Here is a 54,801-nt window from a genome sequence, read left to right on the forward strand (position 1 = left end):
AGAAAGCTCTCTGAGAATGTGCTGAGAATTAACTGCCTTTCTAAGACGGGAGTGCAGCTACAGCAGACGGTCGGTTTAGCCTGTCTGTCTGCTTCCCTAATCAAGGCATTAGTTGGTCATGTTATTGGGCTATAAGACTATACCATATTTCTAGATAGAAGCGGCACCACCCCAAAGAGGATGAGACCATCTCTTTTCAACAGGTCAGGTCTGCCCCAGAAACTCATCCAATTGTCTATAAAGCCTATGTTGTTCTGCGGGCACCACTTAGACATCAGCCATTTGAGACCCAGCAATGGCGCAAATCCATCACCCGGTAAGCGGGGAGGGGACCAGAGCATATTACATTTATCGACATTGTAGTACAAATTCACACCTCTTTAATATTATTTTAGTGATCTCCGACTGGCGAAATCCGAACATCATTAAGCGCCGGCGTGAATAACAATCTTACGAAATTTACGTTTAGCATTGGCCAACACTTTTAAATTTGACAAGATGTCAGGCGCTCTGGCACAGCTCGGTAAGCATTGGACTATGGTGGCCAGGTATCTCCCATTTTCCGCACGTCTGTACAATAGAATGCCGCCAATTACTAGAACACTTTTGGATTTCAGGTTTCTCAGTGGAGTGCGTCACTGGAGTGGGAATTTCCTGCTTGATGTTCTGATCGGAATGTTTAAAATGTTTAACTAGATTCTTTGTAGGAAATTGGCTATGACTATAGACATATTTTAAAATATGTATATATAATAATACAAACAATGTATTCATTAAAATGGCAAAATACAAAAAAATTACAAAAGAAATTAAAGGTACAAATATGAAGTCAAATTAAAAAATCAAGAAATAAAATTATGAGTCAAATAGAGCAAGTAATTCACAATACATAAAAAACTAACACATGAGCATTTGAGACTGCAGATTATGGTAATACTTTGCTCTTTATCATAATACAAAATATAAATTCCTGTCAATATTGTCAATATTGTGAAGTAAAACACACACCCAGAAACTATTATTATAGGTGACAAATATCCATAGAATGTGAATGGCGATCAGTGAAAAAGTTTCATTCAAATTTAAGTAATAATAAACTGAATTATATTGTGCTTGTTTTCATTTATGGAAGCAAACAGGCCATTACAGCTCACTATATTTTAACGAGTCAAGCAATGCCATTTTAAAGATCATTAATTTGGTGTGTAAGAGAATACGTTTATATGTTTTTTTTTCTTGGCAAAGACTCCTTTGTATTTATACGTAGATGCCTCATTAGTGACTGTTTCTGTGGGTCGCAGTATGTATGCTGGCCCCACCATATTGTTGCGTGCCTTGACTCTGGCTTGAAGATAGCGTACATTCTTCGGAGCAGGTGTTTTTAACCCGTTAACCTACTCATGGAGTGTAATGTTTATTTACGCTTCAGGAAATAGACATGATTTCCTGTACCCCACTGGGTGCGAGCGAAGGCATGGGTGACAAACCGGTGCCCATAGATATTTGTTGCTAAGTAATATTCTCACGGTAAAGTTACTACCAATGCTTAAAATTTGGGGAACCATGGGATGCAGATTAACATCTTTTTTGTCCTCATAAATGAATCCTCCCTTTCTTTGTTTAGCCCCATATAGAAACCACGTGCTTTGTAGCACTTCTCTTTATGCTGCTAAATTATCCTGGATTTACAACGCTGAAGCAATTGGTAACTCTTTAAAGGGGACTGTTCGTGTCTGGTTTGGATGTGGTTTTAATGCTAACCAAATTATGTATTCTTTATTTCTGGGAATGTCTTCAAGAAGATCACTTTCTCCTATTCGCTATAATTCCTGTCTTCTTTAGTTCTGTCTTGTTCTACTTCATTCTGTGAGTTTAGTTGATGTTTACTTTTTCTTGATCAGATTACTGTCGGTTTAAAATTACCTTTTTAGGATGTAACCTTGATTTTTGTATTTGATTTAAGTCTTTGTTTTCTTTTCTTTTGCGCTCCTGTTATTGCGACGGCGTGGCTTTAATGCATTGTTTGTCATCACTTTGTAGTTAAATGTTACCAATTTGTATTTATTTTGTTTGCTTCATTGCAGGAGCTGGGGTCCCATGGTGGTTGGCTTTCTCTCCTGGTGGTGGTTTCTTCTGGTAGTATGCAAAATAACACTGAGTATTTAGTAAGGTGTGATCTGGAGTGCACAGGGGTGTGTGTGGAAGTGTGCCATCGTAAAACTTGAACTCCTCTTACCTTTCAAACCCTCAGTTCTACCCGGATGTATGTGATTTATTGCTAGGGACCTAACCTTAGATTATTTCTGTATTTGTATTCTTGTTTTGAGGCGGTGTATTCTTTTTCTGAAAGCATTTTAAAATTTGTGCCTTAACAAAATTTATACTTTCATATACTACCCAAGTGTCTAGCTTAACTTCATATGAAAAATCAAATTCAAATTCAAATTTTATTTGTCACACACATACCATATACATGTAAATGCGACATGCATATGAAATATTCTTTACAATCATCAGCACATCAAAATAGAAATAAAATTTAAAATGTAATATATAAATATAAAATATAAAAAATATGTATAAAAGAAGTGTACAAAAGTAGAACAGAAAAAAATAAAATAAAATAGAATATAAATATAAAAGTATGAGTATATAAAGTGTAAAATGTATAAGATTATGAGTGTAAAGTGGCTGTGCAATTATTCAAATGTAATTGTGAGTATCTGGGGGAGAGAGGTGAACATGGGAATTCCGGTACTTTAAAAGCTGGGTGTTCTCTGGTTCAGACTCCAGATAGCCTCTTGGAAGAAGTCTTCCTCATTCTCTCTGTGTTTTGCCTCTCAGGGGAACGTAAAGCTTTCCTGAGCAGCAGCAGAAAAGAGTCCATTGTTAGGGGATGGCTGAGGTCTTCCCACGATCTTCCTGGCCCTAGTACAGCACCACCGCTTATTGTAGATGTGCTGCAGTATAGGGAGCTTTAGTGCGGATGGTGCGCTCGGCTGACCCCGCCACCACCTTCTGGAAGAGCTACGCTGTCCTGCATGGTGCTATTCTGAAATCCAGGAGGTGATGTTTCCTGGCAGGACACTCCTTCGGCGGTGCAGGTGCCAAAAGTTCTGGAGCACCTGGGATAGAGAATCTGGGAGGGTCCACTTAGGCGCCTCCAGATGGTATAGGACGCTGCCGGGCCTTCTTCACCAGGGTGTTGATGTGAGCAGGATTAAGACGGGTCGCATTGATGATGTAACACTTGGAAATTACCGAAACAGTCCACTCTCTCCACTGGGAGTCCTGGCCGATCGCGATGGGATGGTAGGCGCGCACCTGCTTTCGTGCCTGAAGTCCACTATTAACTCCTTTGTTTTGCTGGCGTTCCAGGAGAAGATTGTTCTCCTGACACCATCTCTCCAGGTTGTTGATCTCTCTGAAGGTAGGCCATCTCATCGTTAAGTGAGCTGGAGATCAGGGCCCACCGCGACAGTGTCGTCAGTAAAGTTAATGATGGTGGTGGAGTTTGCAGTAGCCACACACAGTCATGTGTGTGGCGAGTACAGCAGGGGGCCTAGAACACTGCCCTGGGTGAGGGGCTCCGGTGCTGAGAGTGAGGAGAGTGAAGAGGTGTGTTTTCCCAGGGGATCCGGGAATCTGTCCAATTATAACACATTTCCCAGAGATAATCCCTAGGGTGGCGTAATCCATTTCTTTGACTTAAAGCGTTATTGTTAAAAATCTATACTCCTTCCACTACATACTGTAGACAGCTTAAAAAAAAAAAGATAATTATATAAATAGTACTATATTTTGAATATTAATTTATAAATAAAATTTCCCACTTCATTAAACGTTATAAGTACTCATGAAGCTAGTGATATTTCTTACACATATTACAATAGGGACCTACAAAACAATTGGATTATATCACGAGGGTTGGAGTTGGTCTAGCACAAGTGAAGTGGTCACTACAGGTCGGAAGGGGTTAAATAAGATGGCAAATAAGACATATATTTTAAGTGATTTAGGAATAACAATCTTCACATTGCCAGAGTATTTTATTTTTTTTTGTTTAATAACATTTTTTTTTTTTTGGGTGTAAGCTCTGGCGCCCAGGCAGCTTACCAGAGCTGCCCGGTTCCGCAAGACGCAAAGACCTCGGACGGATGGATGGGCCACATCGTAAGCCAGCTCACCAGACACTACGCTGACTGCAGGGCACTTCCTGTGTGGCCGTGAGTAGGCAAGTGCTCTCCCGGTTCCACGACTTTTGGGATGACCCTACGGCAAAAGACAGAAAAAAAAATCAGAGTTTATTGATCATTAGACAGCAAACGACAAACAACTAACAAAGTAAAAGCAATTTGAGTTATCTCAATGATGTATATTGATCATATATAGTCACGTTAAACCAGTCGTGGAGTAGGAGTCTGTCAAGAGGCATTCTCTCCTCGGGGGTTGGGATGCAGGCAGGCGTTGATCAAATGGCTGCATTCTGTTCAGAAAGAAGAGAGAGACGCTTTGACTGCTATCTTAAACTTCCTTTACAAATAACTCACCTGCTTGCAAAATAATCTCCAGGAAAGGCGGACACTTGGCTCAGATGGCGCGTTTCGTGCTTTTCTGCGATATAAGTTACTGTTGGCTTTGTTGCGAAGGTCTGACCTTTTGACAAGCTGCAGATACCACAGCCAGTTCTTGATCTTGTCCAGATCGGTGTAGTCTGGATAATAGCCCGCATAGACCAAAGTGTACAAATCTACCCCCAGTGAAAACACTGCTGCTGGCCGTCCGTTGTACTTGCCTGTCTCTGAATATTCAGGGGGCAGTATTCCTCTGTACCTGGAGGAAAGACATTTTGTACGTTTATACCGGCAGGCATGTTTCTCTTCACTGTTAGCATGTGCAGCATGACAAGTTAGTCCTGACCACTCCACAACAAAGTTAAAATACTGCAGAAAATCTCAGGCACCTGATAATACATACCACTAAAGGTGTACATGCGGCATTTCATGCAGCAGGTCCCCGCAGCCCGAAAGTAATCAGAGTCCACGTCCAGGTTGTCTGTGTTAACTAACAAGTTCTCAGTTTGATGTCTCTGCCAGAAGAACTCCGCGGCTGCAGCAATTTGTTCAGCAGCCTCTCGACGACCTGCTCATCACGTGCCGATGCAAAAGTTTTAGATCTAAGATGCCTCACAGCGCTCCAAGTAGTCAAAGAGATTCTCACAGGGCGAGGGGCACTGCAAGACCATAACATAATGTTCTAGAAACTCCTATGATCCAGCAGCACCAATGATGTAGGGTGAGCTGGGACCCTTATTGGCAAGGACAGTCAGGCTGATTTCCAGGGGCAGGTTCGGCGTGATCAGGCTAGCGGAAAGACAGTTTTTAAATACAAGTATGATTTGTCTGTCTATGATTAAAACAGAGACTGTGAGGAGATAACAGAGAGTGCAGTCTACTTACAATGTTGATATATTTCATGTTTTCTGTTTTTTTGACAAATTTTCAGTGCCACCCCTGATCAACAAAACAAATGATTAGTTGTACACTATGTACACAAAGCGAAAAGAATAATTTATCGGGTATATGTTTTTTAAAATTACGGAGAAAGCCATCCTTGCATCGCACTCCTCGTAAAATAGCACCGAATCCTCCTTCACCCAGTTTAGCACCCGATGCTGTAGTTCAAGTAGATATCTATAAAGAAACATTAACATTTTTTGGCATTCTCATGTATAGGTAGTTTTTTTAAATGTTAATGGAGAAACCAAATATGGAATATTTGTGATTGATCTCTGAAAACGTAAACAGCCTGAATGTTTCATGTCGCGTTATATATCAAGCAGCCATAAAATATGTGTGTATGTTTGGGTTATGGCAATAAACCCTCACTCTCACTGCTAGTAGCCCACTTCACTGTCCTGTTGTTCTGTCAACATGGGGACTTAATCTCTCCTTGGACAGATTATCTTCCATACACTCCTCCTGAAGATGCTCCTTCCCTCGCTGCTCTTCAGAAGAGGGGAGGACTTTAGAGCTAGGAGCTTCCTGATGAACATCACATGTGATGTTCTGCAGAAAATCTGATCTAAAGAGAGGATCGGAAATGACAAAAGACTGAGCGATCGCAAAAACAATACGCCAGATAAATCAAGAAGAGCAGCATTACATGACACTTTTTTTGATTCACAGAGCTCGATTCTATGCACATTTAGGTGACGTTGATGTGATTTACCATCAGAGCACCTAGAAAGATCCAACCTGCTCCATCAGCTTCAGCTTTGCTCCACTTTCTCATCCCACAGACTTTATCACTCTTCCCAGCTCTTGGGCGAGGAGAAATTGGAACAGGCCAACCCCTTCCAAAACCTCCATTTTTTTCCCTCATCACCTTCTACTTCTTCTCACTCATCACCCTATCTCCTCCATCTTCCTCAGCAGTACCATGCACAGTGATGAGGATTTGGCATGTTGACTGAAGTGGTGTACTTAGATGGAAGTGTACATACACTCACTCTCTACCTTTCTTTAAAACAAGAGTTTGCTGACCCATGATGGTACTCACTATACACTTACTGTCTCTCCAAACTACCCACAAAAGTAATATTGGGTTGACACTTTTACATGCTCCAACATTCCATAAGAGAATTCTGAATGTGACATCATAAGAGAACAGACAGCAAAGAATCTTGCATGGAGTCTGGTTGCCTGGTTGCCATTTGCAATGATCGATGTTGTATCTAATGATGAGCAAATAAAATATTCACAAAAAAGACTATTGCTGAAATCTTGTTTAACTACTGTACACAGCTAAAAAGAGAGATAATTATATAAATAATATTATATTTTAGAATAATTAATATTTGTAATACAATTTCTACCACTTCATTAAGCGTTGCAAGTACTCAAGTGAAGCTGATGATATTTCTCTGCATTCCTGGAAGTACAATACAAAGCCTCTGCTTAAATAAAAAATAATAATAAAAACAACAATGAAACTATTTTGTCTTAAAACCTTTTATTTCATGTGAATACAGTCCATGCATATCGTTTACGGAGGATGTATATTCATGTATATTATTATTTTGGTTTCTCTGACAAGAGTCTTTTACAATGCTGTGATAATTTTACACTTTTGAATAGCTATTTCTCTATTCTCTCCTCTTGGCTTTTGGCATTCGAGTTTTCCCTTTAATGTTTGTATTTTCTCTCACTTCCAAAGGAGGGCGGTAGACAGCTTATGGTTCATGGGGAGGATACCAATGCAGGGTCCAGTAGGATTGACTTGTTGGGAAAAAGTGCGGCTTAAGTAAGTTCTAGTTAATAAACCATTTTGAATGTCCTGGAATATTTGTAAGCTGGTGCAATCAGCCATGATTTTGAGATGGTGCGACATTCAGCCTGGAAGACAGTAACAAAAACTATATATTGTTAATTGAGTTTAATGTTCTGCTAATCCTGAAGAACGTGATTAACCGGATTCGTATGTATTTAATCAGGATGGAACTAAATTCTACTAACAACCAGCAGAACTCAAGTTTGACCAAAAACAAACAAACAACAAACATTTTCTGACTGCCATCTTGTACAATAAGGGGCCTACAAAATAATTGAATTATACGAGGTTGGAGTGGTCCAACACAAGTAGTGGTCACGATATTCGATATTTGTATCTAATGACATGAGCAAATAAAATATTCACAAAAAGACTATTGCCGAAATCTTGTTTAACTACTGTAGACAGCTTAAAAAAAAAGATAATTATATAAATAGTATTATATTTTGAAATATTATTTGTAGTAAAATTTCATAATTAAAACGTTACAAATACTCATGAAGCTGGTGATATTTCTTGTGCATATTACAATAGGGGCCTACAAAACAATTGAATTATACTTGAGGTTGGAGGGTCCAAACACAAGTAGTAGTCACTACAGGTCAGGAAAAGAGGTTGTGTCAAATAGCAAATAAGACATATTTTTATGATTTAGGAATAACAAATCTTAACACACACAGAGTATTTTATTTTGTTTTTGTTTATTAACATTTTTTGGGTGTCAAAGCCCTGGCGCCCAGAAGACGCTTACTAGAGCTTGCCGGTCTACTGGCAAGACGCAAAGACCCAGATGGATGGATGGGCCACTCGTGTCAGCCCACCAGACACTACGCTGACTGCAGGGGGCACTTCCTGTGTGGTCGTGAGTAGGGTGCTCTTGTCTCCACGACTTTTGGGATGACCTACTTACAAAAACAGAAAAAAAAAAAATCAGGTTTTATTGATCATTAGACAGCAAACGAAACAACTAACAAAGAGTAAAAGCAATTTGAGTTATCTCAATGATGTATGTTGATCATATATGGTAACGTTAAACCAGTCGTGGGTAGGAGTCTGTCAAGAGGCATTCTCTCCTCGGGGTTGGGATGCAGGCAGGCGTTGATCAAATGGCTGCATTCTGTTCAGAAAGAAAAGAGAGACGTTTGACTGCTATCTTCTAAACTTCCTTTACAACAACTCACCCGCTTGCAAAAATAATCTAGAGGAAAGACGGACACTTGGCTCAGATGGCACTTTTTCGTGCTTTCCATGCGATATAAATTACTGTTGGCTTTGTTTGCTGGAAGGTCTGACTTTTTGACAAGCTGGGCAGATACCACAGCCAGTTCTTGATCTTGTCCAGATCGGTGTGGTCTGGATAGCCGCCGAACCAAAGTGTACAAAACTACCCCCAGTGAAAACACTGTTGCTGGCCGTCCGCTACTGCCTGCCCGTCTCTGAATATTCAGGGGCAGCATTCCTCTGTACCTGGAGGAAAGACATTTGCATGCGTTTATACGGCAGGGCATGTTTTCTCTTCACCGTTAGCATGTGCAAATATGACAAGTTGGTCTGACCACTCACGCAGTTAAAAATACTGCAGAAAATCTCAGGCACCCTGATAATACATACCACTAAAGGTGCTGTACGGCATTTCATGCAGCATGAGTCCCCGTGAGCCGAAATCAATCAGAGTCCACGTCCAGGTTGTCTGTGTTAACTAACAAGTTCTCCAGTTTGATGTCTCTATGAAGAACTCCAGCGGCTGCAGCACGGTCAGCAGCCCGTGGCGACCTGCTGCATCACGTGCCGTGCAAAAGTTTTCGTCTAAGATGCCTCCACAGCGCTCCAAGTAGAAGGCCAAAGAGATTCTCACAGGGCGAGGCACTGCAAGACCATAACATAATGGTCTGGAAACTCCTGCCAGTCCAGCAGCTCAATGATGTAGGGTGAGCTGGGACTTATTGGCAAGTGGCGGTCAGGCGATTTCAGAGGAGAACAGGTTGGCGCGTGATCAGGCTAAGCGAAGAAGACAGTTTTTAAATACAGAAATGATTTGTCTGTCTATGAGATTAAAACAGAGACTGTGAGAGATAACAGAGAGAGTGCAGTCTACTTACAATGTTGATATATTTCATGTTTTCTGTTTTTTGACAACTTCAGTGCCACCTGATCAACAAAACAAATGATTAGTTGTACACTATGTACACAAGCGAAAAGAATAATTTATCGGGTATATGTTTTTTAAAAATTACCGGAAAGCCATCCTTGCATCGCACTCCCTTGTAAACAGCACCTAATCCTCCTTCACCCAGTTTAGCACCGATGCTGTAGTTCAAGCGAGATATCTATAAAAAACATTAACATTTTTTTCATTATCCCTCGTATGAGTAGTTTTAAATGTTAATGGAGAAACCGTATGGAATATTTGTATTGATCTCTACGTAAACGTAAACAGCCTGAATGTTCATGTCTGGCGCGATATCAAGCCAGCCATGGCAAATATGTGTGTATGTTTTGGAGGTTATGGCACAAACCCACTCTCACTGCTCGTGGCCACTTCACTGTCCTGTTGTTCTGTCAACGGGGACTTAATCTCTCCTTGGACAGATTATCTTCCACACACCTCCTCCTAGAAGATGCTCCTTCCTCGGCTGCTCTTCCAGAAGAGGGAGGACTTTAGAGCTCGGAGCTTCTGATGAGACATCACATGATGTTCTGCAGAGAAATCTGATCTAAAGAGAGGATCGGAAATGACAAAAGACTGAGCGATCGTAAAAACAATAATTTGAATAAATCATAAGAGCAGCATTAAGACACTTTTGATTCACAGAGCTCCGATTCTGATGCACATTTAGGTGACGTTGATGTGATTTACCATCAGAGCACCTAGAAGATCCAGCCTGCTCCAGCTTCTCGCTTTGCTCCACTTTCTCATCCTGAGAGCTTTCTCACTCTTCCCAGCTCTTGGGCGAGAGAAGTGGAAACAGGCCAACCTCTTCCAAACCCTCCATTTTTTCCTCATCACCTTCTTTACTTCTCACTCATCACCCCTATCTCCCTCCATCTTCTCCTCAACAGTACCAGCACGCTGATGAGGATTTGGCATCAGTGGACTAGTAGTGGTGTACTTAGATGGGAATTGCACATACACTCACTCTCTACCGCTTTCTTCAAACAAGAGTTTTGCTGACCCATGATCGCACTAACACACCGCTGTCTCTCAAACTACCCACAAAAGTAATATTGGAGTTTGACACTTTACATGCCTCCAACATTCCATAAGAGAATTCTGAATGTGACATCATAAGAGAACGGAACAGCAAAGAATCTTGCATGGAGTCTGGTTGCCTGGCTGCCATTTGTATTATTCGATGTTTGTATCTAATGATATGAGCAAATAAAATATTCACAAAAAGACTATTGCCGAAATCTTGTTTAACTACTGTACACAGCTAAAAAAGAGAGATAATTATGTAAATAATATTATATTTTGAATATTAATATTTGTAATACAATTTCACCACTTCATTAAACGTTACAAGTACTCATGAAGCTGATGATATTTCTCTGCATTCCTGGAAGTACAATACAAAGCCTCTGGGCTTAAATAAAAATAATAATAATAAAAACAACAATGAAACTATTTTGTCTTAAACCTTTTATTTCATGAAATGCAGTCCATGCATATCAAGTTTACTGAGAGGGATGTATATTCATGTATATTATTTTGGGGTTTCTCTAAACAAAGAGTCTTTACAATACTGTGATAATTTTACACTTTTGAATAGCTATTTTCTCTATTCTCTCTCTTGGCTTTTGGCTATTCGAGTTTTCCCTTTAATGTTTGTGTTTTCTCTCACTTCCAAAGGAGGCGGTAGACAGCTTATGGTTCATGGGAGGATACTAATGCAGGGAGTCAAGTAGGATTGACTTGTTGGGAAAAAGCAGCTTAAGTAAGTTCTAGTTAATAAACCATTTTGAATGTCCTGAATATTTGTAAGCTATGCAATCAGCCATGATTTTTGAGATGGTCTGCGACATTCAGCCTGGAAGACAGTAACAAAACTATATATTTGTTAATTGAGTTTAATGTTTTGCTAATCCTGAAAACGTGATTAACCGGTTCGTATGTATTTTAATCAGAGATGGAACTAAATTCTACAACCACAGCAGAACTCAGAAGTTTGACTAAAAACAAACAAACAACAAACATTTTCTGACTGCCATCTTGTACAATAAGGGCCTACAAAATAATTGAATTATACGAGGTTGGAGGGTCCAACACAGAGTAGTAGTCACGATATTCGGGATATTTGTATCTAATGACATGAGCAAATAAAATATTCACAAAAGACTATTGCCGAAATCTTGTTTAACTTCTGTAGACAGCTTAAAAAAAGATAATTATATAAATAGTATTATATTTTGAATATTAATATTTGTAGTAAAATTTCACTTAATTAAACGTTATAAGTACTCCATGAAGCTGGTGATGATATTTCTTACATATTACAATAATAGGGGCCTACAAAACAATTGAATTATACGAGGTTGGAGTGGTCCAAATACAGTAGTGGTCACTACAGGTCGGAAGAGGGGTTGTATCAAATGGCAAATAAGACACATATTTTTATGACTTGAGGAATAACAAATCTTCACACACAGAGTATTTTATTTTTTTTTGTTTATTAACATTTTTTTGGGTGTCCAAGCCCTGGGCGCCAGACGCTACTAGAGCTTGCCGGTCCCGGGTATACAAAGACCCGGGACGGATGGATGGGCCACTCGTGTCCAGCCTACCAGACACTCTGCGCTGACTGCAGGGCACTTCCTGTGTGGCCGTAGTGCAGGGTGCTCTTGTCTCCGCGACTTTTGGGATGACCTACGACAAAAACAGAAAAAAAAAATCAGGTTTATTGATCATTAGACAGCAAACAAACAACTAACAAAGAGTAAAAGCAATTTGAGTTATCTCAATGATGTATGTTGATCATACCATAGTACGTTAAACCAGTCGTGGAGTAGGAGTCTGTCAAGAGGCATTCTCCTCGGGGTTGGGATGCAGGCATGCGATTGATCAAATGGCTGTACTCTGTCTAGAAAGAAGAGAGAGACGTTTGACTGCTATCTTAAACTTCCTTTACAAATAACTCACCTGCTTGCAAAAATAATCTAGGAGGAAGATTTGGACACTTGGCTCAGATGGCACTTTTTAGGTGGCTTTTCTGCAATATAGAATTACTGTTGGCTTTGTTTTGCGAAGGTCTGACCTTTTGACAAGCTGGGCAGATACTCACAGCCAGTTCTTGATCTTGTCCAGATCGGTGTGGTCTGGATAATAGCCGCAGACCAAAGTGTACAAAATTACCCCCAGTGAAAACACTGTTGCTGGCACGTCCTGTTGTATGCTTGCCCGTCTCTGAATATTCAGGGGCAGCATTCCTCTGTACCTGGAGGAAAGACATTTTATGTACGTTTATACCGGCAGGGCATGTTTTCTCTTCACCGTTAGCATGTGCAACACTGACCATGTTGGTCTGACCACTCCACGAAAGTTAAAAATACGGCAGAAAATCTCAGGCACCCTGATAATACATACCACTAAAGGTGCTGTACGGGCATTTCATGCAGCAGGTCCTCGCAGCGAAATCAATCAGAGTCACGCCCAGGTTGTCTGTGTTAACTAACAAGTTCTCCAGTTTGATGTCTCTATGAAGAACTCCGCGGCTGCAGCATTTGTCAGCAGCCCCGACGACCTGCTGCATCACGTGCGGCCAGTACAAAGTTTTCGCCTAAGATGCCCCACAGCGCTCCAAGTAGTCAAAGAGATTCTCACAGGGCGAGGCACTGCAAGACCATAACATAATGGTCTGAAACTCCTGCCAGTCCAGCAGCTCAATGATGTGGGGTGAGCTGGGACCCTTATTGGCAAGTGATGGTGTGGCCGATTTCCAGGGGAACGGGTTCGGGCGTAGATCAGGCTAGCGGAAAGACAGTTTTTAAATACAGAAATGATTTGTCTGTCTATGATTAAAACAGAGACTGTGAGGAGATAACAGAGAGAGTGCAGTCTACTTACAATGCTGATATATTTCATGTTTTCTGTTTTGACAACTTTCAGTGCCACCTGATCAACAAAACAAATGATTAGTTGTACAATATGTACACAAAACGAAAGAATAATTTATCGGGTATATGTTTTTAAAAATTACCGGAAAAGCCATCCTTGCATCGCACTCCCTTGTAAACAGCACCTAATCCTCCTTCACCCAGTTTAGCAATCGATGCTGTAGTTCAAGTAGATATCTATAAAGAAACATTAACATTTTTTCACATTCTCATGTATGAGTAGTTTTTTAAATGTTAATGGAGAAACCGTGATGGAATATTTGTATTGATCTCTGCGAAACAGTAGAACAGCCTGAATGTTCATGTCTGCATGTTATATATCAAGCAGCCATAAAATATATGTGTATGTTTTGGGTTATGGCAATAAACCCACTCTCACTGCTCGTGGCCACTTCACTGTCCTGTTGTTCTGTCAACGGGACTTAATCTCTCCTTCGACAGATTATCTTCCACACACCTCCTGAAGATGCTCTTCCTCGGCTGCTCTTCAGAAGAGGGAGAGGACTTTAGAGCTCGGAGCTTCCTGATGAACATCACATGTGATGTTCTGCAGAGAAATCTGATCTAAAGAGAGGATCGGAAATGACAAAAGACTGAACGATCGTAAAAACAATACTTGAATAAATCATAAGAGCAGCATTAAGACACTTTTTGATTCACAGAGCTCCGATTCTATGCACATTTAGGTGACGTTGATGTGATTTACCATCAGAGCACCTAGAAGATCCAGCCTGCTCCAGCTTCTGCTTTGCTCCACTTTCTCATCCTGAGCTTTCTCACTCTTCCCAGCTCTTGGCGCGAGAAGTGGAAACAGGCCAACCTCTTCCAAAACCTCCATTTTTTTTCCTCATCACCTTCTTCTTCTCACTCATCACCCTATCTCCTCCATCTTCCTCAACAGTACCAGCACGCTGATGAGGATTTGGCATGTTGGACTGAAGTGGTGCACTTAGATGGGAATTGTACACACACTCACTCTACCGCTTTCTTTAAACAAGAGTTTTGCTGACCCATGATGGCACTAACACACTGCTGTCTCTCCAAACTACCCACAAAAGTAATATTGAGGTTTGACACTTTTTACATGCTCCAACATTCCATAAGAGAATTCTGAATGTGACATCATAAGAGAACGGAACAGCAAAGAATCTTGCATGGAGTCTGGTTGCCTGGTTGCCATTTGTATTATTCGATGTTTGTATCTAATGATATGAGCAAATAAAATATTCACAAAAGACTATTGCCGAAATCTTGTTTAACTACTGTACACAGCTAAAAAGAGAGATAATTATGTAAATAATATTATATTTTGAATATTAATATTTGTAATACAATTTCACCAATTCATTAAATCGTTACAAGTACTCATGAAGCTGATGATATTTCTCTGCATTCCTGGAAGTACAATACAAAGCCTCTGCTTAAATAAAAATAATAATAATAAAACAACAATGAAACTATTTTGTCTTAAAACCTTTTATTTCATGAAATGCAGTCCATGCATATCGTTTACGGAGGGGATGTATATTCATGTATATTATTTTGGGTTTCTAAACAAGAGTCTTTACAATACTGTGATAATTTTACACTTTTGAATAGCTATTTTCTCTATTCTCTCTCTTGGCTTTTGGCTATTCGAGTTTTCCCTTTAATGTTTGTGTTTTCTCTCACTTCCAAAGGAGGGCGGTAGACAGCTTATGGTTCATGGGGAGGATACCAATGCAGGGGTCCAGTAGGATTGACTTGTTGGGGAAAAAGAGCAGCTTAAGTAAGTTCTAGTTAATAAACCATTTTGAATGTCCTGAATATTTGTAAGCTATGCAATCAGCCATGATTTTGAGATGGTGCGACATTCAGCCTGGAAGACAGTAACAAAAACTATATATTGTTAATTGAGTTTAATGTTCTGCTAATCCTGAAGAACATGATTAACCGTTCGTATGTATTTAATCAGGATGGAACTAAATTCTACAACCACAGCAGAACTCAAGTTTGACCAAAAACAAACAAACAACAAACATTTTCTGACTGCCATCTTGTACAATAAGGGCCTACAAAATAATTGAATTATACGAGGTTGGAGTGGTCCAACACAAGTAGTGGTCACGATATTCGATATTTGTATCTAATGACATGAGCAAATAAAATATTCACAAAAGACTATTGCCGAAATCTTGTTTAACTACTGTAGACAGCTTAAAAAAAAAGATAATTATATAAATAGTATTATATTTTGAATATTAATATTTGTAGTAAAATTTCACTTAATTAAACGTTACAAGTACTCATGAAGCTGGTGATATTTCTTACATATTACAATAGGGGCCTACAAAACAATTGAATTATACGAGGTTGGAGTGGTCCAACACAAGTAGTGGTCACTACAGGTCGGAAGAGGGGTTGTGTCAAATGGCAAATAAGACACATATTTTTATGATGAGGAATAACAAATCTTCACACACAGAGTATTTTATTTTTTTTTGTTTATTAACATTTTTTTGGGTGTCAAGCCTGGCGCCAGACGCTACCAGAGCTTGCCGGTCTCGCAGAAGACGCAAAGACCGGACGGATGGATGGGCCACTCGTGTCAGCCCACCAGACACTACGCTGACTGCAGGGCACTTCCTGTGTGGCCGTAGCAGGGTGCTCTTGTCTCCACGACTTTGGGATGACCTACGACAAAAACAGAAGAAAAAAAAATCAGGTTTATTGATCATTAGACAGCAAAAACGAAACAACTAACAAAGAGTAAAAGCAATTTGAGTTATCTCAATGATGTATGTTGATCATATATAGGTACGTTAAACCAGTCGTGGAGTAGGAGTCTGTCAAGAGGCATTCTCTCCTCGGGGTTGGGATGCAGGCAGGCGTTGATCAAATGGCTGCATTCTGTTCAGAAAGAAGAGAGAGACGTTTGACTGCTATCTTAAACTTCCTTTACAACAACTCACCTGCTTGCAAAAATAATCTAGAGGAAGACGGACACTTGGCTCAGATGGCACTTTTTCGTGCTTTTCTGCGATATAGAATTACTGTTGGCTTTGTTTGCGAAAGGTCTGACCTTTTGACAAGCTGGGCAGATACCACAGCCAGTTCTTGATCTTGTCCAGATCGGTGTGGTCTGGATAATAGCCGCAGACCAAAGTGTACAAAACTACCCCCAGTGAAAACACTGTTGCTGGCCGTCCGTTGTACTTGCCCGTCTCTGAATATTCAGGGGCAGTATTCCTCTGTACCTGGAGGAAAAGACATTTGTACGTTTATACCGGCAGGGCATGTTTTCTCTTCACCGTTAGCATGTGCAACATGACAAGTTGGTCTGACCACTCACGAAAGTTAAAAATACTGCAGAAAATCTCAGGCACCCTGATAATACATACCACTAAAGGTGCTGTACGGCATTTCATGCAGCAGGTCCCCGCAGCGAAATCAATCAGAGTCACGTCCAGGTTGTCTGTGTTAACTAACAAGTTCTCCAGTTTGATGTCTCTATGAAGAACTCCGCGGCTGCAGCATTTGTCAGCAGCCTCGGCGACCTGCTGCATCACGTGCCGTGCAAAGTTTTCGTCTAAGATGCCTCCACAGCGCTCCAAGTAGTCAAAGAGATTCTCACAGGGCGAGGGGCACTGCAAGACCATAACATAATGGTCTGGAAACTCCTGCCAGTCCAGCAGCTCAATGATGTGGGGTGAGCTGGGACCCTTATTGGCAAGGGCGGTCAGGCCGATTTCCAGGGGAACGGGTTACAGGTGATCAGGCTAGAGCGGAAAGACAGTTTTAAATACAGAAATGATTTGCCTGTCTATGATTAAAACAGAGACTGTGAGGAGATAACAGAGAGAGTGCAGTCTACTTACAATGTTGATATATTTCATGTTTTCTGTTTTTTTGACAAATTTCAGTGCCACCTGATCAACAAAACAAATGATTAGTTGTACACTATGTACACAAAACGAAAGAATAATTTATCGGGTATATGTTTTTTAAAAATTACCGGAAAGCCATCCTTGCATCGCACTCCCTTGTAAACAGCACCGAATCCTCCTTCACCCAGTTTAGCACCGATGCTGTAGTTCAAATAGATATCTATAAAGAAACATTAACATTTTTTCACATTCTCATGTATGAGTAGTTTTTAAATGTTAATGGAGAAACCGTATGAAATATTTGTATTGATCTCTGCGAAACGTAAACAGCCTGAATGTTCATGTCTGCGTTATATATCAAGCAGCCATAAAATATGTGTGTATGTTTTGGGTTATGGCAATAAACCCACTCTCACTGCTCGTGGCCACTTCACTGTCCTGTTGTTCTGATTAACCGGTTCGTATGTATTTAATCAGGGATGGAACTAAATTCTACAACCACAGCAGAACTCAAGTTTGACCAAAAAACAAACAAACAACAAACATTTTCTGACTGCCATCTTGTACAATAAGGGCCTACAAAATAATTGTGTAACAGGCTTTAATAAGAGTTAATTTTAATTTATTTTGTTTGGTGTTGCCTTTGTAATATTTAATGTTTAATGACCAAATTATTTTCGTTGTTTATGGGGGACTTTTATTTTGAAACAAAATCAGCTTTTCACAACGCACGACGCTAAAGAAAAGGGGAATGGGAGAGTGAACGCTTCATGACGGCTTAAAACTCCTTCACGAAAGGGATGTAACAAGTTTATTTAGCAACCCCCCGAAAAGGCATAAGGTTTGTGTTTTTTATACGCTGTTGATTAAATACAAGTGTTTTTGTCAGCATCGCTGAATATGTCAGGTAATGTTGATATACGTTTTGTATCACTTTGTTCAGCTCTTACGGTGATTTCTGAAGACGAAAGGGAACAGAAATAAAAGTCTGGAAACATCAGTAAAAGTTTCGGCCATCATTCGGACGGGGTCCGCTACAGTAAGAGCTTTACCTTCGCTGATTCAGATCCTCGCCGCACGTGCTGACAGACGGATTCAACGTGACTAAAGGAAAATGGATGGCAGTACGTCAGAATCAGCGTGATGGTCTACGGAGCTGCGACGCTGTGCTGTAGTCGGCAAGTTAAGTATGGAAATTGATACAGAAGAACAAATAACTGGAAGCCTGCTTCAGACAGAGACAGAAAAGGAAAGGGATCTAAATGGTGCAGATAAAGATAAAATTGCTGCAGAACGCCAGTGTCATGTGCAAGACAGTGCAGAACTCCCTCGACGTTCCGAACGTACTTGTATGCCTACGGAGAAAATGCTTGCTTATCAGAAAGATGAATGCTGTAAGAAAGAAAAAAGGTTAATAACTTTGTATGAGCAATGGAAGTTAGATGCCCGTAAAGCAAGACAGACCTTAAAAACAGACATAACTGATAAGCAACTGGCTGAAATTGCTGACTCTCTTGAGGATAAAAGGAACTGTATTCTGAAACTTTTCAGTGACATAAGACAATATGTTACACCTGCTGCTGATTTAAGACGTAAAATTGATGCATGTGAAGCTGTGACCAATGATATCATCAAATTTGTGTATGACAGAATGACAACTGTAGATGGCGAGTTTGATGCAGAGAGAGAAAAAGTTCGTCTAAGTGAACTAAAAGCACATAGTTATGCTCGCTCTATATATGGTTCAACTGCTTCAAAAATGAGTGTCAGCATGCACTCTGGATCTTCTTGTTCTGCAAGCAAACGTGCAGATGCTGCAGCAGAGCTGGCTGCAAAAGAGGTTGAATACAAGATGATGGAAACGGAAAGACAACAAAAGGAAAGAATAAGAACCTTAGAAGAGCAACTCAGAAGAGAGTTAGAAACTCAAAAGTTTGAGCTAGAACGGCTGCAGGTAGAAAAGGATATTGAAGTTGCTCGTGCCAGAGTAAAATCCTATGATGAAGAAATAAAACAAGAGACAAGAAGTGAGTCAACACAGAATAAACAAGAAGAGCAGAGAAACAAAATGTTACATCAGCAAAGCAATGTTGTACAGTCAACACCTCTCAGTGAAGTAACTCATCTTGCTCAAGCAGTTCAGGACAGTATAGCCATTAACAGGTTACCCATACCTGAACCCGCAGTGTTCAGCGGAGACCCAATTCAGTTTGTAAACTGGAAAGCGTCATTAATAGATAGAAAGGGCATCCCAGCAGCTGATAAACTCTATTATGTAAAAAAGTATGTGAGTGGCTCAGCACACAAATATCTTGAGGGCACCTTTTTTCGAAATGACGAAGAAGCCTATAAAGATGCTTGGGACAGACTAAACCAAAGATACGGCCAACCCTTTGTCATTCAAAGAGCGTTTGGATAAACTTTCCAAGTGGCCGAAAAATACAATCCAAAGATGCAGAAAGTCTGAGAACATTTGCAGACTTCCTTAATGCCTGTTTGCAAGCCATACCTCATGTTAAAGGTCTGGAAATATTAAACGATTGTGAAGAGAACCAAAAGCTCATACAGAAACTTCCAGATTGGGCAGCTTCCAGATGGAACCGTCAGGTCACTACAGCCCTCATGGATGGAAAGGAGTTTCCAAGCTTTCATGACTTTGTCAATTTCATGTCAGCAGAAGCAGAAATCATGTGTAATCCCATCACTTCATTGCATGCTCTTCATTCTCGTGAGTTACCTCAAGACAGAAGGATCTCAAAGGAAATCAAAAGAAACAAAGCAATTGTCTTTAAGACTGATACAATTGTAAACAATGACAGACAAACAGCAGTTAAAGAACAGTTAAAAGCACAGTGCATGTTGTGTGAAGATGACAAACATCAGCTTCATAAGTGCCTGAAAATTCATGGAGAGGTCTTTAAAGGACAGAAGGGCCTATGTGAAAGATAACAAACTCTGTTATGGGTGTTTAAAACCAGGCCACTGTGCAAAGGAATGTCGTCGTCGACACACGTGTAATGTATGCAAATTACGACATCCCACATGTCTTCATGATTACAGTTATGACAAAGACGGAAACAGAGAACGACCATTGCCCATGGTAAGCAATGTACATGCACTTGAGTGTGAAACTACAAATGCTATGTCACTTAATATCACCAGTGAAGATCAGTCAGTCATTACATCTATGATTGTACCGGTATGGGTGTCGTCAGTTAAAAATCCATCCATTGAACAGTTTGTGTATGCTTTACTAGACACACAGAGTGACACTACTTTCATTGATGAAGAAGTTAGTAATACGCTACAAACGGACAGTCACCCAGTGAAACTCAAATTAACCACAATGATTGGAGACAACATGATCATTAAGAGTAAAAGAGTATCTGGTCTTCGTGTCAGAGGTTACAATTCATCAGTACATATCAGTCTTCCTCCAGTTTATACAAAGGAGTGTATACCTGTTAATCGTGATCACATACCAACACAGGATAAAGCTGAGAACTGGAGTCATCTGAAGATAATTGCAGACAAAATGCCACCACTTCTTAGTTGTGAAGTAGGTTTACTGATCGGCTACAACTGCCCCAGAATGCTAGCTCCCAAGCAAGTCATACTAGGTAAGGATGAGGAACCATATGCTATTCTAACAGACTTAGGATGGAGTATTGTGGGCTGCTCAGCACCAAGCATTAATGGATTGGTTGGATTCAGTGTTTGTCACAGAATAGCTACAAAGGAGATACCAGCTTTGACACCTGTGGATGCAGTTCGGATACTTGAGTCAGACTTTAAGGATGTTACAGCAGATGAAAGGACAGTCTCTCAAGAGGATATCAAGTTTCTAGATAAACTCAAGGAAGGAATAAGGAAAAAATGCTCAAGGACATTATGAAATGCCTCTTCCATTTAAACAGAGACCATACTTGCCTGACAACAGAGCGCTTGCAGTCATCAGACTCAATCATTTGAACAAGAAGTTCTGTAAAAATGAGAAGTACAAAACAGACTATGTTACTTATATGAATGACATCATTGAAAGAGGTGACGTAGAAGCAGTGGATGATGATGCAACCGATGGTGAAAAGTGGTACATACCCCATCATGACATCTACCATCCAAAGAAGCCAGATAAGTTACGGGTAGTCTTTGACTGTTCAGCACAATTCAAAGGTACAAGCCTCAATGAACATTTACTAACAGGACCAGACATGATAAACAATCTCACAGGAGTCCTTGTAAGGTTCAGAAGGCATCCAATAGCAGTAACTTGTGACATTGAGAAAATGTTCCACCAGTTCCATGTCCAAGAAAAGGATCGGGATTATCTGCGCTTTTTGTGGTGGAAAGATGGAGATGCAAATTCAGTACTTCAAGATTACCGAATGAAAGTGCATCTGTTTGGTGCAGTGTCTTCGCCGGTTACGCGAACTATGGACTAAGATACTTAGCCAATGAACACAGCCAAACACACACATTAGGTGCTCAGTTCATCATTAGAGATTTTTATGTCGATGATGGAGTTACAAGTGCAGAGACAGTAGAAGAGGCCATTCAGTTGACAAAGGAAGCACGGGAGCTGTGTGCAAAGGTGGTCTTAGACTTCATAAGTTTGTATCAAACAACAACACTGTTTTTGCAGAATATACCAGCATCAGAATGCGCTGTAAACTTTGAAACAAAGATCTCACCTTCAATGACATGCTGCTTGAAAGAGCTTTGGGCATCCATTGGAACATACAGAGTGACAGCTTTAAATTTCATATACCACTAAAGGTCAACCTACAACACGCCCGTGGTATACTGTCTACTGTTGCGTCCATATATGATCCTTTGGGCTTTGTAGCTCCGTACGTTCTGAATGGCAAGAGGATTTTGCAAGAAATGTGTCGCCAAGGTACAGGCTGGGATGATCCGCTCTCCCCTGCTCTCAGCCCACGGTGGGAGAGATGGCAGAATGACTTCGTCAATTTGGGAAATGTGAATATACCACGATGTTATGTACCATCTGAATTCGGCAAGATTGTGAAAACCGAAATGCATAATTTCTCTGATGCAAGTACCTGTGGTTACGGTCAGTGTTCCTATCTGAGAATGATAAATGAGAATGATGAAATTCATTGCACTTTTCTCATTGGCAAAGCCCGGGTCTCTCCTTCAAAGATCATTACTATACCGAGACTAGAGTTAACGGCAGCTGTGGTATCAGTCAGGATGAGCAATATGCTCAGAGAAGAGCTTAACCTCACTAATGTTGACGAATTCTTTTGGACTGACTCAAAGGTGGTTTTGGGTTACATAAATAATGGCGCTCAAATCGTTTTCTACACGTTTGTAGCCAATAGAGTTCAAAAATACGTCAAAGTACAGAACCTGAACAATGGCTGTATGTCCCAATGGATGAAAATCCAGCAGACATTGCTTCTAGAGGAAGGACAATAAATGAACTGCTCTCATCTAACTGGTTCTCTGGTCCCTCATTCTTGTGGGAAAGGGAAATAACAACCTCAGATGTTGTGCTGGATCTCCCAGTAGGAGACCCAGAAGTAAAGAAAATTCAGACATTACAAACAAAGACCACAGAAAGCAAAGATCTTGTGGATCACTTATCCAAGTTCTCTTCTTGGTCTAAAGCTACCAAAGCCATTGCACGTCTTCTGAGATGGATCAAGAGGAATAAAGCAAGTTCACCGGCTTCTGTAAGTGAACAAGAGGATGCTAGATGCTTGATTCTAAGAGAGAGTACAAAGGCAAACGTATCAGAAAGAGATTGATCTGTTGAGTCAAGGAAAACAACTTCCAAGTAACAGTAAACTTCATTACTTGGATGCCTTCATAGATGCCAAAGATGGTATGATCAAAGTGGGAGGTAGACTAAATCGCTCATCGGACGCTGACTCATTTAAGCATCCACTAATCCTTCCTAAAGAGCATCATGTAACCAAGTTGATAATAGCACACTGTCACGAAACTGTAAAACATCAAGGCAAGGGTTTCACAACAAATGAAATCAGATCGTGTGGCTATTGGATACCTGGAATAAATCGAGCGGTCTCATCTTACATTCGCAACTGTGTAACATGTAGAAGACTGAGAAGACCTGCTGAAGGACAAAGGATGAGCGATCTTCCTCAGAACAGCGTAGAGCCTTCTCCACCTTTTATGTATTGTGGAATGGACTGCTTTGGTCCTTTTGTGACTAAAGAAGGAAGGAAACATCACAAACGGTATGGTCTGCTTCTAACATGTCTGTGTTCAAGAGCTATTCATATAGAAATGTTAGAAGATATGTCCACAGATGCGTTTATTAACAGTCTATGGTGCTTTATCGCAATTCGAGGCACAGTCACGACAGATCAGATGTGACCAAGGTACCAATTTCGTAGGGTGCAAAGAACGAACTGAACTTGGCACTGCAGGAGCTCGATCCAGAAAGGCTCTCTACTTTTCTGACCGACAAACAATGTGATTTCGTTTTGAATGCACCCCATTCTAGTCATGCAGGGGTGTATGGGAACAGCAAATCAAAACTGTAAGGAGTGTTCTTAGTGCTACCATCACCCTTTCAGCAGGCAGGCTAGATGATGCTTCATTGCGCACCTTGCTTTATGAAGCCATGGCAATAATCAATAGTCGACCCCTTACAGTTGACAACCTGAATGACCCCAAGAGCTTAGAACCACTCACACCTAATCATCTGATTACCATGAAATCCACCACAGCCCTACCTCCACCAGGAAAGTTCATAAGAGAGGATGTGTATATGAGGAAGAGATGGAGGCGTGTGCAGTATCTTACTGAACAGTTTTGGAGCAGATGGAAAAAGAGTATCTCCACAACATCGCTGCTTTCGACAATGCTGGCATGCTCCAAAAAGGAACTTTCAAATTGGTGACATAGTCATGGATATCGATGAAACCTTACCAAGGAGTGAATGGAGGCTTGGAAGGATTACTGAGACTGTTCTGAGTTCGGATGGACTGGTAAGAAAGGCCAAAATAGCACTTGGTGACAAAGGACTAAACAAGAAAGGAGAACGAGTTCATAAAACCTCAATAGTAGAAAGGCCAGCTCAGAAGTTGGTCTTATTATTGGAAGCGGAGTGAATGCATCTTCAAAAGGACTTTATTGCACTTGATGCACACAAGAGTTATAAGTGAAATTAGTCATGTTTGAGAAACATTGATAATTTGGTGGGAGTGTAACAGGCTTTAATAAGAGTTAATTTTAATTTATTTTGTTTGGTGTTGCCTTTGTAATATTTAATGTTTAATGACCAAATTATTTTCGTTGTTTATGGGGGACTTTTATTTTGAAACAAAATCAGCTTTTCTAACATGACGCTAAAGAAAAGGAATGGGAGAGTGAGCGCTTCATGACGGCTTAAAACTCGTTCACGAAAGGGATGTAACAAGTTTATTTAGCAACCCCCCGAAAAGGCATAAGGTTTGTGTTTTTTATACGCTGTTGATTAAATACAAGTGTTTTTGTCAGCATCGCTGAATATGTCAGGTAATGTTGATATACGTTTTGTATCACTTTGTTCAGCTCTTACGGTGATTTCTGAAGACGAAGGGAACAGAAATAAAAGTCTGGAAACATCAGTAAAAGTTTCGGCCATCATTCGGACGGGTCCGCTACAAATTGAATTATCTGAGGTTGGAGTGGTCCAACACAAGTAGTGGTCACGATATTCGATATTTGTATCTAATGACATGAGCAAATAAAATATTCACAAAAAAGACTATTGCCAAAATCTTGTTTAACTACTGTAGACAGCTTAAAAAGATAATTATATAAATAGTATTATATTTTGAATATTAATATTTGTAATAAAATTTCACTTCATTAAACGTTACAAGTTCTCATGAAGCTGGTGATATTTCTTACATATTACAATAGGGGCCTACAAAACAACTGAATTATACGAGGTTGGAGTGGTCCAACACAAGTAGTGGTCACTACAGTACAGTAGTACTCAAAAAATATAATTTTATTTATTTTAGTTAATAATTATTTTGTTTTACAAAATATTTTAGTGATATGCATTCTGTGCATCTGTCAACACATACTGGATAGATTTGACCTTTTGTTTTTTCTTTATAATTTTTCTAATTTCTGGGTGCTTTTCCCTGACCTAATTGTAAAGCACATTATGCTGCTTTAAATACAAAACAAAATCAAATTATTTATTTACACAATTAATATACATATATACAATTATATCAGAGCTCGGTTTCAGCTGGCGCTGCATGTTCAGCTCCTCCAGCATCTACACAGAGCTCCTCACAGACTGAAGAAGAGGAGAAAGCTGATGTTCTTCTCCTCTTTCTTTTTTAGTGCCCAGAGGAAGCTGTTCTCTACAGTTTCTGTGTCAGTACAAATCATTCAAGCCATTTATCTAGACTGATCCTGACCATACAACCCAACCAAAGACCGCAGTGATTGTGATTTCTGTAAAGTCATTGTCCACCTGTTCAGTTTAACCAGGGGTGGAGCTCAATGTCATCTAAAGTGGGCGATCTGCCGCCGCTGCACTGAGACACGCGGCTGATCAACTGGCGGCACTCTGTTACACACAACACAGCACTTGTGTTCAGCAACACAAAACAACAAACGTCACAGGATTTGTGTCTCTTGCCTGTAGACAGCTTTCGAGGGAAGCGCAGTATGCTTTTGGAGGTGACTCTCCGTGTGACTCTGAAGGGCAACCACCCGCACAGGATTTTATAGAGAGTCACCCCGACTGACCAAACAGTAGCCGGTCCTGCATGATAGCGGCGCTGACCGAACCATTCAGGAGGGGCGTACTGAAGAGTGCCTGAGAGACACAGCAACAACAGAAAGACTGCAGTCCAAAATATCTTTCAGCGGTTTCTCTTTGTTTGATCATCATCTACGTACAAACACATCCACAGAGTGATGTAGAGATCTTTCCTGCTGTAACGATAAAACTACCTGAAAACCATCTGTAGGCCGAGTCCTTTACTAGATCTCCACAGCCAAAGTCCAGCAGCTTGACTTCATGTGAGTCCGTGGAAATCAGCAGGTTCTGGGGCTTGGCGTCCCGGTGCAGGACTCGCGGCTCTGCGCAGTGTTTCAAGCGCGCTGATGAGCTGCAGCAGCACTTTCTTTGCCAGGCTCTCATCCAGGTAGCCGTTCTCCTCAGAAACTCTGGAGATCTTGGCAAGGAACGGGACGCTCCAGGATCATGATGTATTGGCGGGACTGTCAAACCACTCCACGAGCTGCAGGACATTGGGGCAGGCAGGAGCTGAATTCACCAGAGTCATCAATGCCACCTCCAGCGGCAGCCGGCCATGTCCTTCCTGCAGGGACAAATGCTGCGTTATATCCAGATGTGTTCAAACCAATGAGAAACAGAACAGATTCACTCACAACTTTCAGTCTCCTCTGCGGCGTGACTTTAGAGACATATTTGATGGCAACCTGTAGACAGAACAAGCTCCTGTATAACATATACTGATCTCAATTCTTAGGCTTCTTGAATGAATAACAGAAGGAAATGTCTTACTGGCAGTCCATCAGATCTTCGTGTCCCAGCAAACACAGAGCCGAATCCACCTCTTCCCAGCAATGAACCCTTCACATATGTTTCTGTAACATAAGATCACTAGAAATGTCTGCGAGAGAAAACACGTTGTAGTATCTAAAACTGTTCAGTAACAAGTCTTCTCATAATCTGAGCCTGATTTCTTTAATGTAAGTCTATTCTGACCTCTGCAAGAGCGTTTGGCAGGTCTTCTGCATGAGGTGGATGGGCGCTGATCTCCTGACTGCCGCTCTGCCACTTCCCTCTTCCTGTTAGTCTGATCCGCTGACACAGAAATGGCCAACTGAGAAGGTAGAGGAGCTATATAGCCAGGCAGCTCTTGACTCGGAGTCTGGGTTTGGTTTGGCAGCGGTTCCTGGTCGTGGTCACCAGAGACACGTCTCCCAACCTCCTGAACAGCAGCACTCCTGGATCTGGAGCGGCCTGAAGATGGAGCATTTCATCCATACAATAACTAAAGGTCCTATTATAATAACCAGATATCACAGACCAATAACACAAATAATAAACAACTGAAATATAAAACACTTACCGCGTCTTTCAGCCATGTGAGCCATTTAAACCAAACCAAACTCAATAAATCAAAAATAAAAATAAAAATAAAAATAAAATTAAAATAAAATAAAATAAAATAAAATAAAATAACTGACCAAACTAATGAAATGAATGAACGAACAAGTAAATAAATACTGTCCTCAGAAATACTCCTCTGAAGTAGAAACAATTGAAAACGCCTCGAACTTCTTCCAAATGAAAAAAATATAATATAATAAAAGTGTTCTCAGAAATAATCTGAACTCTCTGCGTATAGAAATCTTCCAAAGTCCAAAAATCCCAGTTTTGCGCAGAAAATACTCTCCAAAGTCTTTGAAGTCGTCTCGTCTCGTCTCTCAAAACAGACAGTGTTTATATTTTCAGCGGAATTCATATCATTACACTCGTTGCTATGGCGACGTCGCGTGCGTCGTCCGTTTTATTCACAAATAGACCTAGTTACATCAAATATCTTAATCCATGATTGGGATGGTTTGCGTTTGTTCAGATTTTTTATTGATTATTTTTATATAAGCTATTTATTATTATTATTATTATTATTATTATTATTATTATTATTATTATTATTATTATTATCCGTATGTTTATATTGTTTTATTATGAGCTCTGGCTAAATTAAAACAGCCTTTTCTTCACATCATTGTCAAAATTATCTTCATACGATCAATTTTGTTAGTAGTAGAAAAGTCTCTATTCCTTAACTGAAAATATGAATTTGATGAATATCAATATGAGTAAGTGTAGACGTGATAAATATTATTTGAACGGGATTTTGAGATTAATATTTAAGTTATTATTAATAACTTAACCTACCTGCGGTTTTATATTCATATTTCTATGGACTAGCTAAGAGAAACGGTCAGGTCACGTGATTCGAATCATAAAACAATAAATATATGACGACAATGTTAAATCGATTAAATTAATTTTTAATAAAATACTTAATCACTTCAAATGAAAATTATATATGTGATTAATTAACATTCTTAATTACACATTGCTTGTTCCGTTTCAACAGCATATGTATTTTGCTCCGTAATTGATTTTAAATTAATTTGTAAATTGATTCGTAAAAGAATACCTGTCAAATAAATATAATATGAATTACACAACTATAATTACATTTCTAATAAAAAGTTATGATAATTAAATAATAACTACACCAATTAACATTAACTAAGCGATGCTGTGCATAAAGAAAATCCGATATTAATATATTTTTATATTTTTTAAATGTGTGTCAATATAAAATCACATAGGAAAAACTTTGTGTTTACATAAATCTCACAAATTTAAATAAATAGTTAAAAATAAAGAAAGGTTTTTTTTTTTTTTTTTTTTTTCATGTATGCGCGCTCACGCACGCGACGTCTGTTTGATTCAATTTTAGTTGCTATAGCGACAGAGTGCACCTAAATGAATTCTTTCTGAATATAAATGTCTTATGAGAGATGAGGCGACCTCAAAGAGACTTTTGCAGATATTTATCCTGAGAATACTTATTTAACTGTTCTTCTCTTAATTTTGAAGAAGTTTGGAGGGTTTTTTCTGTTTTGTTCGTTGTTTTTCCGAGGACAGTATACATTTATTATTTCTTTCAGCTAATTGATTTAGTTTGTTGCTATTTTGTTATTTTTCTTGCTTTGTATTTCTATTTATTGGAGTTTGGTTTGGTTTAAATGGCTCACATGGCTGAAAGACGCGGTGAGTGTTTTATATTTCAGTTGTTTATTATTTGTGTTATTGGTATGTGATATCTGGTTATTATAATAGGACCTTTAGTTATTGTATGGATGAAATGCTCCATCTTCAGGCCGCTCCAGATCCAGGAGTGCTGCTGTTCAGGAGGTTGGGAGAGACGTGTCTCTGGTGACCACGACCCAGGAACCGCTGCCAAACCAAACCCAGACACCGAGTCAAGAGCTGCCTGGCTATATAGCACCTCTACCTTCTGAGTTGGCCGTTTCTGTGTCAGCGGATCAGACTAACAGGAAGAGGAAGTGGCAGAGCGGCAGTCAGGGAGATCAGCGTCCATCCACCTCATGCAGAAGACCTGCCAACGCTCTCGCAGAAGGTCAGAATAGACTTAAATTAAAGAAATCAGGCTCAGATTATGAGAAGACTTGTTACTGAACAGTTTTAGATACTACAACGTGTTTTCTCTCGCAGACATTTCTTATGATCTTATGTTACAGAAACATATGTGAAGGGTTCATTGCTGGGAAGAGGTGGATTCGGCTCTGTGTTTGCTGGGACACGCAGGTCTGATGGACTGCCAGTAAGAAATTTTCTTCTGTTATTCATTCAAGAAGCCTAAGAATTGAGATCAGTAAATGTTATACAGGAGCTTGTTCTGTCTACAGGTTGCCATCAAATATGTCTCTAAAGTCACGCAGAGGAGACTGAAAGTTGTGAGTGAATCTGTTCTGTTTCTCATTGGTTTGAACACATCTGGATATAACGCAGCATTTGTCCCTGCAGGAAGGACATGGCCGGCTGCCGCTGGAGGTGGCATTGATGACTCTGGTGAATTCAGCTCCTGCCTGCCCCAATGTCCTGCAGCTCGTGGAGTGGTTTGACAGTCCCGCTCAATACATCATGATCCTGGAGCGTCCGGTTCCTTGCCAAGATCTCCAGAGTTTCTGTGAGGAGAACGGCTACCTGGATGAGAGCCTGGCCAGAGAAAGTGCTGCAGCAGCTCATCAGCGCGTTGAAACACTGCGAAAGCCGCGAGTCCTGCACCGGGACGTCAAGCCCCAGAACCTGCTGATTTCCACGGACTCACATGAAGTCAAGCTGCTGGACTTTGGCTGTGGAGACCTAGTAAAGGACTCAGCCTACAGATGGTTTTCAGGTAGTTTTATCGTTACAGCAAGAAAGATCTCTCTACATCACTCTGTGGATGTGTTTGTACGTTGATGATGATCAAACAAAGAGAAACCGTTGAAAGATATTTTGGACTGGAGTCTTTCTGTTGTTGCTGTGTCTCTCAGGCACTCTTCAGTACGCCCCTCCTGAATGGTTCGGTCAGCGTCGCTATCATGCAGGACCGGCTACTGTTTGGTCAGTCGGGGTGACTCTCTATAAAATCCTGTGCGGGTGGTTGCCCTTCAGAGTCACACGGAGAGTCACCTCCAAAGCATACTGCGCCCTCGAAAGCTGTCTACAGGCAAGAGACACAAATCCTGTGACGTTTGTTGTTTTGTGTTGCTGAACACAAGTGCTGTGTTGTGTGTAACAGAGTGCCGTCAGTTGATCAGCTGGTGTCTCAGTGCAGAGGCGGCAGATCGGCCCACTTTAGATGACATTGAGCTCCACCCCTGGTTAAACTGAACAGGTGGACAATGACTTTACAGAAATCACAATCACTGCAGTCTTTGGTTGGGTTGTATGGTCAGGATCAGTCTAGATAAATGGCTTGAATGATTTGTACTGACACAGAAACTGTAGAGAACAGCTTCCTCTGGGCACCAAAAGAAAAGAGGAGAAGAACATCAGCTTTCTCTCCTCTTCTTCAGTCTGTGAGGAGCTCTGTGTAGATGCTGGAGGAGCTGAACATGCAGCGCCAGCTGAAACCTTGAAGCTCTGATGGGATCAGATAGAAGCTAAATATAATTGTATATATGTATATTAATTGTGTAAATAAATGTTTTGTTTTGTATTTAAAGTAGTATAATGTGCTTTTATAATTGAGACAGGGAAAAGCACCCGGGAAAATAAATAAAATCAAAGGTCAAATCTATCCAGTAGTTGATGACAAATAAATAAACATGCAAATGTTAAAGGAGAGAGCAACAGCACCCACCCACTTTGTTCTGAAATCCATTTTATGAGATTTTGAAAATGTCTTAAAGTTTTCACAAACTAAAACAGCATTTAAACAGTATTTGGACAAATAATGTACTAAACTGTAACAGCTTTGTTGAGAGAAAGAACTACAGACCCATGTAGCATTGGATATGACATAATCAACTGAAAAACAACAGATCAATAAAAAACTAAAGAACAATTAATGCAAAATATATTTGACATTAATAGCAAAATATGCATATACTGTACATAAAAATCAATCAATTAATCAATAATTTTTATTTATATAGCGCTTTTAACAACACAGGTTGCATCAAAGCACTGTACAGTATAATGACATGGATGTATAATGACGAGAGTGACCAATTTCTTATTAAATGCAGAGACGGTCTCTGTAGTCAATTCAACGATAGTCACTAGAAGTTAAGTGTCCCCAACCAAGCAAGCCAGAGGCGACAGCGGCAAGGGAACAAAACCCCATGCATACAGAATGGAGAAAAAAAACCTTGGGAGAAACCAGACTCAGTTGGGGTCAGTTCTCCTCTGACCGGACGCTTAGCACTTAACTTCCAGTTCAATTTTAAACGCAGCTGTGTCAGGTAGTGTAAATGACTTAGTGTGTGCGTGTGCGTGTGTGCATCAGGATCTGGTGATTGGTCCACGGGGCGCATCTAGGTGTTCTGGTCTCTGATGAACATAATCTCTGGGTGCTGATCCACCATCTAGTCTGGATACAAACTGTGAAAGCAGATTGAGAAAGAGACAGGACTAATATTAGCGTAGATGCCATTCTTTTACGATGTCACAAGTACATCGTATTTTAGGAGATAGTGTTCCCGGTTCCAGCAAATCTAAGTAATGCAGCCTAAAAATCCTTTATGGTTTGAATAATAAAAGGCGTGTTGGTGTGTTATGTGTAGGCTAAGTTAAAAAGATGTGTCTTTAATCTAGATTTAAACTGGCAGAGTGTGTCTGCTTCCCGAACAGAGTTAGGGAGATTGTTCCAGAGTTTAGGTGCTAGATAGGAAAATGATCTGCTGCCCGCAGTTGATTTTTTGATATTCTAGGTAGTATCAAATGGCCAGAGTTTTGAGAGCATGGCGGACGTGCAGGACTATAATGTGATAAGAGCTCGCTGAAGGATTGAGGAGCTAAACCATTCAGGGCTTTATAGGTAATTAATAAGATTTTAAAATCTATTCGATGTTTGATAGGGAGCCAGTGCAGTGTTGACAGAACTGGGCTAATATGATCATACTTCCTTGTTCTAGTAAGGACTCTGGCTGCTGCGTTTTGGACTAGCTGAAGTTTGTTTATTAAGCGTGCAGAACAACCACCCAATAAAGCATTGCAATAATCTAACCTTGAGGTCATAAACGCATGAATTAATATTTCTGCATTAGAGGTTGAAAGCATAGGTCGTAATTTAGATATATTTTTAAGATGGAAAAACGCAGTTTTACAGATGCTAGAAACATGATTTTCAAAGGAAAGATTGCGGTCAAACAGCACACCTAGGTTCCTAACTGACAATGAAGAATTAACAGAGCAGCCATCAAGTGATAGGCTGTGTTCTAGATTATTATATGTGGGGTTTTAGGTCCAATTATTAGCACCTCTGTTTTTCAGAATTTAACATTAAGAAGTTACTCATCATCCAGCTTTTTATATCGACTATGCATTCTGTTAGATTCTCAATTTGGTGTGTATCACCAGGCTGCGCTGAAATATAGAGCTGAGTATCATCAGCATAGCAGTGAAAACTAACACCATGACTCCTGATAATATCTCCCAGAGGTAACATGTACAGGTTGAAAAGTAACGGTCCTAGCACTGAGCCTTGAGGAACTCCATATTTCACTTTTAATCGATATGATACCTCCTCATTTAATGCCACAAACTGATAGCGGTCAGATAGATATGATTTAAACCATGCTAAGGCGCTTCCTCTAATGCCAACATAGTTTTCTAGTCTATCCAAGAGAATGTTGTGATCGATAGTATCGAATGCTGCGCTAAGATCTAATAGCACTAATAACGAGATAAAACCACGATCAGATGATAGAAGCAGGTCATTAGTAACTCTAATGAGAGCAGTCTCAGTACTATGGTACGGTCTAAAACCTGATTGGAAATCCTCACAGACACCATTTTTTTCTAAAAAGGAATACAGTTGTGAGGATACTACCTTTTCTAGTATCTTTGACAGAAAAGGGAGATTAGAGATTGGTCTGTAATTTAAAAAGTCTTTGGGATCAAGATGTGGTTTCTTAATGAGAGGTTTAACTACAGCCAGTTTAAAGGTTTTGGGAACATAACCTAATGACAATGATGAATTAATAATGTTCAAAATAGGATCTATGACTTCTGGAAGCAGATCTTTTAATAGTTTAGATGGAACAGGGTCTAACATACATGTTGCTGGTTTAGATAATTTAACAAGTTTGTACAAGTCTTCTTCTCCTATAATAGAGAAAGAGTGTAATTGTTCCTCAGGGGATCTAAAGCTCACTATCTGATGTGAAACTGTAGTTGTGGCTGCATAGTTACAATTTTATCTCTGATGGTATCAATCTTAGAAGTAAAGAAATTCATGTACTCATTGCAGCTATGCTCTTGGGGAATATTAGCACCTGTTGATGCTTTATTTTTTGTTAATTTAGTTACTGTACTGAATAAATACCGGGGGTTGTGTTTGTTTTCTTCTAAAAGGGATGAAAAATAATCAGATCTTGCTATTTTTAATGCTTTTCTGTATGACAGCATACTCTCCCGCCAGGCAATACGAAATACTTCTAATTTGGTTTTTCTCCACCTGCGCTCCATTTTCCGGGCTGCTCTCTTTAGGGTGCGTGTGTTGTCATTATACCATGGAGTCAGATTGTTTTCTTTTATCTTTTTTAAAGTCCAAAGGAGCAACTTTTCTAAAGTGCTAGAAAAAAGAGAGTGCATAGTTTCTGTTACATCATCAAGTTTTTGCGTCGTATTGGATGAGCTAAGGAATTGAGATAAGTCAGGAAGGTTATTTAGAAAGCTTTCTTTTGTGGTGGAAGTGATGGTTCTACCATACTTGTAATAAGGTGCAGAGTTTACAGGTTTAACTATACAGAGTTCACACAAGACTAGATAGTGATCTGAAATGTCATCACTTTGCTGCAGTACTTCAACCATTTTAACATCCATTCCATGTGACAGTATTAGATCTAGAGTATGATTTCTACAATGAGTAGGTCCAGAGACGTGTTGTCTAACCCCAATGGAGTTCAAAATGTCTAAGAAAGCTGATCCTAATGAGTCTTTTCATTATCAACATGGATATTAAAATCGCCAACAATTAAGACTTTATCTGCGGCCAGTACTAACTCAGTTAGAAAATCAGCAAATTCTTTGATGAAATCTGTGCTGTGCCCTGGTGGCCTGTATACTGTAGCCAGTACAAACATAACAGAAGATTTATCACTAGCACATGATTCTGTAGATAATGTTATATGCAGCACCAAAACTTCAAATGAGTTATACTTAAAGCCTGCCCTCTGAGAAGAACTAAGAATATTGTTATAAATTGTAGCAACACCTCCCCCCTCTACCTTTTAAGCGTGGCTCATTTTTATAGAAATAATTTTGGGGGGTAGATTCATTTAGAGTAATATAATCATCTGGTTTTAGCCAGGTTTCTGTCAAACAAAGCAAATCTAGCTTCTGATCATTGATCAAATCATATACATAAAGTGCTTTTGTGGAAAGTGATCTAATATTTAGCGAGCCAAGTTTTATCGTTTGCTTATTTGAATTATAGGTAGTTTTAATTTGTTGGACATTAATTAAATTATTGCTTTTGATTAGGTTTGGACGTTCTCTGCATATTCTAATTCGGGGAATAGACACAGTCTCTATAGTGTGATATCTAGGTGAAAGAGTCTCTGAGAATGTGCTGAGAATTAACTGCCTTCTGTGACGTGAGGCAGCTGACGGTTTAGCCGGTCTGTCTGCTTCCTGACCTGGGCACTAGTTGGTCATGTTGGAGCTATAAGACTATATGCCATATTTCTAGATAGAAGAGCGGCACCACCCCAAGAGGATGAAGACCATCTCTTTTCAACAGGTCAGGTCTGCCCCAGAAACTCATCCAATTGTCTATAAAGCCTATGTTGTTCTGCGGGCACCACTTAGACATCCAGCCATTGAGACCCAGCAATCTGCTGTAAATCTCATCACCCCGGTAAGCAGGGAGGGGACCAGAGCATATTACATTGTCCGACATCGTGCTTGCAAATTCACACACCTCTTTAATATTATTTTTAGTGATCTCCGACTGGCGAAGTCGAACATCATTAAGCGCCGGCGTGAATAACAATCTTACGAAATTTACGTTTAGCATTAGCCAGCACTTTTAAATTTGACAAGATGTCAGGCGCTCTGGCTCGGTAAGCATTGGACTATGGTGGCTGGTGTCTCTATTTTCACGTTCCGTACAATAGAATCGCCAATTACTAGAGCACTTTGATCAGGTTTCTCAGTGGGTGCGTCACTGAGTGGGAGAACCTGTTTGATGTTCTGATCGGAATGTTTAAAAATGTTTAACTAGTTTTGTAGGAAATTGACTGTGACTATAGACATATTTTAAAATATGCATATATAATAATACAAACAATGTATTCATTAAAAAAGGCAAAATACAAAAATTACAAAGAAATTAAGGGCACAAATATGAAGTCAAATTTAAAATCAAAAAATAAAATTATAGGTCAAATAGACAAGTAATTCATAATAAGCAAAAACTAACACATGAGCACTGAGACCGTATTATGGTAATACTTTGCTCCTTATCATAATGCAAAATATAAATTCCTGTCAGTATTGTCAATATTGTGAAGTAAAACACAATTGTGAAACTGTTCGGTATAGGTGACAATATCCACATAGAATGTGAATAGCGATCAGTGAAAAAGTTTCATTCAAATTTAGTAATAATAAACTGAATTATATTGTTCTTGTTTTCATTTATGAAGCAAACAGGCCATTACAGTTCACTGTATTTTAACGGGGTCACATAATGCTATTTTAAAGATCATTATTTGGTGTAAGAGAATACGTTTATGTGTTTTTTTCTACAAAGACCCTTGTATTTATACGTAGATGCCTCATTAGCGACTGTTTCTGTGGGCCGCAGTATGTATGCCGTCCACCATATTGTTATGACCTTGACTTGGCAAAGGTAACATACATTCTTCCGAGCAGTGTTTTTAACCTGTTAACCTACTTGCGGAGGTAATGTTGTTACGCACAAAATAGGCATGATTTCCTGTACCCCACTGTGTGAGCGGAAGGCATGAGTGACAAACCGGTGCCCATAGATATTTATTGCTGCGTAATATTCTCACGGTAAGTGCTACCAATACTTAAAATTTGGGAACCATGTGATGCAGATTAACATCTTTTTGTCCTTTTTGCGTGAATCCTCCCTTTCTTTTGTTTAGCCCATATAGAAACCACGTGCTTTTGACTTCTCTTTATGCTGCTAAATTATCCTGGTTACAACGCGGAAGCTGCCATCAGTAACTCTTAAAGGGGACTGTTCGTGTCTGGTTTGGATGTGGTTTTAATGCCCGCTTGAAATTATGTATTCTTTATTTCTGGGAGTAATGTTCAAGATCACCTCCCTTTCTCCCATTCGTTACACCTGTCTTTTAGTTTGTCTTGTTCCATTTCATTCTGTGAGTTTAGTTGATATTTACTTTTTCTTGATCAATTGTTTGGTTTAAATTACCTTTTGGATGTAACCTGATTTTGTATTTGATTTAAGTCTTTGTTTTCTTTTCTTTGTGCCCCTGTTGGTGCGGCGTGGCTTTAATGTATTGTTTGTTATACTTTGTAGTTAATGTTGTAATTTTGTATTTATTTTGTTTGCTTCATTGCAGGAGCTGGGGTCCACGGGTGGTTGGCTTTCTCTCCTGGTGGTGGTTCTTCTTGGTATGCTGTGTAACACTGAGTATTTAGTAGTGTGATCTGAGTGCACAGGGGTGTGTGCGTGGAAGTGTGCCATCGTAAAACCAGAACTCCTCTTGCCGCTGGAAGCCTCAGCCCTGCCGGATGTATGTGATTTATTGTAGGACCCCAACCTTAGATTATTTCTGTATTTGTATTCTTGTTTTGAAGCGGTGCTTTTTTCTTTTTAAGCGAAAGCATTTAAAATTTGTGTATTAATAAAATTTATACTTTTATATACTACCCAAGTGTCTAGCCTAACTTCATATGAAAAATCAAATTCAAATTCAAATTTTATTTGTCACATACACATACATACATGGTACGACATGCAGTGAAATGTTCTTTACAACCGTCCAGCATCAAAATAGAAACAAAATTTAAATGTATATATAAATATAAAATATAAAAATATGTATAAAAAGAAGTGTGCAAAGTAGAATATAAAAAAATAAAATAAAATAGAATATAAATATAAAGTATAAGATATAAAGTGTAAAGTGTATAAAGTGTAAGTGTAAAGTGGCTGTGCAATTGTCCAAATGTAAGTGGCGAGTATCTGGGGAAAGAGGGGTGAACATGGGAATTCGGTAATTAGGTGCTGGGTGTTCTCTGGTTCAGACTCAGAATGGCCTGCGGGAAGAAGCTCCTCCTCATTCTCTCTGTGTTTGCCTTCAGGGAACGAAAGCGCTTTCCTGAACGCAGCAGAGAAAGAGAGTCCATTGTTGGGATGGCTGAGGTCTTCCACGATCTTCCTGGCCCTGGTACAGCACCGCTTGTTGTAGATGTGCTGCAGTACAGGGAGCTCAGTGCGGATGGTGCGCTCAGCTGACCGCACCACCTTCTGAAGAGCTCGCCTGTCCTGCATGGTGCTGTTCCCGAACCAGGAGGTGATGTTTCCCGTCAGGACACTCTCGATGGTGCAGGTGTAAAAGTTCTGAGCACCTGAGATGGGAGTCTGAAGTCCCTTAAGTGCCTCAGATGGTATAGGCGCTGCCGGGCCTTCTTCACCAGGGTGTTGATGTGACAGGACCAAGACAGGTCCTGCGTGATGTGAACACCCAGGTACCGAGCTATGTCCACTCTCTCCACTGGGGTCCCGTCGATCATGATGGGATGGTAGAGCGCACCTGCTTCGTGCTGAAGTCCACTATTAACTCCTTTGTTTTGCTGACATTCAGGAAGATTGTTCTCCTGACACCATCTCTCCAGGTTGTTGATCTCCTGAAGGTAGGCCATCTCATCGTTGTTGGAGATCAGGCCCACCACGACAGTGTCGTCAGCAAATTTAATGATGGTGGTGGAGTTTGTAGTGGCCACACAGTCATGTGTGTACAGCGAGTACAGCAGGGGGCTCAGAACACAACCCTGAGGGGCTCCAGTGCTGAGAGTGAGGAGGATGAGGTGTGTTTTCCCAGGGGATCCAACCTGTCAATTATAACTTTGTTCCCAGGAATAATCCCTAGGGTGGCGTAGTCGGATTCTTTGACTTAAGCGTTACTGTTAAAAACTATACCCCTTCCGTCACATACTGTAGACAGCTTAAAAAAAGATAATTATATAAATAGTATTATATTTTGAATATTAATTTGTAATAAAATTTCACATCATTAAACGTTACAAGTACTCATGAAGCTGGTGATATTTCTTACATATTACAATAGGGGCCTACAAAACAATTGAATTATCACGAGGTTGGAGTGGTCCAACACAAGTAGTGATATCACTACAGGTCGGAAGAGGGGTTGTGTCAAATGGCAAATAAGACATATATTTTATGACGAGGAATAACAAATCTTAACACACACAGAGTATTTTTTTTTTTTTTTTATTAACATTTTTTTGGGTGTCAAGCCCTGGCGCCAGACGCTACCAGAGCTTGCCGGTCTGCAAGGCGCAAAAGACCCGGACGGATGGATGGGCCACTCGTGTCAGCCCACCAGACACTACGCTGACTGCAGGGCACTTCCTGTGTGGCCGTAGCAGGGTGCTCTTGTCTCCACGACTTTTTGGGATGACCTACGACAAAAACAGAAAAAAAAAAGGGTTTATTGATCATTAGACAGCAAACGAAACAACTAACAAAGTAAAAGCAATTTGAGTTATCTCAATGATGTATGTTGATCATATATAGAGTCACGTTAAACCAGTCGTGGGGTAGGAGTCTGTCAAGAGGCATTCTCTCCTCGGGGTTGGGATGCAGGCAGGCGTTGATCAAATGGCTGCATTCTGTTCAGAAAGAAGAGAGAGACGTTTGACTGCTATCTTAAACTTCCTTTACAACAACTCACCTGCTTGCAAAATAATCTAGAGGAAGACGGACACTTGGCTCAGATGGCACTTTTTTAGTGCTTTTCTGCGATATAGAATTACTGTTGGCTTTGTTTGCGAAGGTCTGACCTTTTGACAAGCTGGGCAGATACCACAGCCAGTTCTTGATCTTGTCCAGATCGGTGTGGTCTGGATAATAACCGCAGACCAAAGTGTACAAAACTACCCCAGTGAAAACACTGTTGCTGGCCGTCCGTTGTACTTGCCGTCTCTGAATATTCAGGGGGCAGTATTCCTCTGTACCTGGAGGAAAGACATTTGTGCGTTTATACCGGCAGAGCATGTTTTCTCTTCACCGTTAGCATGTGCAACATGACAAGTTGGTCTGACCACTCACGAAAGTTAAAAATACTGCAGAAAATCTCAGGCACCCTGATAATACATACCACTAAAGGTGCTGTGCGGCATTTCATGCAGCAGGTCCCGCAGCCGAAATCAATCAGAGTCACGTCCAGGTTGTCTGTGTTAACTAACAAGTTCTCCAGTTTGATGTCTCTATGAAGAACTCCGGCGGCTGCAGCATTTGTCAGCAGCCTCGACGACCTGCTGCATCACGTGCCGTGCAAAGTTTTCGTCTAAGATGCCTCCACAGCGCTCCAAGTAGTCAAAGAGATTCTCACAGGGCGAGGGGCACTGCAAGACCATAACATAATGGTCTGGAAACTCCTGCCAGTCCAGCAGCTCAATGATGTGGGGTCAGCTGGGACCCTTATTGGCAAGGACGGTCAGGCCGATTTCCAGAGAAGCAGGTTCGGCGTGATCAGGCTAGCGGAAAGACAGTTTTTAAATACAGAAATGATTTGTCTGTCTATGATTAAAACAGAGACTGTGAGGAGATAACAGAGAGAGTGCAGTCTACTTACAATGTTGATATATTTCATGTTTTCTGTTTTTTGACAAATTTCAGTGCCACCTGATCAACAAAACAAATGATTAGTTGTACACTATGTACACAAAACGAAAGAATAATTTATCGGGTATATGTTTTTTAAAAATTACCGAAAAGCCATCCTTACATCGCACTCCCTTGTAAACAGCACGAATCCTCCTTCACCCAGTTTAGCACCCGATGCTGTAGTTCAAGTAGATATCTATAAAGAAACATTAACATTTTTTCACATTCTCATGTATGAGTAGTTTTTAAATGTTAATGGAGAAACCGTATGGAATATTTGTATTGATCTCTGCAAAACGTAAACAGCCTGAATGTTCATGTCTGCGTTATATATCAAGCAGCCATAAAAATATGTGTGTATGTTTTGGGTTATGGCAATAAACCCACTCTCACTGCTCGTGGCCACTTCACTGTCCTGTTGTTCTGTCAACGGGGACTTAATCTCTCCTTCGGACAGATTATCTTCCACACACTCCTCCTGAAGATGCTCCTTCCTCGGCTGCTCTTCAGAAGAGGGGAGGACTTTAGAGCTCGGAGCTTCTGATGAACATCACATGTGATGTTCTGCAGAGAAATCTGATCTAAAGAGAGGATCGGAAATGACAAAAGACTGAACGATCGCATAAAACAATACTTGAATAAATCATAAGAGCAGCATTAAGACACTTTTTGATTCACAGAGCTCCGATTCTATGCACATTTAGGTAGCGTTGATGTGATTTACCATCAGAGCACCTAGAAGATCCAGCCTGCTCCAGCTTCTCGCTTTGCTCCACTTTCTCATCCTGAGCTTTCTCACTCTTCCCAGCTCTTGGGCGAGAGAAGTGAAACAGGCCAACCTCTTCCAAAACCTCCATTTTTTTTTCCTCATCACCTTCTTCTTCTCACTCATCACCCTATCTCCTCCATCTTCCTCAACAGTACCAGCACGCTGATGAGGATTTGGCATGTTGGACTGAAGTGGTGTACTTAGATGGGAGTTGTACACACACTCACTCTCTACCGCTTTCTTTAAACAAGAGTTTTGCTGACCCATGATGGCACTAACACACTGCTGTCTCTCCAAACTACCCACAAAAGTAATATTGGAGTTTGACACTTTTACATGCTCCAACATTCCATAAGAGAATTCTGAATGTGACATCATAAGAGAACGGAACAGCAAAGAATCTTGCATGGAGTCTGGTTGCCTGGTTGCCATTTGTATTATTCGATGTTTGTATCTAATGATATGAGCAAATAAAATATTCACAAAAGACTATTGCCGAAATCTTGTTTAACTACTGTAGACAGCAAAAAAAGATAATTATATAAATAGTATTATATTTTGAATATTAATATTTGTAGTAAAATTCCACTTCATTAAACGTTACAAGTACTCATGAAGCTGGTGATATTTCTTACATATTACAATAGGGGCCTACAAAATAATTGAATTATACGAGGTTGGAGTGGTCCAACACAAGTAGTGGTCACTACAGGTCGGAGAGAGGTTGTGTCAAATGGCAAATAAGACACATATTTTTATAACGAGGAATAACAAATCTTCACACACAGAGTATTTTATTTTTTTTTGTTTATTAACATTTTTTTTTGGTGTCAAGCCCTGGCGCCAGACGCTACCAGAGCTTGCCGGTCTCAAGAGACGCAAAGACCCGGACGGATGGATGGGCCACTCGTGTCAGCCCACCAGACACTCACGCTGACTGCAGGGCACTTCCTGTGTGGCGTAGCAGGGTGCTCTTGTCTCCACGACTTTTGGGATGACCTCGACAAAACACAGAAAAAAAAAAATCAGGTTTATTGATCATTAGACAACAAACGAAACAACTAACAAAGAGTAAAAGCAATTTTGAGTTATCTCAATGATGTATGTTGATCATATATAGGTACGTTAAACCAGTCGTGGAGTAGGAGTCTGTCAAGAGGCATTCTCTCCTCGGGGTTGGGATGCAGGCAGGCGTTGATCAAATGGCTGCATTCTGTTCAGAAAGAAGAGAGAGACGTTTGACTGCTATCTTAAACTTCCTTTACAACAACTCACCTGCTTGCAAAAATAATCTAGAGGAAGACAGACACTTGGCTCAGATGGCACTTTTACGTGCTTTTCTGCGATATAGAATTACTGTTGGCTTTGTTTGCGAAGGTCTGACCTTTTGACAAGCTGGGCAGATACCACAGCCAGTTCTTGATCTTGTCCAGATCGGTGTGGTCTGGATAATAACCGCAGACCAAAGTGTACAAAACTACCCCCAGTGAAAACACTGTTGCTGGCCGTCCGTTGTACTTGCCCGTCTCTGAATATTCAGGGGGCAGTATTCCTCTGTACCTGGAGGAAAGACATTTGTACGTTTATACCAGCAGGGCATGTTTTCTCTTCACCGTTAGCATGTGCAACATGACAAGTTGGTCTGACCACTCACGAAAGTTAAAAATACTGCAGAAAATCTCAGGCACCCTGATAATACATACCACTAAAGGTGCTGTCACGGCATTTCATGCAGCAGGTCCCGCTGGCGAAATCAATCAGAGTCACGTCCAGGTTGTCTGTGTTAACTAACAAGTTCTCCAGTTTGATGTCTCTATGAAGAACTCCGCGCTGCAGCATTTGTCAGCAGCCTCGGCGACCTGCTGCATCACGTGCCGTGCAAAGTTTTCGTCTAAGATGCCTCCACAGCGCTCCAAGTAGTCAAAGAGATTCTCACAGGGCGAGGGGCACTGCAAGACCATAACATAATGGTCTGAAACTCCTGCCAGTCCAGCAGCTCAACGATGTAGGGTGAGCTGGGACCCTTATTGGCAAGGGCGGTCAGGCCGATTTCAGAGAACGAGGTTCGGCGTGATCAGGCTAAGCGGAAAGACAGTTTTTAAATACAGAAATGATTTGCCTGTCTATGATTAAAACAGAGACTGTGAGGAGATAACAGAGAGAGTGCAGTCTACTTACAATGTTGATATATTTCATGTTTTCTGTTTTTTTGACAAATTTCAGTGCCACCTGATCAACAAAACAAATGATTAGTTCAAATGAACATATCCCTTTGTGATCAAATTAATATAAAACCATGATCATGTTCTTATAAGCCAGCCTCATGCGGCCTTTATTTGTGGATCACGCGCTTGAATTATTGTTGCTACAGGCAAACTTGAACACAAACGATTTTTTAATTTTCAAAATGTACAAATTTTCAGTCAAAAGCGACCAAAGTTAAACAGATCAGCTGCTCTAAATCATGTACACAAAACGAAAGAATAATTTATCGGATATATGTTTTTTAAAAATTACCGGAAAGCCATCCTTGCATGCACTCCTTGTAAACAGCACCGAATCCTCCTTCACCCAGTTTAGCACCAATGCTGTAGTTCAAGTAGATATCTATAAAGAAACATTAACATTTTTTCACATTCTCATGTATGAGTAGTTTTTTTAAATGTTAATGGAGAAACCGTATGGAATATTTGTATTGATCTCTGCGAAACGTAAACAGCCTGAATGTTCATGTCTGCGTTATATATCAAGCAGCCATAAAATATGTGTGTATGTTTTGGGTTATGGCAATAAACCCACTCTCACTGCTCGTGGCCACTTCACTGTCCTGTTGTTCTGTCAGCGAGGACTTAATCTCTCCTTCGGACAGATTATCTTCCACACACTTCTGAAGATGCTACTTCCTCGGCTGCTCTTCAGAAGAGGAGAACTTTAGAGCTCGGAGCTTCCTGATGAACATCACATGTGATGTTCTGCAGAAAATCTGATCTAAAGAGAGGATCGGAAATGACAAAAGACTGAGCGATCGCAAAACAATACTTGAATAAATCATAGAGCAGCATTAAGACACTTTTTGAATCACAGAGCTCGATTCTATGCACATTTAGGTGACGTTGATGTGATTTACCATCAGAGCACCTAGAAGATCCAGCCTGCTCCAGCTTCTCGCTTTGCTCCACTTTCTCATCCTGAGCTTTCTCACTCTTCCCAGCTCTTGGCGAGAGAAGTGGAAACAGGCCAACCTCTTCCAAAACCTCCATTTTTTTTCCTCATCACCTTCTTCTTCTCACTCATCACCCTATCTCCTCCATCTTCCTCAACAGTACCAGCACGCTGATGAGGATTTGGCATGTTGGACTGAAGTGGTGTACTTAGATGGGAGTTGTACACACACTCACTCTCCACCGCTTTCTTTAAACAAGAGTTTTGCTGACCCATGATGGCACTAACACACTGCTGTCTCTCCAACTACCCACAAAAGTAATATTGAGTTTGACACTTTTACATGCTCCAACATTCCATAAGAGAATTCTGAATGTGACATCATAAGAGAACGGAACAGCAAAGAATCTTGCCTAGAGTCTGGTTGCCTGGTTGCCATTTGTATTATTCGATGTTTGTATCTAATGATATGAGCAAATAAAATATTCACAAAAAGACTATTGCCAAATCTTGTTTAACTACTGTAGACAGCTTAAAAAAAGATAATTATATAAATAGTATTATATTTTGAATATTAATATTTGTAATAAAATTTCACTTCATTAAACGTTACAAGTACTCATGAAGCTGGTGATATTTCTTACATATTACAATAGGGGCCTACAAAACAACTGAATTATACGAGGTTGGAGTGGTCCAACACAAGTAGTGGTCACTACAGTACAGTAGTACTCAAAAAATATAATTTTATTTATTTTAGTTAATAATTATTTTGTTTTACAAAATATTTTAGTGATATGCATTCTGTGCATCTGTCAACACATACTGGATAGATTTGACCTTTTGTTTTTTCTTTATAATTTTTCTAATTTCTGGGTGCTTTTCCTGACCTAATTGTAAAGCACATTATGCTGCTTTAAATACAAAACAAAATCAAATTATTTATTTACACAATTAATATACATATATACAATTATATCAGAGCTCGGGTTTCAGCTGGCGCTGCATGTTCAGCTCCTCCAGCATCTACACAGAGCTCCTCACAGACTGAAGAAGAGGAGAGAAAGCTGATGTTCTTCTCCTCTTTTCTTTTGGTGCCCAGAGGAAGCTGTTCTCTACAGTTTCTGTGTCAGTACAAATCATTCAAGCCATTTATCTAGACTGATCCTGACCATACAACCCAACCAAAGACTGCAGTGATTGTGATTTCTGTAAAGTCATTGTCCACCTGTTCAGTTTAACCAGGGGTGGAGCTCAATGTCATCTAAAGTGGGCCGATCTGCCGCCGCTGCACTGAGACACGCGCTGATCAACTGACGGCACTCTGTTACACACAACACAGCACTTGTGTTCAGCAACACAAAAACAACAAACGTCACAGGATTTGCGTCTCTTGCCTGTAGACAGCTTTCGAGGAAGTGCAGTATGCTTTTGGAGGTGACTCTCCATGTGACTCTGAAGGGCAACCACCGCTTTGGGATTTTATAGAGAGTCACCCCGACTGACCAAACAGTAGCCGGTCCTGCATGATAGCGACGCGCTGACCGAACCATTCAGGAGGGGCGTACTGAAGAGTGCCTGAGAGACACAGCAACAACAGAAAGACTCCAGTCCAAAATATCTTTCAACGGTTTCTCTTTGTTTGATCATCATCTACGTACAAACACATCCACAGAGTGATGTAGAGAGATCTTTCCTGCTGTAACGATAAAACTACCTGAAAACCATCTGTAGGCCGAGTCCTTTACTAGGTCTCCACAGCCCAAAGTCCAGCAGCTTGACTTCATGTGAGTCCGTGGAAATCAGCAGGTTCTGGGGCTTGACGTCTCGGTGCAGGACTCATGGCTCTCGCAGTGTTTCAACGCGCTGATGAGCTGCAGCAGCACTTTCTTTGCCAGGCTCTCATCCAGGTAGCCGTTCTCCTCACAGAAACTCTGGAGATCTTGGCAAGAACGGGGCGCCCAGGATCATGATGTATTGAGCGGGACTGTCAAACCACTCCACGAGCTGCAGGACATTGGGGCAGGCAGGAGCTGAATTCACCAGAGTCATCAATGCCACCTCCAGCGGCAGCCGGCCATGTCCTTCCTGCAGGGGACAAATGCTGCGTTATATCCAGATGTGTTCAAACCAATGAGAAACAGAACAGATTCACTCACAACTTTCAGTCTCCTCTGCGGCGTGACTTTAGAGACATATTTGATGGCAACCTGTAGACAGAACAAGCTCCTGTATAACATATACTGATCTCAATTCTTAGGCTTCTTGAATGAATAACAGAAGGAAATGTCTTACTGGCAGTCCATCAGATCTTCGTGTCCCAGCAAACACAGAGCCGAATCCACCTCTTCCCAGCAATGAACCCTTCACATATGTTTCTGTAACATAAGATCACTAGAAATCTCTGCGAGAGAAAACACGTTGTAGTATCTAAAACTGTTCAGTAACAAGTCTTCTCATAATCTGAGCCTGATTTCTTTAATGTAAGTCTATTCTGACCTCTCACGAGAGCGTTTGGCAGGTCTTCTGCAGGAGGTGGATGGATGCTGATCTCCCTGACTGCCGCTCTGCCACTTCCTCTTCCTGTTAGTCTGATCCGCTGACACAGAAACGGCCAACTGAGAAGGTAGAGGAGCTATATAGCCAGGCAGCTCTTGACTCGAGTCTGGGTTTGGTTTGGCAGCGGTTCCTGAGTCGTGAGTCACCAGAGACACGTCTCCCAACCTCCTGAACAGCAGCACTCCTGGATCTGGAGCTGGCCTGAAGATGGAGCATTTCATCCATACAATAACTAAAGGTCCTATTATAATAACCAGATATCACAGACCAATAACACAAATAATAAACAACTGAAATATAAAACACTTACCGCGTCTTTCCAGCCATGTGAGCCATTTAAACCAAAACCAAACTCCAATAAATCAAAATAAAAATAAAAATAAAATTAAAATTAAAATAAAATAAAATAAAATAAATAAAATAAAATAACTGACCAAACTAATGAAATGAATGAACGAACAAGTAAATAAATACTGTCCTCAGAAATACTCCTCTGAAGTAGAAACAATTGAAAACGCCCGAACTATCTTCCAAATGAAAAAATATAATATAATAAAAGTGTTCTCAGAAATAATCTGAACTCTCTGCGTATAGAAATCTTCCAAAGTCCAAAAATCCCAGTTTTGCAGAAAATACTCTCCAAAAGTCTTTGAAGTCGTCTCTGTCTCGTCTCTCAAAACAGACAGTGTTTATATTTTCAGCCGAATTCATATCATTACACTCGTTGCTGTATGACGACGACGCGTGCGTACGTCCGTTTTATTCACAAATAGACCTAGTTACATCAAATATCTTAATCCATGATTGGGATGGTTTGCGTTTGTTCAGATTTTTTTATTGATTATTTTTATGTAAGCTATTTATTATTATTATTATTATTATTATTATTATTATTATTATTATTATTATTATTATTATTATATTATCCGTATGTTTATATTGTTTTATTATGAGCTCTGGCTAAATTAAAACAGCCTTTTCTTCACATCATTGTCAAAATTATCTTCATACACGATCAATTTTGTTAGTAGTAGAAAAGTCTCTATTCCCTTAACTGAAAATATGAATTTGATGAATATCAATATGAGTAAGTGTAGACGTGATAAATATTATTTGGAACGGGATTTTGAGATTAAAAACAAATATTTAAGTTATTATTAATAACTTAACCTACCTGCGGTTTTATATTCATATTTCTATGGACTAGCTAAGAGGAAACGGTCAGGTCACGTGATTCGAATACGCAAACAATAAATATATGACGACAATGTTAAATCGATTAAATTAATTTTTAATAAAATACTAATCACTTCAAATGAAAATTATATATGTGATTAATTAACATTCTTAATTACACATTGCTTGTTCCGTTTCAACAGCATATGTATTTTGCTCCGTAATTGATTTTAAATTAATTTGTAAATTGATTCGTAAAAGAATACCTGTCAAATAAATATAATATGAATTACACAACTATAACTACATTTCTAATAAAAAGTTATGATACTTAAATAATAACTACACTACACCAATTAACATTAACTGGCGATGCTGTATAAAGAAAAATCCGTATTAATATATTTTTTTAAATGTGTCCAATATAAAATCACATAGGAAAACTTTGTGTTTACATAAATCTCACAAATTTAAATAAATAGTTAAAAATAAAGAAAGTTTTTTTTTTTTTTTTTTTCAACGTATGCGCGCTCACGCACGCGACGTCTGTTTGATTCGAATTTTAGTTGCTATAGCGACACGCAGTGCACCTAAATGTCTAATTCTTTCTGAATATAAATGTCTTATGAGAGATGAGGCGACCTCAAAGAGACTTTTGCAGATATTTATCCTGAGAATACTTATTTAACTGTTTCTTCTCTTAATTTTGAAGAAGTTTGGAGGTTTTTTTCTTTCTGTTTTGTTGTTGTTTTCCGAGGACAGTATACATTTATTATTTCTTTCGCTAATTGATTTAGTTTGTTGCTATTTTGTTATTTTTCTTGCTTTGTATTTCTATTTATTGGAGTTTGGTTTGGTTTAAATGGCTCACATGGCTGAAAGACGCGTGAGTGTTTTATATTTCAGTTGTTTATTATTTGTGTTATTGGTATGTGATATCTGGTTATTATAATAGGACCTTTAGTTATTGTATGGATGAAATGCTCCATCTTCAGGCCGCTCCAGATCCAGGAGTGCTGCTGTCAGGAGGTTGGGAGACGTGTCTCTGGTGACTGACGACCAGGAACCGCCACAAACCAAACCCAGACACTGAGTCAAGAGCTGCCTGGCTATATAGCACCTCTACCTTCTGAGTTGGCCAGTTTCTGTGTCAGCGGATCAGACTAACAGGAAGAGGAAGTGGCAGAGCGGCAGTCAGGGGAGATCAGCGTCCATCCACCTCATGCAGAAGACCTGCCAAACGCTCTCGCAGAGGTCAGAATAGACTTACATTAAAGAAATCAGGCTCAGATTATGAGAAGACTTGTTACTGAACAGTTTTAGATACTACAACGTGTTTTCTCTCGCAGACATTTCTTGTGATCTTATGTTACAGAAACATATGTGTGAAGGGTTCATTGCTGGGAAGAGGTGGATTCTGCTCTGTGTTTGCTGGGACACGAGGTCTGATGGACTGCCAGTAAGAAATTTTCTTCTGTTATTCATTCAAGAAGCCTAAGAATTGAGATCAGTAAATGTTATACAGGAGCTTGTTCTGTCTACAGGTTGCCATCAAATATGTCTCTAAAGTCACGCCGCAGAGGAGACTGAAAAAGTTGTGAGTGAATCTGTTCTGTTTCTCATTGGTTTGAACACATCTGGATATAACGCAGCATTTGTCCCAGCAGGAAGATACATGGCCGGGCTGCCGCTGGAGGTGGCATTGATGACTCTGGTGAATTCAGCTCCTGCCTGCCCCAATGTCCTGCAGCTCGTGGAGTGGTTTGACAGTCCCGCCAATACATCATGATCCTGGAGCGTCCCGGTTCCTTGCCAAGATCTCCAGAGTTTCTGTGAGGAGATCGGCTACCTGGATGAGAGCCTGGCCAAGAAAAGTGCTGCAGCAGCTCATCAGCGCGTTGAAACACTGCGAAGCCGCGGAGTCCTGCACCGGGACGCCAAGCCCCAGAACCTGCTGATTTCCACGGACTCACATGAAGTCAAGCTGCTGGACTTTGGCTGTGGAGACCTAGTAAAGGACTCGCCTACAGATGGTTTTCAGGTAGTTTTATCGTTACAGCAAGAAAGATCTCTCTACATCACTCTGTGGATATGTTTGTACGTTGATGATGATCAAACAAAGAGAAACCGTTGAAAGATATTTTGGACTGAGTCTTTCTGTTGTTGCTGTGTCTCTCAGGCACTCTTCAGTACGCCCCCTCCTGAATGGTTCGGTCAGCGCCGCATCATGCAGGACCGGCCACTGTTTGGTCAGTCGGGTGACTCTCTATAAAATCCTGTGCGGGTGGTTGCCCTTCAGAGTCACACGAGAGTCACCTCCAAAGCATACTGCGCTTCCCTCAAAGCTGTCTACAGGCAAGAGACACAAATCCTGTGACGCTTGTTGTTTTGTGTTGCTGAACACAAGTGCTGTGTTGTGTGTAACAGAGTGCCGCCAGTTGATCAGCTGGTGTCTCAGTGCAGAGGCGCAGATCGCCCACTTTAGATGACATTGAGCTCCACCCCTGGTTAAACTGAACAGGTGGACAATGACTTTACAGAAATCACAATCACTGCAGTCTTTGGTTGGGCTGTATGGTCAGGATCAGTCTAGATAAATGGCTTGAATGATTTGTACTGACACAGAAACTGTAGAGAACAGCTTCCTCTGGGCACCAAAAGAAAAGAGGAGAAGAACATCAGCTTTCTCTCTTCTTCAGTCTGTGAGGAGCTCTGTGTAGATGCTGGAGGAGCTGAACATGCAGCGCAGCTGAAACCTGAGCTCTGATGGGATCAGATAGAAGCTAAATATAATTGTATATATGTATATTAATTGTGTAAATAAATGTTTTGTTTTGTATTTAAAGTAGTATAATGTGCTTTTATAATTGAGACAGGGAAAAGCACCCGGAAAAATAAATAAAATCAAAGGTCAAATCTATCCAGTAGTTGATGACAAATAAATAAACATGCAAATGTTAAAGGAGAGAGCAACAGCACCCACCCACTTTGTTCTGAAATCCATTTTATGAGATTTTGAAAATGTCTTAAAGTTTTTCACAAACTAAAACAGCATTTAAACAGTATTTGGACAAATAATGTACTAAACTGTAACAGCTTTGTTGAGAGAGAAGAACTACAGACCTATGTAGCATTGGATATGACATAATCAACTGAAAAAACAACAGATCAATAAAAATCTAAAGAACAATTAATGCAAAATATATTTGACATTAATAGCAAAATATGCATATACTGTACATAAAAATCAATCAATTAATCAATAATTTTATTTATATAGCGCTTTTAACAAACACAGGTTGCATCAAAGCACTGTACAGTATAATGACATGGATGTATAATGACGAGAGTGACCAATTTCTTATTAAATGCAGAGACGGTCTCTGTAGTCAATTCAACGATAGTCACTAGAAGTTAAGTGTCCCCAACCAAGCAAGCCAGAGGCGACAGCGGCAAGGAAACAAAACCCCATGCATACAGAATGGAAAAAAAACCTTGGGAGAAACCAGACTCAGTTGGGGTCAGTTCTCTCTGACCGGACGCCCAGCACTTAACTTCCAGTTCAATTTTAAACGCAGCTGTGTCCAGGTAGTGTAAATGACTTAGTGTGTGCGTGTGCGTGTGTGCATCAGGATCTGGTGATTGGTCCACGGGCGCATCTAGGTGTTCTGGTCTCTGATGAACATAATCTCTGGGTGCTGATCCACCATCTAGTCTGGATACAAACTGTGAAAGCAGATTGAGAAAGAGACAGGACTAATATTAGCGTAGATGCTATTCTTTTACGATGTCACAAGTACATCGTATTTTAGGAGTAGTGTTCCCTGTTCCAGCAAATCTAAGTAATGCAGCCTAAAAATCCTTTAACGGATTTGAATAATAAAAGGCGTGTTGGTGTGTTATGTGTAGGCTAAGTTAAAAGATGTGTCTTTAATCTAGATTTAAACTGGCAGAGTGTGTCTGCTTCCCGAACAGAGTTAGGAGATTGTTCCAGAGTTTAGGTGCTAGATAGGAAATGATCTGCTGCCGCAGTTGATTTTGATATTCTAGGTAGTATCAAATGGCCAGAGTTTTGAGAACGCAGCGGACGTGGCAGGACTATAATGTGATAAGAGCTCGCTGAAGGATTGAGGAGCTAAACCATTCAGGGCTTTATAGGTAATTAATAAGATTTTAAAATCTATTCGATGTTTGATAGGAGCCAGTGCAGTGTTGACAGAACTGGGCTAATATGATCATACTTCCTTGTTCTAGTAAGGACTCTGGCTGCTGCGTTTTGGACTAGCTGAAGTTTGTTTATTAAGCGTGCAGAACAACCACCCAATAAAGCATTGCAATAATCTAACCTTGAGGTCATAAACGCATGAATTAATATTTCTGCATTAGAGGTTGAAAGCATAGGTCGTAATTTAGATATATTTTTTAAGATGGAAAAACGCAGTTTTACAGATGCTAGAAACATGATTTTCAAAGGAAAGATTATGGTCAAACAGCACACCTAGGTTCCTAACTGACAATGAAGAATTAACAGAGCAGCCATCAAGTGATAGGCTGTGTTCTAGATTATTATATGTGGGTTTTTAGGTCCAATTATTAGCACTCTGTTTTTTCAGAATTTAACATTAAGAAGTTACTCATCATCCAGCTTTTATATCGACTATGCATTCTGTTAGATTCTCAATTTGGTGTGTATCACCAGGCTGCGCTGAAATATAGAGCTGAGTATCATCTGCAGCATAGCAGTGAAAACTAACACCATGACTCCTGATAATATCTCCCAGAGGCAACATGTACAGGTTGAAAAGTAACGGTCCTAGCACTGAGCCTTGGGGGAACTCCATATTTCACTTTTAATCGATATGATACCTCCTCATTTAATGCCACAAACTGATAGCGGTCAGATAGATATGATTTAAAACCATGCTAAGGCGCTTCCTCTAATGCCAACATAGTTTTCTAGTCTATCCAAGAGAATGTTGTGATCGATAGTATCGAATGCTGCGCTAAGATCTAATAGCACTAATAACGAGATAAAACCACGATCAGATGATAGAAGCAGGTCATTAGTAACTCTAATGAGAGCAGTCTCAGTACTATGGTACGGTCTAAAACCTGATTGGAAATCCTCACAGACACCATTTTTTTCTAAAAAGGAATACAGTTGTGAGGATACTACCTTTTCTAGTATCTTTGACAGAAAAGGGAGATTAGAGATTGGTCTGTAATTTAAAAGTCTTTGGGATCAAGATGTGGTTTCTTAATGAGAGGTTTAACTACAGCCAGTTTAAAGGTTTTGGGAACATAACCTAATGACAATGATGAATTAATAATGTTCAAAATAGGATCTATGACTTCTGGAAGCAGATCTTTTAATAGTTTAGATGGAACAGGGTCTAACATACATGTTGCTGGTTTAGATAATTTAACAAGTTTGTACAAGTCTTCTTCTCCTATAATAGAGAAAGAGTGTAATTGTTCCTCAGGGATCTAAAGCTCACTATCTGATGTGAAACTGTAGTTGACGGCTGCATAGTTACAATTTTATCTCTGATGGTATCAATCTTAGAAGTAAAGAAATTCATGTACTCATTGCAGCTATGCTCTTGGGGAATATTAGCACCTGTTGATGCTTTATTTTTTGTTAATTTAGTTACTGTACTGAATAAATACCGGGGGTTGTGTTTGTTTTCTTCTAAAAGGGATGAAAAAATAATCAGATCTTGCTATTTTTAATGCTTTTCTGTATGACAGCATACTCTCCCGCCAGGCAATACGGTAAATACTTCTAATTTGGTTTTTCTCCACCTGCGCCCATTTTCCGGGCTGCCTCTTTAGGTGCGTGTGTTGTCATTATACCATGGAGTCAGATTGTTTTCTTTTATCTTTTTAAGTGCAAAGGAGCAACTGTATCTAAAGTGCTAGAAAAAGAGAGTGCATAGTTTCTGTTACATCATCAAGTTTTTAAGTCGTATTGATGAGCTAAGGAATTGAGATAAGTCAGGAAGGTTATTTAGAAAGCTTTCTTTTGTGGTGGAAGTGATGGTTCTACCATACTTGTAATAAGGTGCAGAGTTTACAGGTTTAACTATACAGAGTTCACACAAGACTAGATAGTGATCTGAAATGTCATCACTTTGCTGCAGTACTTCAACCATTTTAACATCCATTCCATGTGACAGTATTAGATCTAGAGTATGATTTCTACAATGAGTAGGTCCAGAGACGTGTTGTCTAACCCCAATGGAGTTCAAAATGTCTAAGAAAGCTGATCCTAATGAGTCTTTTCATTATCAACATGGATATTAAAATCGCCAACAATTAAGACTTTATCTGCGCCAGTACTAACTCAGTTAGAAAATCAGCAAATTCTTTGATGAAATCTGTGCTGTGCCCTGGTGGCCTGTATACGGTGTAGCCAGTACAAACATAACAGAAGATTTATCACTAGCACATGATTCTGTAGATAATGTTATATGCAGCACCAAAACTTCAAATGAGTTATACTTAAAGCCTGCCTCTGAGAAGAACTAAGAATATTGTTATAAATTGTAGCAACACCTCCTCTACCTTTTAAGCGTGGCTCATTTTTATAGAAATAATTTTGGGGGTAGATTCATTTAGAGTAATATAATCATCTGGTTTTAGCCAGGTTTCTGTCAAACAAAGCAAATCTAGC

At 40.0% G+C, this 54,801-nt stretch overlaps 1 protein-coding gene and 4 pseudogenes across 1 annotated transcript; 2 read left to right on the forward strand and 3 right to left on the reverse strand.

Annotated features, from left to right (window-relative positions):
- Positions 1-15,948: 15,948 nt before the first annotated feature.
- On the reverse strand, positions 15,949-18,326 carry LOC122334780 (annotated as a pseudogene).
- Positions 18,092-19,728, forward strand: LOC122334781. The gene is made up of 2 exons (XM_043232695.1): positions 18,092-18,150; positions 18,253-19,728. Exon 2 carries the CDS (start codon positions 18,499-18,501, stop codon positions 19,726-19,728), a length of 1,230 nt encoding a protein of 409 aa, XP_043088630.1. The 5' UTR covers positions 18,092-18,150; positions 18,253-18,498.
- A 6,058-nt stretch (positions 19,729-25,786) lies between these two features.
- On the reverse strand, positions 25,787-27,440 carry LOC122334782 (annotated as a pseudogene).
- Positions 27,441-29,117: 1,677 nt separating this feature from the next.
- LOC122334778 lies at positions 29,118-31,002 on the forward strand (annotated as a pseudogene).
- A 14,372-nt stretch (positions 31,003-45,374) lies between these two features.
- Positions 45,375-47,276, reverse strand: LOC122334783 (annotated as a pseudogene).
- Positions 47,277-54,801: the final 7,525 nt, after the last annotated feature.

This window comes from Puntigrus tetrazona, unplaced genomic scaffold, assembly GCF_018831695.1.
Source record: "Puntigrus tetrazona isolate hp1 unplaced genomic scaffold, ASM1883169v1 S000000644, whole genome shotgun sequence".
NCBI lineage: Eukaryota > Metazoa > Chordata > Actinopteri > Cypriniformes > Cyprinidae > Puntigrus > Puntigrus tetrazona.

Bases quoted from the DNA above. Each gene is read 5' to 3' on its own strand.
- LOC122334781 (XM_043232695.1), top strand. From the start codon at position 18,499: ATGGAAATTGATACAGAAGAACAAATAACTGGAAGCCTGCTTCAGACA.